We start from the raw sequence: 72,089 nt of genomic DNA on the forward strand, positions 1-72,089 counted from the left end.
TCTGCTTTGATGTTCTCTTAATCTTGTCATAGATCATTTATGTTAACTTAATATACTTATTTTAATAGTGGATGCATATTATAAATAGACTAATATTCTGAATGCAAACTGTAGAAATTAAACAAATTAAAACTGTTTAGCTCAAAGATTCTGGGTTTTGTTTTGTTTTTTTTATTTCACTTCTTCTCCTCTTCTTCTCCTTCCTCCTCTCCTTCTATGTCTCTTCCTGAACACAGGCAGCCAGAGATTCAGGCCCCCAGATTTTTCTCTGCAGAGTGTACTTTACCTTTTGGACAGGACTTTAAAGACTTTAAACAGCTTGAGACTTATAGTTTGCCACAGGAGCATGTAGCAAATTCCTGTTTCTACTTTTTGAACCAGGAGCTGGAGTATAAGAGCCCCGCTCAGGAAGTCGCAGGTGGTGGGAAAGGGGAAACAAGGTCATTTTCAACCATGTACATTGAGGTTGTATCTTTAAAGTCAATTCTAAATTTAATTGAAAGCCGAGGGCAGAGAAGCCAAGATCGGAGCAATGTGGTGATTTATTCTGAAGCCTGTAAGAAGTCATGCAGCTGAATGTGGGATGAGCTGGGGCTTTAATAAAAATGGCACCGGGGAAGCCAGCGGGAAGAGACACAAGAATGGAACTAGGTTAGATGAAGGATCTCCAGGTCTGAAAGGGAGCGGGGGTCTGAGAGAGCAGTGTTTGCCCAAACTCTGCTGTTTTTACCATGATAGATGCACATAAGTAATCCGCATCAAAAGGAAAAACCAGGATCAGACAGAAGCCACCAAGACTCTTTAGACAGTGAATTTTGCATGAAATCATTAAGGTTTCCAAATTGCAGAAAGGCTATGGAATGAACGGCAATAAAAATTCATCTAATATTATTTCCAGCTAAAATTTAACTGAAGAAAAATGACATGCTCCTTTATTAAAGTGCTACAGGACTTGACAGCAAAGCTCCCACACATTTCTATGGGTGATATTCTCTACGAAATTATATTTGACCATTGCTACAGAAAATCCTTAACATGCTCTCAGAATCCAATCTTCTCTGTTGACAAATGGCTTTGGAACAATATTTCCAAGTTAAAAACAAACGAACAAACAAAAAAGGAGCAGCAGCTCCTTAGCAGGTGTTATACAAGAAAGAGAAATGGGCTAGAACTTGTACCTCCCAGGTTCTAGGCTTCCTGACCTAAGAAAGGGGCTGGCTGTCCTTCCAGTGGTATGGACTACATGATCTGTCCGTGTGACTCCAATGTTTACAGGATCTTTTCTTTAGATCATTTTCACATCGTATTCAATACCATTATTATTCATTCTAATATTATTAGAAACATATGTTTATTGTAGAAAATTCAGAAAAGGCATAAAAGAATCAACAAGAATATGAACATCACCTGTAAATCTCACCACCCAGAGATAACTAAAGTTAACATTTTGGTCAATGTCACTCTTATTAAGATAACATTTGAAAGACCAGGAAAGTTTGCCTCAGAAAAGCAGGCATTGCATCCTATTGAGGAATAATTGCCATATTCAGAATTTGGATATAGCAGTGGTGACTCCTTAAAAAAAAAAAAAAAAAATCTTTACAGAAATGATCACTAACTTTGAGTAAGTCTTTCCCTTGTTGCTCTCTCTTCTTTCTATTTGTCTAGTTCATGATATCAGGATTGTGCTGTTTCATTATTGCATGTTCTTACTCATATGTGGGAGCCTAAAAAAAAAAAACAATTGAACTCATGGAGAGAGTAGAATAGTGGTTACCAGAGGCTGGGAGGGATAGCCTGGAGGCAGGAATAAAGCGGAGATGGTTAGTGGGTACAAAAATTCAGGTAGAAAGAAGCAATAGGGCCAGGCATGGTGGCTTACACCTGTAATGTCAGCACTTTGGGACCCTAAGGTGGGAGGATTGCTTGAGGCCAGAAGTTCAAGACCAGCATGGACAACATAGTGAAATTCCATCTCTACAAAAAACTTTAAAAATTAGGTGGGCGTGATGGGCACGTCTGTAGTCACAGCTACTTGGGAAGTTGAGGCGGGAGGATCACTTGAGTCGAGGAGTTTGAGGTTTGCGGATTGTAGTGAGCTATGATCATGCCACTGCACTCCAGCCTGGGGGAAAGATCAAGATCCTGTCTCTGGAAAAAAAAAAAAAAAAGAAGATACAAGGAATAAGACCTAGTATTCAGTAGCACAATAAGATGATTGTGGTTAACAATAATTTATTGTATATTCTAAGAAATTGATCATTTACTTTAAAACAAAGAAATGATCAATGTTAAAGGTTATGGATATCCTAATTACCCTGATTTGATCATTACAAATTGAATACTTGTATCAAAATATCACATGTACTCCATAAATATATGCAACTATTATGCATCCGTAATTAAACATAAACAATAAGAAAAAGACCAGGTGCAGTGGCTCACGCCTGTAATCCCAGCACTTTGAGAGGCCGAGGTGGGCGGATCACCTGAGGTTGGGAGTTTGAGACTAGCTGGACCAACATGGAGAAACCTGTCTCTACTACAAAAAATACAAAATTAGCCGAGTTTTGTGGCACATGCCTGTAATCCCAGCTACTTGGGAGGCTGAGGCAGGAGAATCCTTTGAACCCGGGAGGTGGAGGTTGTAGTGAGCCGAGACGGTGCCATTGCACTCCAGCATAAACAAGAGCAAAACTCCATCTCAAAATAAATAAATAAATAAATAATAAAAAAGAAGAAGAAAAGAAATAAAAGGTTATTTGTAGATGCAGTGATATTATGATGCCTAGGATTTGCTTCAGAATAATCTAGCTGGAAGAGAATAAACAGTGGTAGAAGTGATACAAGATTTGACACATGTTGATAACTGTTAAAGCTGGGTAATGGGTACAAAAACAAAAACCAGGCCAGTCACAGTGTCTCACGCCTATAATGCCAGCACTTTGGGAGGCCGAGGCATGTGGATCACCTGAGGTCAGGAGTTCGAGACCAGCCTGGCCAACATGGTAAAATTCCGTCTCTACTAAAAACACAAAAATTAGCCGGGTGTGGTGGTGTGCACTTGCAGTCCCAGCTACTTCTGGAGGCTGAGGCAGGAGAATCACTTGAACCTGGGAGGCGGAAGTTGCAGTGAGCCGAGATCGTACCACTGTACTCCATCCTGGGTGGCAGAGTGAGACTCCATCTTAAAAACAGCAACAACAACAGCAAAAAGATCTGTGCTGTCTCAGGGGAAATAACATATGTATAAGAATCTGTTTGGATTCTGTGAATCAGGTGCCTGTGACCACCACCTTTTGATCAGCACCGAGTTTCAAATAACTTCCCAGGGAAGTTTTAATATTTATTGATGTGTGTTTATATGTGTAAATGTGTGTATGTGCTTTTTTTGTGGTATATGGATGAGGACTGGAAGAAAATAATAGAAACCTAAAAATAATTGATAAGTCAGGGTACTGGAATTATGAATGAAATTACTTCTAATTAAAAAATGTGTTGTTACAATATTTGTGCAATGAATGAACATAATAAGGAAAAAATATGTCAGTGGAGAAAGGTAGATGAGGAAGAGGACGTTGGCATAAGCCAACTCTTTAGAAACAAGCAGACTTTCAACTTTATAGGTTCAAAATACTCACAACACAAATGCTTTTGCATATAAGTTTATGAGCGTCCTGGGTTCCAATGCTATTGTTATCAGCTGCTTTGTTTCCCTGAACTTCAATCTCCTCATCCATAAATGGAATCATAACACTGCTTTTACTTGTTTTACAAAGATGTAAAAGGAAGGCTTAAATGAGGTAATTATGTGAAGACAAATGTTATTTTAGGATTCTAAAACTGAGTTTTACAATTGCATTTGATAATCAGAATTACCTTGACTTGCCACAGAATTTCCAAAGGTTCGTAAGGGATTTCCCTTATGATAATATTGGTTCTGTTATAGCTTGTAGTGTTTAATTTGCGTCTTTCAGGGAATCAGGGTAGAGCCATGGAAATTTAAGCATGGCCTTTGGAGTCAGGTATTACATGTGTTTGGGAGGCCTTGGACAAGTTACTTAGGCTCACTGAGCCTCAGTTTCCTGTTCTATAAAATGGGAATGAGAAAGATAAGTAAGATCTATTTTTCAGGGCTGCTAAAAAATTAGAAATAAAGAATGTAAAGCACCAAGAACAGAGTTAGCCACACAATAAGCTTTCAGTCTACGGTGGCTGTTATTGTTATAAAAGGATTCATTTTAAAAATCTACTTCCTCTTTTTTCTCAGCTCCCAGTTTGTGTTATGTAAACCCACAAGGACATATTGCTCAGCCACTCCTGCCACACTGTTCTTCCATTCCTTGGGAAAATTTTCTAACCCTGCTCTAGGATCAAGGACAATACCACAGTCTTCCAAGGGATTGTGTTTGCTGATGAGTCTTTTCTGAGAAGCCACTTAACTTAAGTCAAGACAAAGTTTAGTTTGTTTAGTTTAGTTTTACCAGCATCATGGAACATGGCTATAAACTATCGGCCTGGAGATGAGGTTACAGGAAATCAAGGCCATGTGCCAACTCATACCAGAACAACATATGCATAGTCAAAAGATTTTTGTCAGCATATTATTCTTCTGGTTGTTTATTCAGAAACATGTCTCAGGCACCAGTTATGCATTACCCAGAGTGGGGCCATCTCTGGGGACACAAAGCTGAGAGGTAGTGTCTGCTGTGGTTACTTTCAGGGACTTGGGAGTTGGATGGACATAGGTTTGAATCCTAGCTCCGCTGCTAACTAGCTGAGTGACCTTGTGCCAGCTGATCAATCTTTCTGAAAATCAGTGTTCATGCGTGCACTTTGGATAAAAACAAAATGTGTCATGTAATTAACTGAGAAAATACGTTAATGGAGCTAGGTCTGGCACATAATAGTACTCAGAAAATTACAGTTGTGGTCATTACTAATAATAATGATAGAAAGTCTTCATCTTTGAGGAATGCTCAGTAGAGTGGCAGGAAAAAATGTACAGGAATAAAGTTTGTGCTCACATACTTTTGCTGTGTTTCAGTATTAAAAAGGCAAAATTGATGAAGCTTATATGAAGAGAATAAGATCAGGGAAGTCTTCAAAGGGAAATGGTTGAGTCTCATCTTGAAAGATGGGTAGAAATTCTCCAAGAGGGCAAGGGAGATGAATGGTTCAGGCAGAGGAGGAAGCACAAGGCAGGCACACAGGTATGGAACTGTGAGGCTTGGGCAGGGCCACTGCCTTATGTCTTGATCATAGCACTGTCACATGGTGAGAATGGTGGGAGATTGGGTGGAAAGGTAGTGCACTTCAGATTATAAATGGCCTTGTACACACAAACGCCACTGGTGGTGGTTTTTGAGCCAAAGACAGACAGTGCAGTTGTCCTGTACATCTTCCATTGTCCTCCCAGCATCACTGTTCATTCACCTCCACCTGCTTGTGACCTAGAGGGACAAACTGTTGTAGACAACATCAAGGAGCTTCTTTGGCCCTTGGCTTCCAGGAGGGTTTGGCCAATGAAGACAGAGGGAAGAAATCAAAAGGAGGGAGACTGAAATTAGGATATATATTCTCTTGAAAGCACCTGTCAGGCAGCCCTTCCACGTAGCTGTGACTCCCTGGGATTGGGACTCACTCCCGCTCCTTGCAGCTTCTGACAGAGAGGTGGCAAATGTGCCTCACCAATACCAGCACCAAGAGATAGAACTGTCTTCTTGCTGTTTACAAATATTCCTTTTATGAACTTTCTCCAAACTACCCAATTTGAGGTGCTAAATGTTACATGCCAGCCCCCGATTGATGCATAACTTAAATAAATAATAAAATAAATGTGACTCTGGGGAGGGCTAGGGCAAAGAGACCTCAGCACAAGTGGCATAAGACATGAAGTTCCAGGGCATACGGTTTATATAAAAAACAATGGTCTGTTGATTCCTTTGTGGCTGCTAGTCTGAAACCAGCTGGAGACCTGGCATGGCTTTTTGGAGAGTGTTCTCAGTTTGGTCTCGGAATGAGTCACTCATGAGAGGACTGAAGGGCAACACTGTGAAACGCTGTCCCCCATCTTCATGGATAGATTGGCCTCAAGGAGAAGGCCTTGAAATCGTCTGTCTCATGTCAAGACAGTTATTCTTCTTAGGATGGCTGCCAGGGAATAGATGAAAGGCAGAAGTGGCGATGGGTGACTGATGTGGCACACTTATGAAGAAAAGCCTCTTTTTCCATGCTTGTTTTTCCTCCCCAAGGAGCCAACAGAGTTCTGTTCTCCAACTCTGCTCTTCACCTTACCCGAGGTATGTGGGAACTGGTTACTGTCTCTTCTTTCACTCCTGTCCATCGTGGGTTCTAAAAGAATGGGATGCAACCATTTACTTTTTATGGCTTTCCTCAGGGGATTTGGATATTGAGCCTTAGCTTTAATTATATAATGAAAACACATGTTTCCTATTGCAGGAGTTTTGGACAGCAGTGTGGAGGAGGGAGAGATGGGGTGAGGATGTAAGGGGAGAGAGGACTAAGTGACTTCCACTGGGCAGTGATTACAGTGGAGAGTAGAAGACCATTCTCAGACCTCAGAGGCATAGCTGGAAGCATTTCATTCAATAATCATTTAGTATTGAGAGCTGTGTATGCAGGGCACTGCTGGGCTTTGGGGAAATAAAAAGTGAAATGGAGGGGGTTAGTGTGGGAAGAGGGGTGAGACCTGTAGACAAATATGTGAGTAGATGAAGGAAGTCGCATGGGAGTGTAGAAGACAGAGATGAGATCACGTTGTGGGAACTGACCCTTTGAGACAGAATTTGAATTAGGTCTTGAAAGATGTGTAGACATGGAAATGGTAGGGGATTTCTTGGTCCTATTCCCCATCTTTACTGCCTCTCTTGCCCTCCCTTTCCAAAACAATGAACCTGCTTCATTGTGTGTAGAGAACAATGTCAAATATTTGATAAATAAGTAGATACAATTTAACGAGGACATGCCTCAGAGTGTTTGTGAGATCTGAGACAAATCATAAATTTTGCAAAGGCTACCTTCATCACCTCAACCACACCAGCAGTACGTAAATATTTACTTTTAATTAAAGAATTAACACACTGCTACATTTTGGTTGTAAACAGAAAAGTAAAACTTTATTTTTATTTTTATTTTTTGAGATGGAGTCTCGCTCTGTCACCAGGCTGGAGTGTAGTGGCATGATCTCGGCTCACTGCAACCTCCACCTCTTGGGTTCAAGTGATTCTTGTGCCTCAGCCTCCCCAGTAGCTAGGATTACAGGTACGTGCCACCACACTCAGCTAATTTTTGTTGTTGTTTTTTTTTTGGGTAGAGACGGAGTTTCACCATGTTGGCCAGGATGGTCTCGGTCTCCTGGCCTCATGATCTGCCCGTCTAGGCCTCCCAAAGTGCTGGGATTACAAACGTGAGCCACTGCGCTCGGCTGAAAAATCAAACTTTATAGGCATAACAGAAGTTCCCTTTGAAATCACCACCCCCAAGCCCATATTCACCTCTCAAAATACATGGTTCTGTGTGTGAGCCTGTGGCTACATAATGGTATCATACTGTGGGTTCATCTGTAGTCTCTGTTGATCAGTCAATATATTTTGGAGCTCATTTTGAGTTGCTTCACACAAACATACCTGCCTTCTCTTAAATTCTCATCTAGTATTTGTGGAGATAATTTTGGAAACACTTTCCTTAACTGTTTCTGAAAATTTCCTATTGATAAGCGTCACCTAGAAATATTCAGCCCTTACCCCTAAGAGAGTCTTGGTTTCATGGGACTGGGAAGGGAGTTGGAGAAATTCTTTTCTTTTTCTTTTCTTTTTTTTTTTTTTTTGAGATGGTGTCTTACTCTGTTGCCCGGGCTGGAGTGCAGTGGCATGATCTCAGCTCACCGAAACCTCTGTCTCCCAGGTTCAAGCGATTCTCCTGTCTCAGCCCCCCAAGTACCTGGGATTACAGGCACCCGCCACTATGCTTGGCTGCTACTTTGTGTGTGTGTGTGTGTGTGTGTGTATTTTTAGAGGAGACGGGGTTTCACCATGTTGGCCAGGCTGGTCTCAAACTCCTGATCTCAGGTGATCCGCCCACCTCGGCCTCCCAAAGTGTTGGGATTACAGGCGTGAGCCACGGAGGCTGGCCAAGAAATTATTTTCTCTCAATATCCTAGGTGATTTTTATTATTTAGCAACTCTGGAAACATTATCATGGTTTATTGAATTATTTCCATATTAAAGATAATTTAAGTAGTTTAAATTTCTTATATTACAAACAATGCTACAATACAGATCCTTGTACATTCTTCCTAGTGCACATATATTTTTTTCTGAAGTCGATGCCAAGAAATAGACTTGATTGAATCAATTCAATCATGTGGTGTGTGCATTTAATATTATATTAATACTGAAAAATTGCCTCCTGGTGTGGATGTGCCAATGTGTGGGACCATCACTGTCTCATCAACATTTGTTCTTCTTATATTAAAAAGATAAATCATGTCCACTCTTTCATCACTTCCTAACATCAAGTTTTACCAGAACTCATAATTACAGCCTGCCTTTCCCAATCTAGTCTTTATTATTCTAGTTAAGGGAAATAAAACTCACCCAGAAATTCATAACAGAAATCTAAGAGGCTTCTAAGACTCTTCATACTTCTCACTCCCCAGCACTAATTGATGGCAAACTTGAGCAATTCTACTACTTAATGACTCCTGCATGTATCGTCACTACCTAATTCAATTCTTTTTTCTTTTTCTAATTTTTTATTATTATTATTATTATTTTAGATGGAGTTTCACTCTGTCACTCAGGCTGGAGTGCAATAGCATGGTCTTGGCTCACTGCAACCTCTGCCTCCCAGGTTCAAGTGATTCTCCTGCCTCAGCCTCCCGAGCAGCTAGGACTACAGGCACACCACCACACCTGGCTAATTTTTGTATTTTTGGTAGAGACGGGGTTTCACTATGTTGGCCAGGCTGGTCTCGAACTCCTGACCTCGTGATTTGCCTGACTTGGCCTCCCAAAGTGTTGGGATTACAGGCGTGAGCCACTGCACCCGACCTATTTTTTTTCATCTCAGACAATGTAATAAACCCCTGCATGGCTCTCCCTGCTCTTCCTCCCACTCCTTCCTAAAATTTGCACATATGAATCATGTACAATCATATCAGCTCATTGATTACAACTCTCCAAAGAATACCAACTGCCATTAGAATCAACTATAAAGTATTTGCAAAGACTATAAACTCAATTACCTATTGCCTAATTCTTATCAAACTATTGTTTGATAGAAATGTTATTTATGAAGAATTGTTTGAAGGACATGCAGGTTGTCCATTTGCCTAACTATTCTAGATTTTACTCATTGAAAAGTCATACCAAATACTTGGTCAATGTTATTGTGGTTCTCTGTAGACTTGCTTTCCATGAGTTATTATTTGCTTTATACGTCATGTCCAAGTTTTCCTTCTGAGAAACACTGCAAAGAAGTATTTCTAGATTTGCAATATCTGGAACAGTGCTTTGTTTACATAAATATTGTCATATATTTGTATATATACCTACACATACATACATCAAATTGAAACTGTGGGGAAAAATTCAAACTTAAACATCTGTCCCATGTTTTTTCTGGTTTATTTTTATCTACTATACATTACGTAACGCCAGACCTACTTACTTTTCCTTGCATGAACTAAGTCTTTTTTTTTTTTTTTCTGTGCTCTATCTCCTGCCTGGACTCCTTCTCCTATTCACCTTTTCTTTCTCTCTTTTCTTTTCTTTTTTTTTTTTTTGAGATGGAGTCTCACTCTGTCGCCCAGACTGGAGTGCAGTGGCGTGATCTCCGCTCACTGCAAGCTCCACCTCCTGGGTTCACGAGGGCACCTGCCACCACGCCCGGCTAATTTTTTTGTATTTTTAGTAGAGATGAGGTTTCACCGTGTTAGCCAGGATGGTCTCGATCTCCTGACCTTGTGATCTGCCCGCCTAGGCCTCCCAAAGTGCTGGGATTACAGGCGTGAGCCCCTGCGCCCGGCTGCTTTTCACCTTTTCTTAAGCTGAGAAACTCTAACTCAGCCAGAAACCAACTCAGAGTCAGTTCAGGCAAGCTGGAGTTGCTCCTTCCTCTATGTTCCCATAGCATACTGCATATCAATCTTTGCAGTTATTTGTTTATATGTCCACCCCCTCCTCTAGATTGTGTACTTTTCTAAGTAGGACATACATGTTCTTCAACTTTATATCCCTTGTATCGCCTAATAGAAAACGTGGAACCTCACATAATAGTTGTTTAATAAATATTTGTTGAAAAAAATGTATATGTAGCTGGAGGTATTTTGGGTATGAGCAGAGGCAACTTCTTTTACTTTCCTTTTAGTCACTGCAGTCACCTGGAGTTGCTGAAATGACCATGATTGCCATAACTTCCATGGATAACTGTGGTTGCAGAAAAGAGAAATCCTGGACTGTGAGGGACATTTCACCCCCTGGCTTTTGGTACATGGCACATGTGTGGTTGGATGTGTGTTGCCAGAAAACAAGCCTGCCCTGTCTGAGGCTGTGCTCCTGGACTAGCAGCCTGGGTTACAGGGGAAGAGCTGAGGTTAGGTTGGGGAATTTTAATATACTATACTTTTTTTTTTTTTTTTTTGGCTAATATTTATTTATTTATTTATTTATTTATTTATTTTTATTTTTTGTAGAGACAGGGTTTTGCCATGTTGCCCGGGCTGGTCTCAAACTACTGAGCTTGAGAATCTGCTTGTCTTGGCCGCCCAAAGAGCTAGGATTACAGGCATGAGCCATTGAGGCTGGCTCCTTTTATTCTTTTCATGACACTACCTCTTCCTAGTAAAGGCTTAAAAAACCTTGAATAGTGCTCGCTTCGGCAGCACATACACTAAAAAACCTTGAATAACAAGTCATTTCACAAAAGAACATTTTTTCTCAGTTTGTTTTAAATATGCCAGAATATGTGCATATTAAATTCCATTTAAAAACACCGATTTTTTTTTGAGATGGAGTCTTGCTCCTGTTGCCCAGGCTGGAGTGCAATGGCAGGATCTCTCCTCACTGCAACCTCCGTCTCTCGGGTTCAAGTGTTTCTCCTGCCTCAGCCTCCCGAGCAGCTGGGATTACAGGTGCCCCCACCATACCCAGCTAAATTTTGTATTTTCAGTAGAGACAGGGTTTCACCATGTTGGTCAGGCTGGTCTCAAACTCCTGACCTTGTGATCCGCCTGCCTTGGCCTCCCAAAATGCTGGGATTACTGTGCCCAGACAAAATATCTTTTTTTTTCTTTTTTTTTTTTTTTTTTTTTGAGACAGAGTCTTGCTCTGTCGCCCAGGCTGGAGTGCAGTGGTGTGATCTCTGCTCACTGCAAGCTCTCCCTCCCGGGTTCACGCCATTCTCCTGCTCAGCCTCCCGAGTAGCTGGGACTACAGGCGCCCACCACCATGCCCAGCTAATTTTTTGTATTTTTTTTTTTTTTAGTAGAGATGGGGTTTCACCATGTTGGCCAGGATGGTCTTGATCTCCTGGCCTCGTGATCCACCTGCCTTGGCCTCCCAAAGTGCTGGGATTACAGGAGTGAGCCACCATGCCTAGCCAAAATATCTTAATATATATTTTTAAAAAGAAGGCAAAATTTAAAAAAACAAGTAAAGCAAACAAAGGACCCATCACAACCAATACAATAAAACGAGGAATTATTGTGTGTAGAAAGAAGGAAATCATAATTAGATGTCCCATGGGTATGGTCAAAAGCAGAATGAAACTAGCAATTTTGACTGGACATGTGTCTCCACATTTGGAAGGGACGGGGAGAGAAAAGGAAAGCAAGAATGGCATCTGCTGACTGGAAAGTCCTCACTGTTTTTTTTTTTGTTTTCTTTGTTTTTTTTTTTGAGATAGTGTCTTGCTCTGTCACCCAGGTTGGCGTGCAATGGTGCGATCTCGGCTCACTGCAACCTCTGCCTCGGAGTGCTGGGATTACAGGCGTGAGCCACCGTACCTGGCCCCAGGACTCACTCTTGCCTCTTGGTTATGGCTCCCCAGGAGGGCTTAGCTAATCTCCACAAAGTTTCATTAAGGGATTCTCTTGTTTTCTATGTAAAGATTTTTAATTTTTAATCTTCTCAAATTTTGAGCCTGAGTTTCTGTTTCTGATTGAGTTAGTGCCAAATTGTGTTATTTCATTTTATTGGACTAACAAGAAAAGATTACTGGTAGATCTGACATATAAGAGACATGCTAGAACCATGCAAAGGCCAAGGAGATATGCAACTATTTGTCAAAGAAGGCTTTACAGAAAATCAGTGAGAAATTGGGTCATCAACCAGCACCAAGTAACCTGGGCACAGAGACCCATGAGAATGTGCTATAGCATGCGCTCTTGAAGAACTGTAATTTGGTTTCAGCAAAATGTTACCACTGTCACATTAAATTAGTGATCATTTGAATTTTACTGGTCTTGTTATTTGTTTTGCATTTATATTTATTTTGACTGTATTTATTAATTTAGGCTTTTCCAAGTTCTATGGATATAAGAAATTAATACACACTTAATTAAATAACACTATAATAAAAATTGTCTAAGTCAACATTAGACCCCTAAGAGTCTGGTGGGGATTTTTGTTTTTGTTTCTCCTTTAAAAGGAGTCTATAACTTGTTCAAGATTGAGAAGCATTGATCTAAAGCCTCCCTCCTCAAACAATTGGGCAACTGGTGTAATTAGAACTCTGCTGCAACAGCAGAAACACTTTGGCTTCTAGTCTCCCACAATGGCCAAGTGAGCCTTGGCCATTTGAAATGGAAACTGACATTAATTGTCCAATATTGGCAAAAGGCCTTACACATTAAACCTCATTTAATCCTCACAACTGCCATTGTCCCAATTTAACAGATGGAAACAAACAGGCTCAGAGAGGTTAAGGAAGTTATACAAGGTCAGACCTAGGTTACCGCTGCAGTGAGAGTCTAACCTAAATAAGTAGAGCTCCAAAAACCAGCCACTCACTCCTTTTTAAAATTTTTAGATTTTTTTTTTTTTTTTTTTTTTTTTTTGAGAAGGAGCCTCGCTCTATTGGCAGGCTGGAGTGTAGCGGCACGATCTCGGCTCACTGCAACCTCCGCCTCCCAGATTCTTCTGTTTCAGGCTCCCGAGTAGTTGGTACTACAGGTGCGCGCCACCATGCCGGGCTAATTTTTGTATTGTTAGTAGAATCGGGGTTTCACCATGTTGGCCAGGATGGCCTCGACCACTTGACCTCGTGATCCGCCCGCCTCGTCCTCCCAAAGTGCTAGGATTACAGGCGTGAGCCACTGTGCCTGGCCAAAATTTTTAGATTTTTTTTTGTTTTATGCTTGCATCAAAGTAATATATGGCTGCAGTTTAAAGTACAAAAAGGGGTCGGGCGCGGTGGCTCATGCCTGTAATCCCAGCACTTTGGGAGGCTGAGGCGGGTGGATCACGAGGTCAGGAGTTGGAGACCAGCCTAGCCAAGATGGTGAAACCTCGTCATTACTAAAAATATAAAAATTAGCCGGGCATGGTGGCGGGCACCTGTAATCCCAGAGGCTGAAGCAGAGAATTGCTTGAATCCGGGAGACGGAGGTTGCAGTGAGCTGAGATGGCGCCACTGCACTCCAGCCTGGGCGACAGAGCGGCAGTCTCAAAAAATAAAAAATAAAACAAGGTTCCACAAGGTTGATGAGGAAAAGCAGTGGTTCTCTACCTCCCTGTCTCCCACATCCCTCTCTTCAGAGGCAATTGCTGTCATGTATCTGTGAGTGCTTTTCATATTTGCTTTTATGTTTCTTTTTCTTTTTCTTTTTTTTTTGACACGGAGTCTGGCTCTGTCGCCCAGGCTGGAGTGCAGTGGCGCGATCTCTGCTCACAGCAAGCTCCGCCTCCCGGGTTCACGCCGTTCTCCTGCCTCAGCCGCCTAAGTAGCTGGAACTACAGGCACCCGCCACTACGCCCGGTTAATTTTTGTTGTTGTTGTTGTTGTTGTTACGTTTCTACATAGTATGTTTATATTGCTAACTTCTTGATTTTTCAGTTTTAGGTGCCAAAAAATAACTTCCCACTACAGAACAGGAGGTTAATTCTCTTTTTCCCTGCCTCTACCGTACCACATTCCCTGTCCCCCTCTTCTTCCAACATACTTATCTCATAATTTTTGCCTGGTCAGCATTAGGGTTTACATCACAATGATTTTTCACAGCTGAGTCATACTGTAAACTATGACATTGCTTTTTCTTTCTTATACAACTTTTGTTTCCCTGATAATTATTTTATTTTTTCCTTTTCCTTTTCCTTTTTCTTTTTTTCTTTTTTCTTTTTTTTTTTTTTGGAGACAGAGTTTTGCCCTTGTTTCCCAGGCTGGAGTGCAGTGGGCTATCTCAGCTCACCAAAACCTCTGCCTCCCAGGTTCAAGCAATTCTCCTGCCTCAGCCTCCCAAGTAGCTGGGATTACAGGCATGCACCACCATGCCTGGCTAATTTTGTGTGTGTGGTTTTGTTTTGTTTTTTTTTTTTTAGTAGAGATTGGGTTTCTCCATATTGGTCAGGCTGGTCTCGAACTCCCGACCTCAGGTGATCTACCCACCTCAGCCTCCCAAAGTGCTGGGATTATGGGCGTGAGCCACAGCGTCCGGCCTTGCTTTATTTTTCTTTTCTGGGTTTAATCATTAGTTCAATGTGTGCTCTTTGGTATTTGTATTCTCTTAGGATGTTCAGACACATCACATAGTCTCCCAATTTTATCTCCCTGAAGATTTTCTCCTGGAGCTGTATGATTTGTCCCATCTTGGACTAGCTGCTCTCAGAGATTCCCTTCACTATCACTCTGGAATTTCCTGTTAACAGTCCCTGTGTGAATTCTGCTTCCTGTATCCATTGCTTCCTCTTTCTGGTTTACTGACCACATTCTAATAGCTTTCTGAGAAAGTGAAGAAGACAAGTAAATGTTTTGAAAACTTGTAATTCCCAAAATGTCTTTTTTTTCCCCCTACCATCATACATGATAAAAGTTTAGTTAGGTATAAAGTTCCGTGTTAGTAATCATTTTCCTTTAGAATTTTGAGCACTTTATTCTTTTGCTTTCTAACTTCCAGTGTTATTAAAAAGTCTGGAAATCTTTTGTTGTAACTTTTTTTCTTTCTCTGGAAGCTTGTAAGACCTTTTCATCTCCATGATATATTTTTCTATGATATGCCTTAGTCTGGGTTTGTTTTCATACTTTTCATTGGATACCCAGTAAATCCTTTTGAATCTGAAAACTCATATCCTCTGGACTAGGTACAATTTTAAAATTATTTCATTGTAAGTTTCTATTTTATTTATATTTATTTAGTTTTTGGAACTCCTGTTCTTTGGATATCATATCTTCAAGGCTGTCTTTTAATTTTATCTTTGCTTTTCTATTTTCTAACTCTGTCTTTTTGCTTAACTTTCGGAACTCGTTTTATTGTAAATCTTCTATTGCCTTTTTCATATTTTTTAATTTCCAATAATTCCTTTTTGTTTTCTAAATGTTCATTAAAAATAATATTTTGTCCTTGTTTCATAATTGCAATATTTTACCTCAGGGTATTCGAATCTTTGGGGGTTTTATTTTTATTGTATAATCTTTGTTTCACTCAAGTTGCTTTTTTCTATCCATTTGCTTCACTCACTGTTTTAATGTTCAAGGCCTTTTTTTTTTTCCAGCCTTGGTTGTTTACTTGTATCTGAGACAGAGGTGTCCAATATTTTGGCTTCCCTGGGCCACAGTGGAAGAAGAATAGTCTTGGGCCACACATAAAATACACTAATGCTAACAATAGCTGATGAGCTAAAAAAGAAAAAGAAAAAGACAACACCATAAAAAAGTGGGCAAACGACATGAACAGATACTTTTCAAAAGAACACATACATGTGGTCAACAATCATGAAAAAAAAAAAGCTCAGCATCACTGATCACTAGAGAAATGTAAATTAAAACACAATGAGAGGCTGGGCGTGGTGGCTCATGCCTGTAATCTCAGCACTTAGGGAGGCCGAGGTGGGCGGATCACCAGGTCAGGAGATCAAGACCATCCTGGCTAACATGGTGAAACCCCGTCTGTACTAAAAATACAAAAAATTAGCTGGGCGTGGTGACAGGCGAGATCACGCCACTGCACTCCAGCCTGGGCGACAAGAGCGAAACTCCATCTCAAAAAAAAAAAAAAAAATTAGCTGAGCATGAGGGCATATACCTGTAATTCCAACTACACAGGAGGTTGAGGCACGAGAATCTCTTGAACCCAAGAGGTGGAGGTTACAGTGAGCCAAGCTCGTGCCATTGCACTCCAGCCTGGGCAACTAAGACTATCTCAAATAATAATAACAATAATAAAAGAGAGAGAAATTGTAAAGTAGACCAAGGCAAAAATGAAGGAAATAAAAGAGCACCCCCATTCTCAATATCGAGAGAAACTACTGCTAACCTTTTAGTGTACTTCCTTTTCATCTTTTCACATGTGTGTGTATGTACATGTGTGTGTTTTATTTCTTCAAAATTGTGCTGATATAATCAATACTGTTTTTTAGTTGTTTTCTACTTACCAATATATCATAGGAGACTTTTCAGAAATGACTTTTAAGACTTTTAGCTGGTGTGGTGGTGGGCACCTGTAATTCCAGCTACTCGGGAGGCTGAGGCAGGAGAATGGCTTGAACCCAGGAGGCGGAGTTGCAGTGAGAAAAGACCGCTCCATTGCACTCCAGCCTGGGCAACAGAGTGAGACTCCATCTAAAAAAAAAAAAAACTTTTAGCTTTTGGAGGTCAACTCCTGCCCATGTCCCCACGTATACATTTTATTATTTTAGTTAGTAGGGAAAATAAAATGTTCAGTGAAAAGAAATAAAATACCCTTAAACCCACTAAAGAGTTTCAGGAAAAGTAGTTAGTTGAATTTTGAATCAATTTATTTTCACTAGCAACACGAATAGTTAAAAGTGTCAGGGACTCACTGTGAGAGAGAGAAAAAAAGAATTAATTTTTTATCGGAAGGTAATAGGATGAAACCTTGCTAACTCAATTCCATTGCTCTGTAGAATTAACTTCCGCAGGTCAGATGCTGCTTGCATTGACTACAAGCCACGTAGGGTCAACACAGATTGGGCATAAAATACATGAGCATTTCCTGATACAAGAAAATGCAGGTTTCGACTTCCTTTTTTAGCTTTTCTTTTTCTCTACATTTGTCCACTCTCCTCCAAAAAGACCCCCCAAACACTTGTCTTGCTAATGTGCTAGTAGAAAAACACAAAAACAGACACTCCAGGTTAAATATCCTTCTATGTATTAGTTGCAATGACTACCCATTTTGGAGATTTTGGCAAATTGTGTGTTCCAACCAGGGCTACCGGGACCTGTTCCTCCTCATGCTTTGCTTCTGCTCTTCACTAAAGAGTTATTTATTCTTTAAGCAATTGTGTACTGCCTTCTTTTTATAGATAATTAGATTTGTCAGGTATGTCCCCCATTGAGAATGAGGTTCATCATGAATAGGTTTATTAATCTCAAGGAATAAGGGAATGGTTGAATTTACTAAGAGTCTCAAAAGCACACTGTTCAAAATGCAAACTGTTTAAAACTGCTGTGATGGTGGTTAGCACAGTGTCATGTATGGTGTGAATACCACAGCGTGTTATGTTCTGGAGACAATTGGTGAGGGAATTTGTCAGTCTCCTCATCTTAGAAAATCATTTGGGCCTCCAACTTTCTTCCTTTCCACATTTTTCTTTCTCTTGCCTTTTCCTTCTTGATTACCAATGCTCTTGATCAGGCAAAATGAGAAGTCATCAGGGATAAAACAATTGCTGATACTAAGTCTAGCATTGTTTCGAAGTGTGGCCTGACTCAGCTGTGGGAATTAAAGTTTGTATCAAGGAAACAGAGTGATAAAAAGTCAAAGGCCCTGGGTTCTAATTCTGGCCTTAACATTTCTTATCCTTGTCACTTTGGGCATGTCTTTTGTGGCATGGGGAAACATGCCCAGACTTTGCAATCAGATAGACTGAATTTGGATCCTAGGTCATATTTTCTACCTGAGTGGTACCTGTGGAGAGTTGTCAGTACAATGAAAACATCCTTTGCTTTGTCAACATGCCTTCTTCTTGCCATCGGCCTACTTCTTCTCTCTGAGTGTTAAGAAGGTAGAGTTAGAGAAGCACTTTGTCCTTTTGCCTGTCCTTTTTCATCCTTCTTTTTCCTAAACTCTGCATCACATACCACAGTGCTCCATGGCATCTCCTTTTTTTTTTTTTTTTTTTTAATGGAGTCTCGCTCTTGTCGCCCAGGCTGGAGTGCAATGGTGCGATCTCAGCTCATTGCAACCTCCATCTCCTGGGTTCAAGCAATTCTCCCGCCTCAGCCTCCCGAGTAGCTATAGCTGGGATTACAGGCATCTACCACTATGCCCAGCTGATTTTTATATTTTTAGTAGAGACAAGGTTTCACCATGTTGGCCAGGCTGGTTTCGAACTCCTGACCTCAGGTGATCTGCCTGCCTCGGCCTCCCAAAGTGCTGGGATTACAGGCATGAGCCACTGCGCCCGGCTGGCACCTCCCTTTCTGACTGTGCACGCAGCATGGACAGCCACCTCTGTCCTTGGCTTCCGAGCCTTTTCCCCATTGCTTAAGTTGGACCACCCCCGCCCCCTTTCTCCCAGGGCTTTCTTCTCCCAGGCCAAATGATTCCAGTGCTAATTGTGGGACAATTATCCCAGTTCAAAATGGAAGAATAAATAGAAAGAACGTTAAGGAGAAGAAATGGTGGAGTGGTGGCCCTGGCAGTGACTAAGTAGGAAAGGACAAGAAAAAGACGGTAGCAGAGAGGCAGTGGTGAAGACAAAGCTTCCACCAGTACATATGGAAAAGGTAAAGAGTCCGAAACTTTTCATTAAATGTATTTAATTATTTTACTCTGAGATTAAGGCCTCTCAATAGTTTCTGTGTTAGCGTGTTCTTTCTTTTATGAGTTGATGGTAATACAATAAAGAGTTAGTAAGTTGGTTTGTAATGTTATTATCATTAGTTTTAATGACATTGTAGTGGTCTGGGAAATCTCAATGGCTGCCAGAGAGGTTAAGAACCCTTATTGGCTTTGGAGTCAGAGTCTAGGCTTAAACACTACTTTGTGTCTTTGGGCAAGTTACTTAAACTTCTGGGGCCTCAATTTCCTCATCTGAAAATAATAACGCATGCCTCATAGAGGTTAAATAAGATAATGCACGGCACATGCTTAGTACAAGGTTGAGAACATAGAACTCAATAACGTTAGCTTTTATTTTTATTAATATAAAGATAAAAGGAATTTACTTGTATTTGGGTAGCAGTTAAGGTGAGTAGTAAAAGCCTAATGTGTGAGAGTGGGTATTAAGCATTGGCAGTTTGGCTAACACTTAGAGGGACTGGGTTGATTCTTCTCTAGTGTAACTGGCAAAGTGACGGACTTGGTGGCAAATTCATGTTTAAATCTCAGCTCTGCAACCGCCTAGCAGAATGACCTTGACAGTTGACCTTGGGCCTTCATTTGAAAGATGGTAATACACAGGGTTCTTTAGAGGTGCTATGTTACATCATGAGTAATAGTAATGACCCAGCACAGTATAGAATTGTTGGCATAATTAATCCTTACAACCCTTTAAGGCGGGTTCTATTAATATTATTATTCCCAGTTAAATATAAAATGACCAAAGGAAAGCTTAGTTGAGAGAGTGTTCTTTGAAGCCAACCTGGGTTCAAGGTGCCGCCTGTGTGACCTTCTGCAAGTTACTTGACCCTCTTCAAGTTACTTGATCCTCTTACGGAGACATTCTGATGATGCTCATAAATGAATTAGATCTGGGAGGAGATACAATGTACAAAGATAATGGCATCTATTTGGAGGTGGAAAACATTTTCCTAGTGTTTACGTTCTTAATTTGTGTTTCTAATAGGCCACGATTTGAATTTGTTGAATTTTTTTTTCTTTTTTCTGAGACAGAGTTTTGCTCTTGTTGCCCAGGCTGGAGTGCAATGGTGCAGTCTTGGCTCACTGCAACCTCTGCCTCCCGGGTTCAAGCAATTCTCCTGCCTCAGCCTCCCAAGTATCTGGGATTACAGATGCGGACCACCACACCCAGTTAATTTTTTTTTTTTTTTTTTTTGAGACGGAGTCTCACTCTTATTGCCCAGGCTGGAGTGCAATGGCGTGATCCTGGCTCATTGCAACCTCTGCCTCCCAGGTTCAAGCGATTCTCCTGCCTCAGCTTCCCAATTAGCTGGATTACAAGCACCCGCCACGATGCCCGGCTGATTTTTTATATTTTTAGTAAAGATGGGGTTTCACCATGTTGGCCAGGCTAGTCTCAAACTCCTGACCTCAGATGATCTACCCACCTCAGCCTCCCAAAGTGCTGTTGAATTTTTATATATATACATAGTATTTATTTATTTATTTATTTATTTATTGAGACAGAGTCTCACTCTTGTTGCCCAGGCTGGAGTGCAATGCTATGATCTTGGCTCACCACAACCTCCGCCTCCCGAGTAGCTGGGATCACAAGTGTGAGCCACCACGCTTGGCTAATTTTGTATTTTTAGTAGAGACGGGATTTCTCCATGTTGGTCAGGCTGGACTCGAACTCTTGACCTCAGGTGATCCGCCCACCTCGGCCTCCCAAAGTGCTAGGATTACAGGTGTGAGCCACCGTGCCCAGCCCATAGTAAGTATTTAATGAACATTTGTTTGCTGAGTTAGTATCCGGTTTGGAACTGACATACATTCCAAAACTAAATGTGCTAAGACACCATCTCAGTCCTCCAGTATCAGGCAGTCTGTTAGGGGAGACAGACACGCATCACATTGGAGGGAGGTAAGTTAGGAGATACACTTGGGTGCTCAGAGTTGGAGTAGCAGGCTAGGGGCAAAGGGGTAGGGTGGAGCAGAGGTGGCCAGGGAAGTTTTTTCAAAGGAACTGTCTCCAGAACTGAGTGTTGAAAGCTGAGCAGTCATTGGCTGAATGAAGAGGAGATGAATTGCCTTCTAGGCCAGAAGTTGCAGAGTGGCAGCTTCCATTTGGTTGGCAGACGTGTTTTGATTACCCACAATTTAATTACTTGCCAACATTAAGAAACTGGGAAATTTCGCATAAAGATGATGATTTCTGGCTTCTCTTGAAAAAAATTGGAAGATCTGAAGACTCTGGGCCCACATTCCTGTTGGCCACAATCGCTGGTCCTGTGTATGGGCTATTCTCTTTGAATGGGCCAGCTACTAGAGTTAAACCGGAAAACTGAGTTTTCCACTCCTCTTCGGTAGCAGGCTTAGGAGGTAAAGAAACAGCATGACATTTATTCCCACACCTGTTTGGTGTTGGTCGGATGTAAAGTTTCTGATGTCTACCGTCTGAAAGGCAGAAAAAAAGTGATTAAAAATCATCATGAAATTGACAGGACGCAGTGGCTCACACCTGTAATCCCAGCACTTTGGGAGGCCAAGGCAGGTGGATCACCTGAGGTCAAGCATTAGAGACCAGCCTGACTAACATGGAGAAACCCGTCTCTACTAAAAATACAAAATTAGCCGGGCGTGGTGGCGCACACCTGTGATCCCAGCTATTTGTGACACTGAGGCTGGAGAATCACTTGAACCCAGGAGGCAGAGGTTGCAGTAAGCCGAGATTGCGCCATTGCACTCCAGCCTGGGCAACAAGAGTGAAACTCCATCACACACACACACAAAATCATGAAATAAATAAATGGCTAGTTAATTGTTTTAAATGGCAACAGAATAATTAGGAACATCAAGAAGAACTCTTCCCTTTTTTCAATTAATTTTTCAGCTCAGATGAGGTGGTGGTGGTGGTGTTTTTTTCTAGACAGGACCTTACACTGTCAACCAGGCTGGAGTGTCCTGGCACAATCATAGCTCATTACAGCTTAAATTACTGGGCTTAGGCAATTCTCCAGCCTAAGCCTTCTGAAGAGCTAAGACTACAGTTGAACAACTACCACGACTAGCAATTAAAAAAAATTTTTTTTTGTAGAGACGGGGGGGGGGGGGGGGGTCTCACTATGTCGGCCAGGCTGGTCTCGAACTCCTGACCTCAAGGGATCCTCCTGCCTCAGTCTCTCAAAGTGTTGGGATTACAGGTGTGAGCCACCATGCCAGGCCAAAGGGCAGGTTTTTTTTTTTTTTTAAATCAAAATCTGTCTAAGGCCTAAATTTGAAATTTGCATGCTTTAAAACAATGATCCTCAAGCTTTGCTGATTTTTAAAAATACTGAGACCCAAGCCATATCCCAGGCTAATGATAGAACCTCTGCAGGTGAGACCCAGCCATCAGAATTGTTTTTCAAAAGTCCCCAGGTGACTCTAATGAGCAGCTAATTTCTGAGAACCAGAGGTCTAATACGTTTGCCTTTTCCTCTAGGCCTCCCTGCAGCATTGGCTCAGCTCTAGCTACTCGGAAGGTCGTGGCAATGCTGTCTCAGAATGTCCATTTCTAGAGTACAGAGAAGAAATTCTAGCTTGACGTCCACGTACATTTGTCTCTGTTTCAGAGGAAATTCCAGTTCTAAACTCTCGGGAGAAACAATTTCTCGGCATGCTGACGAGACTTGCTGTTTTTTGGCACCTGAAACATTTTTACCCGAGGGTTCTGATTATTTAAATAATTGGTATGCTATAACTATTCTGGCTGACAGAAATGTGGTTTAATGTAGACGAGTTGTAAAAACATGTGACAAATATGCTCCAGGCTAAAAATATCTGGATTAAAAAAGAAAAAGAAAAAAGAAGAGGTGGGAGAAGAAAAAGAAAGAGAGAGGGAGGGAGGAAGGAAGTTGGGGGAAGAGAAGGAAGGGGAAAAGAGGGGAAAGCAGGCAGGCAAGCAACTAGCTCCCTGATTTTATTCCACTGACTTATTTAACATTTTAATCAAATTTCTTCCTTTGGAATAGCAATTTAGTGAATATGGCACGTTTTCAGATGTCTGGGTTCTTTTGGCTGACTGACTTATATAAAACTTTCAGTTACTGTACACAATAACGTGTTGTTTCAGCATAGACCAAAACAATTTTTTACACAAGTATTTCTTTGAAAAAGAATTGCTGAAAAATACCCAGACTACCTAAACTCAATCTATACTTTTAACCAGGGACGCTGAATTCTCTAGTCCCTAAGAGGAAATATCAGTGAAAATTGTAGCCTCTGTCTGCTTATAGTAATTCATTGTAACAATAATTTTGGCCATCACACAAATGGATCATTGACTAAAAATAAGGAACAGTGAAGACTTCCTGAACTTTGTTTTCCTCTCTTAGTCATTTCATATCTTAGAGCTAAAGTTTCTTTCTGTGAGATTTAAAACTAAAAATATATGAGTTACAAATTTAGCAACTGTAACTTTTTTGCTAAGACATAATATTTGGATGCAGCTCTTATTCTGGGGCAGATCACATACTTTGATACTTGAAGAAAATGAGTCAAGAACATGTTTTACATTGGGGAATCTTGGCAGTCTCTGGTTAACTAAACTTTTGAAGCTAATCAGAATGTTGGCTTGCCTTTAGCTTTAAAAATGATTTTGTTTTAACATATGTTAGCTGAAGCAAAAAATAATACAGTAGGAGCTGTATGTCTATCAGAGTGACTGACAGATTGAAATTCTCTAGAAAAATAGATTATTTTCCCTCAAAGAGAGTAAAGTTTTGGTTTTCAAAGTCAATCAGAAAACTAACAATTTGGGCAGAAGAGGAATCAGCTTCTCTTTTTGAGACAGTATATTTCTAATGATTTCTATGGAGACTATAATAAAGACCAGGAAACAAAGCTTGATATGGACATGTTTTTAGCTAGCAGATTGAAAGGAAATAATGGCATGAAATAAAGTTTTTTTTTTTTTTTTTTTTTTTTTTTTTTAAATACTGACAGAGTTCTTATTTCTTTTATATTGTCTGGAATAAAATTGATAAATGAAAAAATTCTGTAACGGTTTGGTTCTCCAATACCAGCCACTTTTTTTTCTTTTTTTTTTTTGGTTAAACTTTGTCATAAGGCCAGGCACAGTGGCTCATGCTTGTAATCCCAGCACTTTGGGAGGTCGAGGCGGGCAGATAACAAGGTTGGGAGTTCGAGACCAGCCTGACCAACGTGGTGAAAGCCTGTCTCTACTAAAAATACAAAAATTAGCCAGGTGTGGTGGCATGCACCTGTAATCCCAGCTACTCAGGAGGCTGAGGCAGGAAAATTGCTTGAATCCAGGAGGTGGAGATTGCAGTAAGCCAAGATCGCGCCACTGCACTCCAGCCTGGGTGACAGAGCAAGACTCTGTCTCAAAAAACAAAAAACAAAAAAAAACAAAAAATCTTTGTCATAAACATGTTTATGTGTATTTTTTATATATATAGGAAGATGCAAGGTTTTATAGTAATCTTCTAAATACTCACTGATGTATGCATATATGGTATTAAAATTAAATTTCAATGATAAAATTTTCTGATATTCAGGTGTCAATACAAAATTTAAAACGTGATAAGCACCATAGCTTATTTTAGCAATGCTGCTTCTAGGACTAGAGAGGCAAATTACTTAAGAAGTCACTTAAGACATTGACATATGTAAACATGTTAGCATTTTTGATAAGGTAAGGGAAAACTCCTTTGCAAATCTGCCTGCCTCATAGTCTTAAATTGCTCTTTTTAAAAAAAGGTATTCATGGGCTCAAGTCAAAAATGATTTCATACGTGGAAGAAAGTTTCAAATGCAAACAGCACTTTTTTATTCCTACTCTAGGTGTGGAATCTCATCTGGATGTTCTCTGAAACACCGGGATAATTTTTGTGTCATTTCTATGGCAGCCTTCCTTAAATGTCCTTGGGGATACCTTTGTGTTCTCTCTTCTCCCTGAAAGGAGTGTGCACTTTTTAAGTAATGATACTGTTGCCCCTTTTACGCAATGTTCTTGTCATGTCAAGACTCTAAGCTTTTTTTTTGTCTACACAGAATCACCTGGCTAGAAAACCCTCTTCCTCTTTTCTCCATCTGGCTAACTCCAGGCTCAATTTAGGTGTCATGAACTGCTTTTCAGGAGAGCCTTCCCTGACCACCCCTCCCTGAGAGATGCCTGGATGAGTACTCCCTCTCCGGTATCTTCATAGCACCTGGGTCTACTTTGTGCATGTTCTGCGCTTGCCTATCGTAATTCCCTTTATTTTGATAAACGTTGTATTGTTCACGGTCACATTCACAGTGCCCCAAAAAGTGCCTGGCATTAGTAACACTCAATTAATATTAGTAAAATGAATACATAAATGAAGGATCTAAAAAACAAATTCTCAGATGATAGAGGTATACCAGAGCCATCGATTTAAAAACATGAGTGAGGCCAGACGCAGTGGCTCACGCCTGTAATCCCAACACTTTGGGAGGCCGAGGCAGGTGGATCACCTGAGGTCAGCATTTCAAGACCAGCCTGGCCAATACAGTGAAACCCCGTCTCAACTAAAAATACAAAAAAAAACTTGCTGGGCATGGTGTCAGTTGCCTATAATCTCGGCTACTTCAGGAGGCTGAGGCAGGAGAATTGCTTGAACCCGGGAGGCAGAGGTTGCAGTGAACTGAGATCGCGCCATTGCACTCCAGCGTGGGCGACAAGAGTGAAACTCTGTCTCAAAACAAACAAACAAACAAAAAAAACCATGTGTGAAATCTGGCCAGCGATGCCAATTGACGATCTAGCCCCCATCCATGGGAAAGGGAATGAAGACACATCAGTGGCCTGCACATTTAGCTTTGGAAACGATTTCCTTTAAATCTATCTCTCCCTTTCATCTCCATTAAAGAGACTCCCTGGATCCATAATAGACAAGAATATAAAAGCATCATTCTCTTTCTCATCCCATCCTGTTTACTCAGCAAGCCCAGCCCCTGCTTTTGCCTCAGCCCACATGTTCTCTATTAATAAGAGTTAGGAGAGGCCAGCCTCACCCAGCACAGTTTCCCCCTTTCTTTTCTCCTCAGGGAGGCCTCAGCCAACTGCCACAACTCCTGAGTGAAACGCATTGCCTGCTCTTCGGACATTCTGGGGGAGGTGAAGACAAAGGTGAAGTCTCAGCCTTCAGTGTCTCTGAGACTCAAATTGCCTCAAGTGCTTTCAAACCAGCAAGCAGCTCATTTAGAATTTGGTGATAAGCCACGGCCCTCATTTGGGGAAATTTAGAGGCACATTTGAAGGAGTAAACTCATGTACTGTAACTGGACATAGGGCCAAATTCTGTCTTTGGAAAAGTCAGTGAAGCAGACACACCCTGTGCCCTCTAAGTGAATTAATGTACTGTGTTCCATTTGAGAATCATTTCTCTCTTCATCTTTAATTCCTGCCCTGAGGAGCCATCTGTACTTTGAGGGTATGTGCACAGGATCACTCACTGAGGACTGAGGACCTTCATGCTCAGCCCTCGAGATGAATAACCCTTTCATACACTGTGGGCTTCCTCTGATTTTCTGACTAAACCAGACCTTAGTGGGGCGTAGAAATCTGTAACAGCAAAAAGGTTCATACAAACGTAAAAACAAAAGGCAATGGGTGATTTTCTTGTTGTCGTGGTAGTGGAGGTTGTTTTTAACCCTAAAATGGCATATATTAATCCAAAACACAATATTATTGTCCTCAGGATCTCATGATTACCTTTGACAAAGGAAGATTAAACATTCAAACTGTTTTAGGATTTTTGGGGTTGAGGAGGAGGGATTGGATTAATTCTTTCAGTGGACGTGAAGTCCTAGAGTCTAGGAAGAATTAGTAAGGTAGATGATATATCTCCTTCTTTTCAAAGGCTAAGGCCAAATGTTTGATTTGGAAAAACAAAAAACAAAAACAAAACCTAGACTGGGCATGGTGGCTCATGCCTGAAATCCCAACACCTTGGGAGGCAGAGGCTGGACGATCACTTGAGGCCCTGAGTTCAAGAACATCCTGGGCAACATTGTGAAATCACATCTCTACAAAAGAATTACAAAATTAGCCTGGTGTAGTGGCATGCACCCATAGTCCTAGCTACTTGGGAGGCTGAGGCAAAAGGGTCATCAGCCCAGGAGTTTGAGGCTGCAGTGAGACGTACTTGGGCCCCTGCACTCCAGCCTGGGTGACAGAGAGAGAGACCCTGTATCAAAAACAAAAACAGAAACAAAAAAAATAAAAACAATTAAATAGGTGGTTCTGGGAAGAGGCTTCTTACAAAAAGAAGAAAAAAAATAGTTAGAACCATGCTGTCCATCAATATGATTGGCAATCAACTATACTAATCAATGGACTTATTTACATTTAATCTCTCTTTTTTTTTTTTTTTAGACGAAGTCTCACTCTAGTCCCCCAGGACCAGATCACGCAATGGCGTGATCTCGGCTCACTGCAACCTCCACCTCCCAGGTTCAAGCGATTCTCCTGCCTCAGCCTCCCGAGTAGCTGGGATTACAGGCGCCTGCTACCACGCCTGGCTAATTTTTGTATTTTTAGTAGAGACGGGGTTTCACCATATTGGTTAGGCTGGTCTCGAACTCCTGACCTCAGATGATCTGCCCGCCTCCACCTCCAGAAGTGCTGGGATTACAGATGTGAGCCACTGTGCCTGGCCTCTCTTCCTTATTTTGTATAGCCTTTTGGAGACTTTTTCCTTTAAGATTTTTCTCCGCTCTACACAGTGGCTCATGCCTGTAATCCCAGCACTTTGGGAGGCTGAGGCAGGAGGACTGCTTGAGCCCAGGAGTTTGAGACCAGTCTGGGAACAAAGTAAGGTGCTGTCTCTATACAGAAAGTACAAAAATTAGCCAGGTGGCTAATTTTATTGGTTTGCACCTGTAGTTCCAGCTACTCAGAAGGCCGAGGTAGGACGATCATTTGAGTTGAGGAGGTTGAGGCTGCAGTGAGCCAAGGTCATGCCACTGCACTCCAGCCTGGGTGACAGAGTGAGACTTCATCTCTTGAAAATTTGCTTATTTATTATTTTCTTTATATAAGTTATATATACCTATTGTAAAAATAAATAAATAAATAAGAAGTATGAAAAAACATAACAAAGAGAAAAACTCCACAATGTTACTACCCAGAGACATACAGAGACCATTAACACAATGGCCTGTTTCCTCGGAGAATTTTTTTTTTTTTTTTTTTTTTTAGACGGAGTCTCGCTCTGTCGCCCAGGCTGGAGCGCAGTGGCCGGATCTCAGCTCACTGCAAGCTCCGCCTCCCGGGTTTACGCCATTCTCCTGCCTCAGCCTCCCGAGTAGCTGGGACTACAGGCGCCCGCCACCTCGCCCGGCTAGTTTTTTTGTATTTTTTAGTAGAGATGGGGTTTCACCGTGTTAGCCAGGATGGTCTCGATCTCCTGACCTTATGATCCGCCCGTCTCGGCCTCCCAAAGTGCTGGGATTACAGGCTTGAGCCACCGCGCCCGGCCCCTCGGAGAATTTTTATATTTTTTATTTTTTTTAAGACAGAATTTCACTCTGTTGCCCAGGTTGGAGTGCAGTGGCCTGATTTTGGCTCACTACAACCTCTGCTTCCCAGATTCAAGCGGTTCTCCAGCCTCACCCTCTCGACTGGCTGGGACTGCAGGTGGGAGCCACCAACACCCACCTAATTTTTGTATTTTTGGAGAGACAAGACTTTGCCACGTGGGCCAGACTGGTCTCAAGCTCCTGAGTTCAAAGCAATCCACCTGCCTTGGCTTCCCAAAATGCTAGGATTACAGGCATGAGCCACTGTGCCCGGCCTAGAGAAATTTTTCAAGCCTACTTTTTTGTTTCTGCCTGCCCTGCTTAGATGCTTTTTGTTTTTCCCTTCAGTATTTTTGCTAACAAAAGAGAATCCTTGTTGTGACCCTTCTGAATGTGAATAAAACTTCCCAGCTGCTGACTGTCACATGGCACCTCTATAGTAGGTGCATAGGAAAAGTTTGCTTATTAAATATGACTGATTATTTCCAGGGACCTAGTGAATTAATTCTTGCCTAACTGGCCCTATTCATAAGCTAAATCACATGAGATATGAAATTAAGTGCACTTTAGAAAGTCCACCACACTATGAAAATTAGTAAGTATGGCTTTAGCAGTTACTTAGCACTAAGGATGAAGAAGCTAATGTAAAGGAGGTGAAAGTTACTGAACTCACCTCTCCTTCTTGCCAGTACAGTTGTAAAGGATAAGCTCTGGAAAGCCATGGGACCCCAAACTATTCTGAAAACCAAGCTTATGCATTTGGTTTCCACATTACATGTCACCTAAACCTACTCAAAATCTTTATTAAGGACTGAGAAAATAGCCCTTATTTTGTGTACAATAAAATTTGGGGTTCTAAATTTCTAATTCATGTCTTTTATTTAAGTTCCCACACAAAGCCTCGCATCCAGTTTTTGCAGCACCTCCACTGTTTCAGCATATCCTTTTCAGATCATTCACCAGACAGCATCCTACAGCTCTCATTCATAAAGTCCAATTATAAGACAAGAAATGTCAGGAATATACACTTTGAGAGTGGGAGGCAAATAGAACAGTACATTGTGACTTTGTAAGAACAGCCATGCATTTCCTCTGGGCTTGTTTTCAGTTCCTTTGTCAGCTGATTACATGGTCTTTTATAATTTCTCATCTACAGAATGAAGCTATTTGCTTGTGGATTATTTGAAAGACACAGGCTTATGCAAAAGAAAAACGAAATCATCATGAGGTAGAATGGTATTTCTGACTAGCTTTTTTTTCTTTTCTTTTTCTCTTTTAACACAATGTGAGAACACAATTTAAAATTGTGGTTCTTTAGAGATATGAAACAAGTAAATACTCTGTTAATTCAATCTTAATGTATATGTAATGCTATATATGTATTTGTTTTTCATATAATTGCCTTATCAATAATATTATTTATTTTTACATAAAGAAGAATGCTGTCTTACATACATTTTGTTTTCAAAGCACAAAAATTTTCTAGGCACACACATTGTACTGCCTGATTCCTACTTTTCCTTTAGTTGTTCAACAGTACTTCACAGTTTAGAAAGTGGTTTCAGGCCGGGCGCGGTGGCTCAAGCCTGTAATCCCAGCACTTTGGGAGGCCGAGGCGGGTGGATCACGAGGTCAGGAGATCGAGACCATCCTGGCTAACACGGTGAAACCCCGTCTCTACTAAAAATACAAAAAACTAGCTGGGCGTGGTGGCGGGCGCCTGTAGTCCCAGCTACTCGGAGGCTGAGGCAGGAGAATGGCGTGAACCCGGGAGGCGGAGCTTGCAGTGAGCCGAGATTGCGCCACTGCACTCCAGCCTGGGCGACACAGCGAGACTCCGCCTCAAAAAAAAAAAAAAAAAAAAAAGAAAGTGGTTTCATATCCATTATGCTATTAATTCTCATAATATTCCCCCAGTGTAAAACTAGTCAAAGTACTTTGGGCTTTAAATCCTTGTCTGTGGCATTATGCTTCTATCCAGCCCCATAAGTTTCCTCTTCCCTCTGGTGTATATCCTTTACTTGCTTATCTTTAGAAACTTAGCTCCTGGTCACCTCCTCTGTGAAGCCTTTCCCCAATAAAATAAGTGACTTCCTCTCTCACTGTATCCCTTCACTGCTCTATAGATACGTTTTTAAGGAAAGGCTTTCAAAAGTCTAGTTATTTTTAAAATTCACATAGTATATTCTTTTTATTTATTTATTTTTGAGGCTGAGTCTTGCTGTGTGGCCCAGGCTAGAGGGCAGTGGTGTGATCTCGGTTGACTGCAACCTCCGCCTCCCGGGTTCAAGCGATTCTCCTGCCTCAGCCTCCCGAGCAGCTGGGACTACAGATGCGTGCCACCACACCCAGCTGATTTTTGTATTATTTGTAGAGATGATGTTTCACCATATTGGCCAGGCTGGTCTCGAACTCCTGACCTCGTGATCCACCTGCCTCCACCTCCCAAAGTGCTGGGATTACAGGTGTGAGCCACTGCACCCAGCCCAACATAGCATGTTCTTATAAAATTACTATAATAATCTCTTAGACTCGTGAGTCAATAATCACTCGAAAATAAAAAGTTAAAAACAAACATGTATGTCAAACAAATATGTCAGCATATACAGATCTTCCAGATCACTTTAAAATACCATATATAAATAGTATTTCACACTATGAGTGTTGTATACCCACATTGTTCAGTAGAAGTTTGTGTGATAATGGAAATGTTCCATATCTGTTCTTTCCACTGTGGTCATCACCAGCCTCAGGTGGCACTTGAAATGTGGATAGTACAAATGAAGAACTAAATTTTTAATTTTATTTAATTTAAATTTAAATAGTCAAATGTGGCGTGGCTTGTGGTTACCATGTTGTACAGCAGATTTGTACTTTAATCTATTGACAGTAATTTAGATTGTTTCCAATCCCCTCCCGGCTCCACACAGTACAAGCAAACTAAGTGTTATCTAGTAAAGTAAACCATGAGAACAAAAATGAATTGTTTATCCCTTCTTATACATATTAACTCTCTAGAAGCCTGTGTTCATTCTAATGCTGCCCCCTTTGAAGTTCTACATGAACTTACTGAATCAAGTAGGTAAAAGGACACTTATAGTAAAGGTATTTCCTATATGAAAGGATGATTTTAAATGTGCAGCAAATAAAAATATTTTTCAAAAAAAGAAAAGATGCAAAAAAAGATTTTTTTTTTGAGACAGAGTCTCACTCTATCACCAAGGCTGAAGTACAGTGGCACGATCTCAGCTCACTGCAACCTCCACCTCAAGCGGTTCAAGTGATTCTTCTGCCTCGCCTCCTGAGTAGCTGGGATTACAGACGCGCACAATCACACCTGGCTAATTTTTGTATTTTTAGTAGAGATGAAGTTTTGCCATGTTGACCAGGCTGGTCTCTAACTCCTGACCTCAAGTGATCTGCTCGCCTCGGCCTCCCAAAGTGTTGGGATTATAGGAAAAAATATTTAATGCCAGCATTGATTATAGCAGTAAAACACTGGAATCAATTGAATATCTAACCATGGGGAGTTGGTTCTAGTATTATATTTTATTATTTTTTTTTGAGATAAGGTCTCACTCTGTTCCCCAGGCTGCAGTGCAGTGGCGCAATGACAGCATACTGCAGCCTCGACCTCCCCAGGTTCAGGTGATCCTCCCACCTCAGTCTCCCAAGTATCTGGGATCACAGGCACACACCACCATACTTGGCTTTTTTTTTTTTTTTTTTTTTTTTTTTTTTTTGTCTATTTTGTAAAGACAAGGTGTTTTCATATTGCACAGGCTGGTCCAATATTTCATGATCCTCCATATAATGGAGAGCAATACTGTCATTGGAAATGACAATGATTGTAGTTTATTAACATGAAAACAAGTCTATCATATATTTTTAAGTGAAAAAAACACAGAACAGTCTGGCTGCAGTGGCTCATGCCTGTAATCCCAGCACTTTGGGAGGCTGAGGCAGGAGAATCACTTGAGGTCAGGAGTTTGGGACCAGCCTGGCCAACATGGTGAAACCCCATGTCCACTAAAAATATAAAAATCAGTCAGGCACGGTGGCGTGCCTGTAGTCCCAGCAGCTAGGTGGGAGGCTGAGGCAGGAGAATGACTTGAACCTGGGAGGCGGAGGTTGCAGTGAGCCGAGATTGCGCCACTGCACTCCAGCCTGGGTGACAGAGCAAGCCTCTGTTTAAAAAAAAAAATAATAATAATAATAATTCTATCACGAAGACAGATGCACACAAATGTTCATTACAGCCCTATTCACAATAGCAAAGACATGGAATCTACCTAAATGCCCATCAGTGGCAAATTGGAGAAAGAAAATGTGGTATATATACACCATGGAAAACTATGCAGCCTTAAAAAACAAGATCATATCTTTTGAGGGAATGTGGATGGAGCTGGAGGCTATTAGCCTCAGGAAACTAACACAGGAACCGAAAACCAAACACCTCATGTTCTCACTTGTAAGTGGGAGCTAAATGAAAGAACTTATGAACACAGGCGGATGGATCACTTGAGGTCAGGAGTTCGAGACCCTCCTGGACAACATGGTGAAACCCATCTCTATTAAAAATCCAAAAACTAGCTGAGTGAGGTGGTGGGTGCCTGTAATCCCAGGAGGCTGAGGGAGGAGAACCATTTGAACCCGGGAGTTAGAGATTGCAGTGAGCTGAGATTGTGCCATTGCACGCCGGCCTGGGCAACAGAACAAGACTTGGTCTCAAAAAAAGAGAACTTAAGACACTGGGGTCTACCTGAGTAGGGAGGGAGGGAGGAGAGGAGCAGAAAGGATAACTATTGAGTACTGGATTTAATACCTGGGCGATGAAATAATATGTACAACAAACCCTGGGACATGTGTTTACCAGTGTAACAAACCTTCATATGTACCCCCAAACTAAAAACAGAAGTTAAAAAAATGAAAAGAGGCCGGGCGCGGTGGCTCAAGCCTGTAATCCCAGCACTTTGGGAGGCCGAGACGGGCGGATCACGAGGTCAGGAGATCGAGACCATCCTGGCTAACATGGTGAAACCCTGTCTCTACTGAAAAATAAAAAAATAAAAAAAACTAGCCGGGCGAGGTGGCGGGCACCTGTAGTCCTAGCTACACGGGAGGCTGAGGCAGGAGAATGGTGTAAACCTGGAAGGCGGAGCTTGCAGTGAGCTGAGATCCGGCCACTGCACTCCAGCCCAGGCGACAGAGCAAGACTCCGTCTCAAAAAAAAAGAAAGAAAAGAAAGTTACTTAATAATATGCATAATATGGACCTTTTTTCATAAACACATATGTGCATATATAAATTTTTGTTTAGTGGTGAGTCAGTATACCTGGTTGAGAGCATAAACCTTTGAGTCAGACCAATCTGGGTTCGAATCTAGGTCCGGCCACATATCATCTATGTGATTTTGGATATATCTCTAACCTTTCTGAATTTTGGTTTCCTCATTGCTAAAACTGGATGATAAATTTTCATCTGGGGATTGATGTTTAAGTAATGTATGTAAAACAATTGGTGCATATGTAGTGTTTAATTATTGGTAGTTGTTTTTCTAAGACTAGTATGAATGGGCATGGAAAGAAGTATGATATTTACCAGTCTGTTGAAAGTGATTGTCTCTGGGTTGTAAAGTCATGGTTGAATTTGTGTTATTGTTTAATTAAATGGATCAATGACTTCTTAAATATGAAAAAAATCCATAAAAATTATGTGAATATAAAACGAAAAAAGTGAGCAAACTCTGTATGTACTAATGTAGAAATATGCCAAGATACTACATTGCAGAGCAGTATAGTTAATGTGATCCTATTTGTGTTCAACAATCTTTTTTTGGTAAAGAAATATAAGGTTACCTTTGAGAAGTAACTCTGGATGATCTAACAAAGGGCACAAAAAAAAATCTTTTTTCATTCATGCTTTTTGATACTAAGTTTTTACTGTGATTTTCTTGTATTTAATTTTTTTAAAAATTATTATTAAGTAAGTCCTGTAAGACTTGGAAAGAGAAAGAAAAACAAATTGCCTTTCATTTACTTCTACCTTTGCCCAATATGAAGAAATATTGTTTTCAAAGGCATAAGGAGGATTCTGAAATTTCTTCAATATCGGCAACTTTCTAATTCAATTGAAGACTGTGACAATTCTGTCACTATACCATAGTGTTTCTGTAATTTCTTATTTTCTCTACTAAAATACTATCAATATTTATTGAACATTTATTAAGATAAAAGCAAGCAAGATGAGTAAGAATAATTTTATTAGAAAAGAGAGTTTTAATCTTTCACCATTTTCTTATATTGAACAGCACTACAGAAAAATAAATATGGCACTCCACTCATGACTCTTTGGCCTCGTGTCATAATTGTCTACTTTTTTTTCTCAATGTAACATTTTATACAAGCTCAAAGAACTTTAAAACACCATTTTTACTTAATACAGGAATAATAGTTGCTCATTATAAAAAAGAAAAGAAAGAAAGAAAAAAGAGGCTGGGCACAGTGGCTCAGGCCTGTAATCCCAGAACTTTGGGAGGCCGAGGCAGGAGGATCACCTGAGGTCGGGAGTTGGAGACCAGCTTGACCAACATGGAGAAATGCCGTCTCCACCAAAAATACAAAATTAGCCTGGCATAGTGGCACATGCCTGTAATCCCAGCTACTCAGGAGGCTGAGGCAGGATAATTGCTTGAACCCGGGAGCCAGAGGTTGTGGTGAGCCGAGATCACACCATTGCACTCTAGCCTGGGCAACAAGAGCGAAACTCTGTCTAAAAAAAAAAAAGAAAGAAAGAAAAAAGAAAACGTCTATAAGACCACCCCAGTGAAAATCACTGTTAAGGTATTGGTGTGAAATCACATCAGTATTTTTATATGTATACTATATTCTTTTTTTTTTGAGATGGAGTTTTGCTCTCGTTGCCCAGGCTAGATTGCAGTGGCACAATTTCGGCTCACTGCAACCTCTGCCTTCCAGTTTCAAGAGATTCTCCTGCCTCAGCCTCCCAAGTAGCTGGGATTACAGGCACCCGCCCCCACGCCCAGCTAATTTTTTTGTATTTTTAGTAGAGACGGGGTTTCACCATGTTGGTCAGGCTGGTCTCGAACTGCTGACCTTGTGATCTGCCCGCCTCGGCCTCCTAAAGTACTGGGATTACAGGCATGAGCCACCATGCCCGACTACTATATTCTTTTATGCATCATCTTTTTGTATAGTTTTACATTTTATGAACTGACTAGGAGTTACATAACAAATCAATTACTGTTAAACATATAGATTGTTTCCAACTTTTTGTTATTATAAACACATTGGGGGCCAGGTGTGGTGGCTCGTGTCTGTAATTCCAGCACTTTGGAAGGCCGAAGCGGGTGGATCACCTGAGGTCTGGAGTTCGAGACCAGCTGACCAACATGGTGAAACCTCATCTCTACTAAAAATACAAAAAATTAGCCGAGTGTCGTGGTGCATTCCTGTAATCCCAGCCACTTGGGAGGCTGAGGTAGGAGAATCACTTGAACCCAGGAGGTGGAGGTTGCAATGAGCCTAGATCGCGCCATTGCACTCCAGCCTGGGCAAAAAGAGTAAAAATCTGTCTCCAAACAAACAAACAAATACATTGTGGTAAAGATTCTTACAGCTGGATATTTGCTCATCACTATGACGATATCCTTGACATAAATTCCTAGAAGTGTAAATGCTGAGTCAAAGTACAAACAAGAATTTAGGATTTTGATGTATTTCAATAATTGTTGAAAAGAATCAGTAAATGATCACAAGCTTATAGTAAAGAGGAAGCCTCTGGGGAGGAAGTATCTGCAGTTCAGGCTCAGTAGTAGAGTTGGTGGATGGGATAACTAGGGAAGTTCTTAAGACATTTTTGCGTCAGGAGAGTAAAGAGGGTGGAAGAATCTTCACACTCTTATGAATACAGTGCCCTGACTTGCAAAGAAAGGAGAGCTAACCGTCTTATTACAACCAGTTCCTGGTTCTGCTCTACAGGGTATCATATAAAATATTTAAAACCAGAAAAAGAGCAAGCCTTCTTTCAGTCTTTCTCCTACAGTTGTGACTATTTGGAATCTACTCATCTTCCAAGCAGTAATATAAATATTAGCTTCTTCATAAAATATTTTTTGACCCTCAAGGATTTGGGGGGGTCCTCTTTCTCTTTATGCATAGCAGTTCTTGCCTTCATTTTCACATTCAGACATTCAATAATCCCTTTTGATTGGTCTATTTCTTCTTGCTATTACACACACACAAAAATCATTTTTGAAACTACTATGTGCCAGGCACTATGCATTTTTATTGCATGAATCTTCACAAATGTCATGTGAGGTTGTTATTATGATTCTCATTTTGCAGATGGGGTACCAGAGTTGGAGTAGATTAAATAACTTGCCACTGTGGTACAAGGAAGAGGCTCACCTAGATGAAAAATGAGGTCTTTTGACCGGGCACGGTGGCTCATGCCTATAATCCCAGCACTTTGGGAAGCCAAGACAGGCAGATCATTTGAGGTCAGGAGTTCAAGACTAGCCTGGCCAGCATGGTGAAACCCTGTCTCTACTAAAAATACAAAAATTAACCGAGCGTGATGGTAGGTGCCTATAAGCCCAGCTACTTGGGAGGCTGGGGCATGAGAATCCCTTGAACCCAGGAGGCGGAGGTTGCAGTGAGCTGAGATCACGTCACTGCACTCCAGCCTGGGTGATAGAGCAAAACTCAGTCTCAAAAACAAACAAAACAACAACAATAAGAAAATCCAAAAATGAGGACTTTCTTATTAGAAATCACTCACCCCCACTTCGTTTTAAATCTATTTTTCCTAAAAGAGAGGGAAGGGCAAAATGGGAAGAATGTACAAAGGTGGAGGGAAAATGGAAAAGTGAGAAAGATGAAATAATATAATTTAGGGGATTGCTGGGAAGGGTTCAGTGTTTTTGGCAGAGAGGGTCCCAGATAAAGTGGTAGGAGATACAGTCGGGAAGGAAGGTGGGGACTGGAGTCTTAATGAATGCAGGAGTACATAGAAGAGCACTTGAAATACAGTGAAATTCAATAAAGGGAGTTAATCTTATAACATGTTGAAGGTTTATTTATTTATTTAAGACAAGGGGTCTTGCTGTGTTGCCCAGGTTGTTCTTTAACTCCTGGCTTCAAGTGATCCTCCTGCCTCAGCCTCCCAAAGTACTGGGATTACAGGTGTGAGTCACTGACTGGCCATGTTGAAGATTTAAAGTACCTCTGTTTATTGCCTTCCTAGCTATACTGTGAGCCTTGTGAGGTCAGGGGTTGTTCTCCATCAGGTTCATCTTTATATCCCTAGGGGCCAGCAAAATGCCTGGCATATGATAATGCTAAATACATCTCTGCTGAATAAATGAATTAATTCATAAGCATTCTCTCAGGAGGTAGCATCTACAAAAAACAAAACAAAACAAAAAACAAACAAGCAAACAAACAAAAAACCCAAGAATCCGATTTTAGAATCAGAGGACCTTGTTTCAAAACTTTTCCCTCCAGCTTACAGATGCGTGACTAAGTTACATAACCTCTTTGAATAGTTTACTCATATGATGCTAATACTCACCTTCATGTATTATTTTGAGAACTAAATGAGATCATACTTTTGAATTGCTTAGCACATTACCTGACAAATTATAGACATTCAACAAATGTGAGTTTCTTATTGCCTCCTTCCCACTATCTAGTATTAAAATATGCATTAGGAGAGTTTATGTCCAGATTGTAAGGGATAGCCTTCATTTCTAATATTCAGTCCTACTGTCAGACCATGGTTTTAAATGTAATATTTTTAAAAGATGACTACTAAGGCCAGGCATGGTGACTTACGCCTGTAATCCTAGCACTTTGGGAGGCAGGAGCATTGCTTGAGCTCAGGAGTTTGAGACCAGACATGGTTTTTTAAACCATGTCTCAAACTCAGGAGTCTGAGACAACATGGCAAAATCCCATCTCTATGAAAAACTAAAAAAAAGAAAAATTAGCTGGGTGTGGTGGCTCATGCTGGTAGTCCCAGCTACTTGTGGGGCTGGGGTGGGAGGATCGCCTGAGTCTGTGAGATCAAGGCTGCGGTGAGCTGAGATCACACCACTGCACTTCACCCTGGGTGACAAAGTGATACCCTGCCCCAAAATAAATAAATAAATAAATAAATAAATAAATAAACAAACAAACAAAATTAAAATTATAAGGATGACCACTGTTTAAAGCATCTATTATAAAGTGCCACATATTGGTACTCAATAAAAAGATGCTGAATAAGTGAATGAATTGAATCAGGTTGAATACTCAGAATTTTATCAGATTATGTATAGTTTTCTACGGATCCAAGATATGTAAACACTTCATTATTAGTTGATTGGGTTATTATTTAGTTGGTCTGAGATATCCATCAACATTTCTAAATTCCTTTTGTTTGGTTCTGTCAGCACTAAACAAGCTTGTAATGACAAATTCAATTTCTTCGTTTTCTTGCTTTTAGAATAAGAGGGTGCTGGAATCAGGGAAAATGAATAATGTCCATTTTAAAATAGTTTGCTGTCATCTGGCTTAAATATTAGTTTTTTGTTTTGTTTTGTTTTGTTTTTTGAGATGGAATCTTGCCCTATTACCTAGTGGCACAATCTTGGCTCACTGCAACCTCCGCCTCCTGGGTTCAAGTGATTCCTCTGCCTCAGCCTCTCGAATAGCTGGGATTACAGGCACCTGCCACTATGCCTGGCTAATTTTTGTATTTTTAGTAGAGATGGGGTTTTGCCATGTTGGCCAGGCTGGTCTTGAACCCCTGACCTCAGGTGATCCACCTGCCTTGGCCTCCCAAAGTGCTGTGATTATAGATGTGAGCCATTGTACCCGGCCTAGATTTTTTTTTTTTAAAAACAATTTTGCCGGGCGCGGTGGCTCAAGCCTGTAATCCCAGCACTTTGGGAGACTGAGACGGGCGGATCACAAGGTCAGGAGATCGAGACCATCCTGGCTAACACGGTGAAACCCCGTCTCTACTAAAAAATACAAAAAACTAGCCGGGCGAGGTGGCGGGCGCCTGTGGTCCCAGCTACTCCGGAGGCTGAGGCAGGAGAATGGCGGGAACCCGGGAGGCGGAGCTTGCAGTGAGCTGAGATCCGGCCACTGCACTCCAGCCTGGGCGACAGAGCCAGACTCAGTCTCAAAAAAAAAAAAAAAAAAAAAAAAAAAAAAAAAAAACAATTTCATTGAAATAAAATTTACATACCATGCAATTCACCCATTTTAATTATACATTTCAATGGTCTTCAGTATAATGACAGAGTTGGACAATTATCACCACAGTCTAATTTTAGAACTTTTCCTCATCTCCAAAAGAAACTCCGTGCCCATTAGTTGTCACTCTATCCCCCTCTAGCCTCCCCAGGCCCAGGGAAACACCAATCTACTCTCTGTCTGTATAGATTTGCCTATTCTGGATATCTCATGTAATTGAAAATTTACAGTATATTGTTTTTTGTGACTGATTTCTTTCACTGAGCATAATGTTTTCAAAGTTCATTCATGCAGTAGTATTTTTGGCTCTTAGAAATAATACTACAATGAATAATACTGCCATGAACATTCATTTGCATGTTTTTAATGGATGTATGTTTTCTTTTTTCTTTTTTTCTTTTTTGTTTTTTTGAGTGCGGTGGTGCAATCTTGGCTCACTGCAACCTCCACCTCCTGGGCTCAGGTAATTCTCCTACCTCAGCCTCCTGAGTAGCTGGGACTACAGGCATGTGCCACCATGCCCAGCTAATTTTTGTAGAGACAGGGTCTCACCATGTTGCCCAGGCTTGTCTCGAACTCCTGGACTCAAGTGATCCACCCGCCTTGGCCTCCCAAAGTGCTGGATTACACGCAGGAACTACCATGCCTGACCCAGATGTATGTTTTCATTTATCTTGGGTATGTATCTAGTCCCCTTCTAAGCTGATCTTACAGCAACATTTGAGTTTACTAGTCATTCCTTCACACTTGAAATATGCTCTTACCTTGATTTTTATGATGCTACATCTAGTATTCTTCCTTCTTACTTAAGAGTTCCTTTTCAATGTCCTTCGTGAGTCCCTTCTCCTGTACCTGGCCATTAAATGTTGGCATTCTTCAAATCTTTGTGATAGACTCTTTTCTCTTCTCTCTCTCTTCTGAAGAGGCAGAGTATCACTCTATAGTGGCCATTCACAAGTGTGATCATTGCATACTGCAACCTTAAACTCCTGGGCTCAAGTGGTCCCGCTGGGACTACAGGTGTGTGCCACCATGCCTGGTTCTCTTTTCTCATTCAGTAATCTCTCTTTTCTCTTCTCATTCTGAAAGCTTACCTAGGTGACCATATCCCTTCCATGGCCACGGTTACCATGTCTGTGTCAACGGCTGCCAAATCTCCAGTTTAGATCTCTCTTCTGAATTCAGACCTACATATCTAAATGTCTACTTGATATCTTTACTTGCATATCTTAGTCTTTTATGTCCAACCTAAACTCAATCTTCCCCCTTCAATCTGATCCTCTTTCCATGTTTTTTTTCTTTTCTTTTCTTTTCCTTTTTTTCTTTTTTTGAGACAGATTCTCCCTCTGTCACCCAGGCTGGAATGCAGTGGTGCAATCTCGGCTCACTGCAACCTCTGCCTCCCAGGTTCAAGCGATTCTCCTGCCTCAGTCTCCTGAGGAGCCAGGATTACAGGTACACACCACCATGCCTGGCTAATTTTTGTATTTTTTGTACAGATGGGATTTCACCATGTTGGCTAGGCTGATCTTGAACTCCTGACCTCTTGATCCACCCACCTTGGCCTTCCATGTTTTTTTCCTTAGGAAACACAGATTGCTGAATCCCAAGTGCAGAATTATGGAATTCTAGGAGGCATTCCAACCCCCTTTCTTTACTGACCTATAGTATATACTATCTATTTCATGTACTTGAATCTATCCACTTTTCTCCATCTCCATTGCCTTTGCCTTAGGATGAGCTACTGTCATCTTTATCTCAATATCTGCAACAGCCTCCTGACTGGCATCCCCATATCCCCACTCACTCCTTTCAATAAACTTCCATATATCAGCCTGAGTGATATTTTTATAAGATATAATATGTCAGCCCCTTCCCCACATTTCCAATCTGCCAATGGCTTCTCATTGTTTTTAAACTAACGTTCCAGGCTGGGTGCGGTGGCTCACGCTTGTAATCCCAGCACTTTGAGAGGCCGAGGCAGGTGGATCACTTGAGCTAAAGAGTTCAAGACCAGCCTGACCAATATGGTGAAACCCCGTCTCTACTAAAAATACAAAGATTAGCTGGGTGTGGTGGCAGGTGACTATAATCCCAGCTACTTGGGTGGCTGAGGTAGGATAATCACTTGAACCCGGGAGACGGAGGTTGCAGTGAACTGAGATGGTGCCACTGCACTCCAGCCTGGGCAACAGAGCAAGACTCCATCTCAAATAAATAAATAAATAAATAAATAAATAAATAAATAAACAAACAAGCTAATGCTCCAAACTCTATAGTCCTCAGCAAGTTTTAGCTCCAATGACTGCCCCAGTCTAGTCTTATATTATTTTACCCCCGTTCTCTGTTCCATTCATACCATCATTCTCTCATTTCTTCAAAAAAGCTACCTCAAGGTCTTTGCATGTGTTCTTCCCTTTTCCTAGACACCATCACTCCCCTACCAAACTTGGTTAATTCTCCCATCCAAGTACTAACCAGGCCCGACCCTGCTTAGCTTCCAAGATCAGGCGCGTTCAGGGTGGTATGGCCGTAGACAAACTTGGTTAATTCTAATGTACCCTTCCTATTTGAATTCAAACACTTTCTTAGAGAAGTCTTTTCTGAACATCATCTCCTGCTTCCTTCTCAACCCCCTAGGCTAGGTTCCTCTCTTTCATTCTTTCTTTTTTCTTTTTTTTCTTTCTTTTTTTTTTTTTAAAACAGAGTTTCACTCTTGTTGCCCAGACTGGAGTGCAGTGGTATGATCCCAGCTCACTGCAACCCCCGCCTCCAGTGTTCTATCAATTCTCTTGCCTCAGCCTCCTGAGTAGCTGAGATTACAGGCACGCACCATGACACCGGGCTGATTTTTGTATTTTTAGCAAAGACGGGGTTTCGCCAAGTTGATCAGGCTGGTCTCGAACTTCTGACCTTGTGATACGCCTGCCTTGGCCTCCCAAAGGGCTGGGATTACAGGCGTGAGCCATCGCGCCCAGCCAGACTGCTGGTTTTTAAATTCCACCCTTTCTTCAGGAAGAATTTCTCCATTATTTATTTATTTATTTATTTTATTCATTTATTTAGCGACGGCGTCTCACTCTGTCATCCAGGCTGCAGTGCAGTGGTGTGATCTTGGCTCACGTAACCCTTGCCTCCCAGGTTCAAGCGATTCTCCTGCCTCAGCCTCCCAAGTAGCTGGGATTATAGGCACCTGCCACCAAGTCCAGCTCCGTTTTTTATATTTTTAGTAGAGATGGGGTTTCACCATATTGGCCAGGCTGATCTTGAACTCCTGGCCTCAGGTGATCCACTCTCCTCAGCCTCCCAAAGAGCTGGGATTATAGGCGTGAGCCACCTCTCCTGGCCTATTTATTTATTTATTTATTGGAGATGGATTATTGCTCTGTCGCCCAGGCTGGAGTGCAGTGGCATGATCTCGGCTCACTGTAACCTCCACCTCCTGGGTTCAAGTGATTCTCGTGCCTTAGCCTCCTGAGTAGCTAGGATTATAGGTGTGTGCCACCACACCGGCTAATTTTTGTATTTTTCAGTAGAAATAGGGTTTCACCATGTTGGCCAGGCTGATCTTGAGCTTCTGGCCCCAAGTGACCAGCCCGCCTTGGCTTTCCAAAGTGCTGAGATTACAGGCGTGAGCCACCGTGCCCAGCCTCTTTACCATTTCTTTAAATTTCCATATTACTCTCGGGGAATGGTTTCATGGGCACCTCCCTGTTCTACAAACTCATTGCTGGGATATTTCACTCCTTGGGCCCTGGGAAACAAAAAGGCTCTTTCTTCAGAAGGTTGTAGGGAAAAGAGAATCTGCTGGAGTGAGTTTTGCTAAATCCTTTGAGAGTATCTCCAATGGGATAGAGACTATTTTTTGGTGGCAAATAATATGAACTTTATAGCCTTCTGACACATCTATTTTTTTTTCTAAAAAAAAAAAAAGGAGAGATAGAGAGATGTCATTTGCACAGGTTACATACCACATCCCTTTAGAGCTACTCTCTAAATACAATTTAATTTCTTCAAACAGGTTTCTGTGACCATCCAAGTCTAAGTAAACTGCCCATTATATGCATTTCTACAACACCTTGCCCTTCCCTCTCGCATGGACACCAAGAATTATCATGTCCTTTCCCTCACTAGACCTCTGAGTCTTTGGCAGTAAGGACCGTGTGTGTCTAGTTCTATAATTGTATTCCCAGCATTCATTCCAGGTCCCCACTCATAACAAGGGCTCATAAAATGTTTGCTGGGTCATGTAGTGGTGGATATTTGTAATCCAAGCTAATTGGGAGGCTGAGGTAGGAGGATCACTTGAGCCTACAAGTTCTGGGCTGTAGTGCATTATACTTGTGGGATGTCTGCACTAAGTTTGACATCAATATGGTGACCTTCTGAGAATAAACGACCACTAGGTTGCCTAAGGAGGGGTGAACCAGCCCAGTTTGGAAATGAAGTAGGTCAAAACTTCTGTGCTGATCAGTAGTGTGATTGTGCCTGTGAATAGCCACTGCTTTCCAGCCTGGGCAACATAATGAGACCCCATTCCTGAAAAAAAAAAAAAAAAAAAATTGCTGGATGAACGAATGATTGATGATACACAAGAAAGGACAACTGTATTCTGGGAAGTATTGGAGCCTAGACAGTGAGGGGGCATTTGAGAGGTGTGCATGCATAGACTTTCCAGGGGCATGAGATTTTATGGTGAAAGCACAGAATGGTCTTTGGAAACTTTAGACTGTAGAAAAAGTCAGCTTTCAGCTGAGTGTGGTGGCTCATGCCTGTAATCCCAGCACTTTGGGAGGCCGAGGCCGCAGGATCACTTGACTCCAGGAGTTCGAGGCCAGCCTGGACAACATAGTGAGACCTCATTTCTACAAAAAAAGTATCAAAAAATGTGACTGGAGGATTATCTAAGCCCAGGAGGTTGAGGCTGCAATGAGCTGTGATTGGGCTACTGCACCTGTGTGACAGAGTAAATCCCTGCCTAAAAAAAGAAAAAGTCAGCTTTCTATCAGATTCAACATTCAGAAAGATCTCACTTACTCTTTTTTGTTGTTATTGGAGTCTTGCTGTGATGCCCAGGCTGTTGGAGTGCAAGGGTGTGATCTCTGCTCACTGCAACCTTTGATTCCAGGTTTCAAGAGATTCTCCTGCCTCAGCCTCCGAGTAGCGGGGACTACTGGTGTGCACCACCACACCTGGCTAGTTTTGTATTTTTAGCAGAAACAGGGTTTCACCATATTGGCCAGGCTGGTCTTGAACTCCTGACCTCAAGTGATCTGCCCATCTCGGACTCCCAAAGTGCTGGGATCACAGGCGTGAGCCACCGCACCTGGCTTCTTACTCCTTTTAACAACTTGATGAGGTAGGTAGCTTTTCCTATCTTTATTTTACTGATAAGAAAATGGACCTCAGAGAAATTAAGCAACTGGTTCAAAGACATCCAGCTAGGAAGTAACTGGAGTCAGGAATCCTCAAGTCCATCATCCTACCTCACCAGCCTGCCTCTCACCTTTTGTGGAAATGAGAATAGGTTCAGTGGCAGACTAGGGACATAAATTAAATTGATCGGGACTTTGCCAGGCAAGTCACAGCCTGGCTTCTAACACTAAATTTCTTCAGTGATTCAGAGATGAAAACAGATATGGACGTTTTACTTCACTTGATGAACATGCTTGGAGGATTGCTATTTTAAAGTTTTTCAATATTCGCATCTTGCTGCACTTTTTCTGTCTGAAATCTCAAGGTATAAATAGGTTTACCCTGGCAATAAGTCAGAGGCAGAAAGATCTTTGTGGAGCCATTGCAGGTTCTCAAAGGAGGTTGGACCCCTGAGTTCTGTGCCAAAGAAAGAGTAAAGACTGTCTCCTCTTCCTGAAATCCTCCTTGAAGGCTACTAAGGAAAAGGAGCTAAATTTAAAAAGTAGCTATTATGTGTCATTGTGGTTGTTTCATTGATCTTGGATCCACTACTTGTTAGCTGCTTATCATCATGAAGCATCTGTGTATTCACCTACAAAATAGAGTCAATGCGGCCGGGCGCGGTGGCTCAAGCCCGTAATCCCAGCACTTTGGGAGGCCGAGACGGGCGGATCACGAGGTCAGGAAATCGAGACCATCCTGGCTAACACGGTGAAACCCCGTCTCTACTAAAAAATACAAAAATCTAGCCGGGCGCGGTGGCGGGCGCCTGTAGTCCCAGCTACTCGGGAGGCTGAGGCAGGAGAATGGCGTGGACCCGGGAGGGGGAGCTTGCAGTGAGCTGAGATCCGGCCACTGCACTCCAGCCTGGGCGGCAGAGCGAGACTCCGTCTCAAAAAAAAAAAAAAAAAAAAAAATAGAGTCAATGCCACCTTTCTCATAGGGTAGTGTGAGGATTAACTAGGAGAAGCATATGTAAAGAACTTTGTGGCCTGGCGCGGTGGCTCACACCTGTAATCCCAGCACTTTGGGAGGCCGAGGCAGGCGGATCACCTGAAGTCAGGAGTTTGAGACCAGCCTGACCCCCTCTCTACTAAAAATACAAAATTAGCCGGGCGTGGTGCGCATGCCTGTAATCCCAGCTATTCGGGAGGCTGAGGCAGGAGAATTGCTTAAACCCAGGAGACGGAGGTTGCAGTGAGCCGAGATCGCGCCATTGCCCTCCAGCCTGGGCAACAAGAGCGAAATTCCATCTCAAAATAAAAACAAAAACAACAACAACAACAAAAACTTTGCATAGCGCTCAGCTCGTTAGAAGTATTCAATACTTGTTAGCTATTACTATTATTATTATTGCTACTTAATCCATATACTAACCACCTCTTGAGGTAAATGGTATATAATTTCCTTTTAAGTAGGAAGAAATAGAGACTCTGGAAAGGAGATAATGACCCAGATCTACCAGCTAATAAAGCCAAGCTGCTAGAATTTAAATTAGTATCTGAATTCAAAGCTGTTATTTTTTTGAAAACAACAATATATTGGCCGGGCGCTGTGGCTCACGCTTGTAATCCCAGCAATTTGGGAGACCGAGGTAGGCAGATCACCTGATGTCAGGAGTTCGGGACCAGCCTGGCCAACATGGTGAAACTCTATCTCTACTAAAAATTAAAAAATTACCCGGGCATGGTGGCGAGCGCCTGTAATCCCAGCTACTTGGGAAGCTGAGACAGGAGAATTGCTTGAACCCGGGAGGTAGAGGTTGCAGTGAGCCGAGATCACGCCACTGCACTCCAGCCTGGGAGACAAGGCTGAGACTTCATCTGAAAAAAAAAAAGGAAAACAAAAAACAACAATAACAATATATTGTCTCCCTTAAGACGAATGACAATAATAGAAAGTGCTCAAGAATTCTTGATTTGGAAAGATGTAACAAAACAACTGTAATTTCCATCTCAGAGTCTCTTGCTTAACTTTCTAGGAGACTTTTCTGGGGGACTTGCTTGGCCTGAGTCTCCAGCTGCGTTCTCCCATGGGGAACTCTATCAACTGCAGTTGACAAGTGGCGTGTTCCAAACCCTCCTTGACTTGGCCAGAGCCTTTTCTTCCAGACTTTAAAATAAATTATTGTTTCAGCTAAAATAGGTTTCTGAAAGTGTTTTAAGTTTTCTCCTTTTGTAATACAGGAATGAAGAGTGAAAATATGATCTAATTACTTGTTTAATGTCTGATGCAGCCAAAGTATCTAACAAAGAATATGTATGTTTTAATCAAATAGAGAGTCTAGATATTATCAGGGTTGCCTTTGTTCTTTATTTTCAATTTTTCCCTCTTGTAAACAGCTCATCCAGTTTTTAGCTTTACGTGTTAACAAAACAATAGATGCCATAATTGGGTATCCCATTACTGTTTGTAAAAGTGCTCTCACACACATGATTTAATTTTACCCTTACAAAAAAGTTGTGAGCTGTTTATTACAATTACCTTTTCACAAATGGAGAAACAGTGCTCCGGGAAGTTAAGGGACTTCTTCAAGCCATTCAGCTGTAAATTCAGAGCCAGAATCTAAATCAGGTCTTTCTAGACCTTGGGTATGAGCATGGTCGTCAGAGACACCTGCCTTCATTCCAGCCCCAGTTTCATCCTTTACTTGAGCTAGGTGACCTTGTCTGCCTCAGTTTCCTCATCTATGAAATAGAGATGACACTAGTAGGCCGGGCACAGTGGCTCACGCCTGTAATCCCAGCTCTCAGGGAGGCAGAGGCGGGAGGATAGCTTGAGCCCAGGAGTTCGAGACCTGCCTGGGTAATATAGCGAGACTCCGTTCTCCACAAAAAGGAAAAAAAAAAAAAAGACAATAGTATCTACCTTAATAGATTGTCTCAACAATTAAATGAGTTAATATGCTTAAAGTAATGGAAATATCTCCTGGTTATGACCTATATCATGTCCTAGTCATGATATAAGAAAAACTATTACTATCGTGATTGCAAACCCTGATTTATTCCATTACATTGTGTTATATGTATAGTATGTAGGCATGGAAACAGTACTTCACACAGAGTAAGGGCTCTATGGATTAACAGAAATATTGAAGTATAGAAAAATGTTGACTCGGAATCTTAAGAAGAATAAAATTATTTTAAGAATACTTTTTGAATTAAAATTAAATACATCTAACACCTATAAGTTGACAAAATAGTAAACAAAGAAACAAATTAATAAAACAATACTTTCACTTATTTAATGCAGCAGTGAGGTTGTTTTATTATTTTGCTTCTGAAATCATACATTTCCAAGTAAAAATGAATGTTAGAAATCAACTTTGCCATTTTGTAGTTCTGATTTTTTCTCCATGGTCCCCAACCACATCCCACAGATTTACAAAATTCTTCCAGTCTTTCCTTACAGATAGACTGGCTCCTTTGCAAGTGGATCAATTTTTACATGTTGAGCCCACATTTACAAATGTCTCTGAAATTTAGTTACATTAAATTCCAGTGAATACATGTTTTGCCTTGTGAGTGTTATGTGTGATCTCACAAGAAATATTATCTCCTTATGAATTCAATTTGTGAGGTAAAGTAAGGAGCAAAATATTATTTTATTAGTCTTAGGGAAACTAAGTTGCCTGCTGGATTCCAAGTTGTATTCCTAGGAAAAGATTCAAAATATGGTCACTCTAATTTTTGTATGGCTCATTTCCCAAAGTCCTATATTTTTCTCTTTCCTCCCCTCCCTTCCCCTTCCTTTGTTTCTTTCATAGGGTCTTGCCCTGTTACCCAGGCTGGAGTGTAGTGGCACAATCTCGGCTCACTGCAGTTTCAGGCTGGGCACTGTGGCTCATGCCTGTAATCCCAGCACTTTGGGAGGCCGAGGTGGGTAGATCATTTGAGGCCAGGAGTTTGAGACCAGCCTGGCCAACATGGTAAAACCCTGTCTACATTAAAAATACAAAAATTAGCCAGCGTGGTGGCGCACACTTGTAGTCCCAGCTACTTGGGAGACTGAGGCAGGAGAATCGCTTGAATCCTGGAGGCGGAGGTTGCGGTGAGTTGAGATCATGCCACTGCACTCCAGCCTGGGCAACACAGTGAGACCATGTATCAAAAAAAAAAAAAAGAAGAAGAAGATGAAGAAGTTCAAATCTGAATGTCTTTACTCAGGGTTATATAGTCATTATAAACACATTTAAATTTAAATTTAAATTCCCAGACTATTTAAATTCCCAGGTTTGTATTTCAATTTTGAAATCTGTGAAATGGGAGTAATAATACCTTTTACAAAGATTAAGTGAGTTTATATATCTAAAAAATTTCAGACAGTACCCGGAATGTGGCAAGAGCTCAATATTTAGCTTTTCTTCATCTATTGATTATTCTGGAACTTGGTATAAATGGAATTATACAATACATGGCCTTTTGTATCTGACTTGTTTCACCTAGCATAATGTTTTCAAGGTTCATCCATGTTGTAGCATGTATCAGTACTTCATTCCTTTTTATGGTTGAATAATATTCTACAATATGGATATATCACATTTTGTTTACCTATTCATCAACTGATGGACATTTGGGTTGTTTCCTCCGTGTCGCTATTTTCAAAATAGAGTTGCTATGAACATTGGTATACAAGTTTTTGTTTTCAATTATTTTGGATATATACTTAGGAGTAGAATTTCTGGATCATATAGTAAATCTATATTTAACTTATTGAGGAACCGTCAAATTATTTTTCACATTGGTTGCATCATTTTATATATATATTTTTGGGACAGAGTCTCGCTCTGTCACCCAGGCTGGAGTGCCGTGGGGCGATCTTGGCTCACTCCAACCTCTGCCTCATGGGTTCAAGCGATTCTCCTGCCTCAACCTCCCGAGTAGCTGGGATTACAGGCATGCACCACCACACCTGTCTAATTTATTTTGTATTTTTAGTAGAGATGGGGTTTCTCCATGTTAGTCACATGATCTCCTGACCTCGATCCCTGACCTTGTGATCCACTCGCCTCAGCCTCCCAAAGTGCTGGGATTTTAGGCATGAGCCTCTGCGCCCGGCTGGTATTTTAAAATATTTTATAGATTAGAATCTGAGGTACAAAGCTTTGAGAGAACCTATTCAAGGTCACCCAAGGGTAAGTGGTAGAGACATCAACTGAACCCAACTTACTCCGGAGTTGCATATTCTTAACTCCATCCCAGGACAAAGGTTGTTTTGTTTTATTTTCATTTCTTTTGTTTAAGATTGTGCTGGGGGGAAAAAACTCAAAACAGTAAAAAAAAATAAAAAAAATAAAAATAAATTTTTAACCATGTATTTTACCTTTCTATTCCCAAATGTTTTGTACTTATTTTCTAATTATACCTGAAAGAAAAAATTGTCAATTTGCATATACTTAGCTTAGTGGTTTTTGTTTGTTTGTCTGTTTGTTTTTTGAGATGGAGTCTCACTCTGTCGCCCAGGTTGGAGCACAGTGGCACGATCTTGGCTCACTGCAATCTCCTCCTCCTGGGTTCAAGCGATTCTCCTGCCTCAGCCTCCCAAGTAGCTGGGACTACAAGCATGCACCACCACACCTGGCTAATTTTTGTATTTTTAGCAGAGTTGGGGATTTCACTGTGTTGGCCAGACTGGTCTTGAACTCCTGACCTCAGGTGATCTGCCTGCCTCAGCCTCCCAAAGTGCTGGGATTATAGGCGTGAGCCAGCTTAGTGTTTATGAGTCGGGCAGACTTGGGTGATCCTAACACTTGGTACCTGTATAACTCTTTTCAGCCTCAGTTTCTTTTTCTACCATTTAGTTATTTATTAATTCCTGACAGCTTCTCTTGGATGTCCAATATACATCTCCAATCAAAACAGAGCTTTTTTTTTTTTTTGAGATGGAGTGTTGCTCTGTCACCTAGGCTGGAGTGCAGTGGAGCCATCTCGGCTCATTGCAACCTCTGCCTCCCGGGTTCAAGCGATTCTTCTGCCTCAGCCTCCCCAGTAGCTGGGATTATAGGCGCCCGCCACCACACCCAGCTAATTTTTGTATTTTTAGTAGAGACGGAGTTTCACCGTGTTGACCAGGCTGGCCTCGAACTCCTGACCTCAGGTGATCCACCCTCCTCAATCTCCCAAAGTGCTGGGATTACAGGCTTCAGCCACCACACCCGGCCCAGGGCTCTTAATTCTAGTCACTACCTCTCCTCCAGCCCAGTATGCAAAACCTGGTCCCAAAGACCCCCTCACCAATTTAATTAATACCACCAATGTCCACCCTCAACCCAAAACATCAGGGGTCATTCTTTCTTTTTTTTGAGATGGGGTCCTGCTCTGTCACCCAGGTTGGAGTACAGTCGCACAATCATAGCTCACTGCCGTCTCAAACTCCTGGGCTCAAGCGAACCTCCCACCTCAGCCTCCTAAGTAGCTGGGACTGCGGGTGCATGGGTTTTTATTTTTGTAGAGACGAGGTCTTGCCTTGTTGCTCAGTCTTTTCTCAAACTCCTGGGCTCAAGTGATCCTCCTGCCTTGGCCTCCCAAAATGCTGGAATTACAGGAGTGAGCCACCATGCCCAGCTCAGGGTAGTTCTTCCTACTTCATTTCCCTTATCTCCCCGTAGCTCCACACACATTTAATCCATCACCCAGGACTTTTAATTTGACCTTCAGATGATATCTCTGATCTATCCACTTCTCTCTATCCTCACCTTTGCCCTCCTACCTGCAAGCAATCTTCACCTCTGGCTTACAATTCTAGAATAATCCCTTCATCTGTTCCCTGATCTTCTCTCTTGCTCTTCTTTAATCCACTCTCTACAAGCACAAATGTACATTTCTTAACATTGTAATTGGATCCAGTCCACTCCCTTATTTGAAACCCTTGAAGGGCTTCTACTGCTCAAAGGAAAAGCTAAACTCCTTACTGTATATTAGTGAGGTCCTATATGCTGGGTCCCATTTTCCCAACTTGATTTATACTGCTCAGCCCTGCTCACTCTGCTCCAGCCATATTGGTCTTTTTTTCTTTTCCTTGAACAAGTCAGTCCCGTTCTGCACTTCTCATCTTTCAAATCTCAGCTCAAGTGTCATCTTCTCAGGGTATCTTCCTGACCTCCCTGTCTAGGCTGGTCTCTGCAGACAGACTCTTCCTCATCAATCTGTTTAGATTTTTTTCCTAGCAATAATCTACACATGTAATTATCTTGTTTGTTTATTTGCTTGTTTTGGTTTATTACTCTGTTTTCTGTCTCCTACATTGTAATGTAAGTTCTATAATGGTTGTGACCTTCTTTATCTTAGTCACCACTAACTAGATCCTGAGAGCTTGGATCATGTGGTCCCCAAGAAATGAATGAATAAATAAATGAATAAATGAAAGAATGTCTTAACTCATAACACTGACATAGCCGGGTGCGGTGGCTCACGCCTATAATCCCAGAACTTTGGGAGGCCGAGGCGGGTGGATCACGAGATCAGGAATTCGAGACCAGCCTGGCCAAGATGGGGAAACCCCGTCTCTACTAAAAATACAAAAATTAGCCAAGTTTGGTGTTACACGCCTGTAGTCCCAGCTACTTGGGAGGCTGAGGCAGGAGAATTGCTTGAACCTGGGAGGCGGAGGTTGCAGTGAGCCAAGATCATGCCATTGCACTCCAGCCTGGGTGAAATTCCGTCTTTAAAAAAAAATAATAATTACTGACATAAACAAGTGAGTGTCTCCTATATGTGTGGCACTATACTGGTTGCTGGGATAATTAACAAAGCATCTTGATTTTGAAAGGAAAAGCTGAGACAAAACAGGCAAACTAGTAACTATATGAAATATGTATATAAGTATAGATATAAAGTAAGAGGGAGATATAGATAAGAGAGTAATTATATTTGGTAAAAAAAAAAAAAAAAAAAAAAAAAAGGAGGAATGTCAGAGAAAATACAAAACGGAAATGACCTGAGCTGAGCTTTGAAGGATGAAAGTGCCAGTTACACATGGAGGAAGAGGCATTCCAGGGCAGAGGTGGCAGAGTGACCCAGGGCATGGAGTATTCATGGAGTAACAAGTTTCATAATGTGTCTGAAGAGTAGCAAGCAGTCGAGTGTGGCTGGGGCTTAGGGTGATTTGGAGAGGGGCTAAAGACGAGGCCAAGAGTGTAGGCCAGACTCAGTTGCAAACGGCTTTAAAAGTTCAGCAAAGAGTTTGGAATTTGTTGTATAAGGTGAGAGTTTTTAGGCAGAAGAGGGACAGCTTCACCTCTAACCACACAGTGATGGCCTAACAGCAGAGTTACGGATAGGGATGGGATTAGATTAGGGTGATGGCCATGCTTGGAGGCAGGAATTTCAGTTAGGAGAAGTTCAGTTAGGAAATATGACAAAAGGCAGGGTGAGGAAGTATGAGGTAAATTTCAGGGATAGAATCCATAAGACTTTGTCTTATTGGATATATTTAATGAGGGAAAAAGAAAAATTAAAGAAGGGTATGTCTGTAGAGTTTTTAAGTTTTTTGTGTGTTTTTTAATTGATATATCATAGTTGTACGTATCTTGGGGGTACCTATGATACTTTGATACCTGTATACAAATCAGGGCACTTGGGATATCCACCAACTCAAACATTTATCTTTTCTATGTGTTGGGAACATTGCAAATTTTCTCTTGTAGCTATTTTGAAATATACAATAAGTGATGATGATGTTGATGATGATGATTTTGAAACAAGTTCTCACTCTGTTGCCCAGACTGGAGTGCAGTGGTACAATCATGGCTCACTGTAACCTCCAGTTCCCAGGCTCAAGCAATCCTCCAGCCTCAGCCTTTAGAGTAGCTGGGACTGTAGGTGTGTACCACCACACCCTGCCAATTTAAAAATTTTTCTGTACAGGTTGGGGAAGGGGGTCTTACTATGTTGCCCAAATGGTCTAAATCTAGGCTAAAGTGACCCTCCTGCCTAGGCCTCCAAAAGTGCTGGGATTATAGGTGTGAGCCACCATCCCCAGCCATCCAGATCTTTAAAAAAAAAACTTTCTAGCCAGGTGTGGTAGCATGTGCCTGTATTGCCAGCTACCCAGAGGCTGAGGCAGGAGGACTGCTTGAGCCCCAAAGCTGGGGAAGTTATGGTGAGCTATGATCACATCACTGCACTCTAGCCTGGGCAACAGAGTGAGAACCCTGTCTCTTAAAAAATAATTAAATAAATAAGAATAAAAGTAAAAAAATTCCTAATCCTCAGCTGATTTATACTTTTGTAAAAACAAAGAAAAAAGTACATTATTAGAAATGTGATATTTTGAAAAGACGTCTAACTTTTAAATTATGATATACAAAAACATTCTGTTGTGTTGCTACAAATGTCTCTAAAGACTTATTCGCAATTTCTACACCTATGGCTAACCAGTAACAACCAGTTCACAAAGCAACACTGCTCCCAGATCTCACTTTGAGGTACTCTGGTACACACAACTGTGAAAGACAAGTGGGATCTGAGTTTACAGGAGTGCTGAGAGTAAACAATGCTGAGATTAGCTTTGTTGGACTATCACAGAGAACGGTGCAGCCTGTGCAGTTTACCTGTTACTATTTTAATCTCTCATAAAGGTGTTATTTGCACTGCTCTCTATGTTGCATGGGAGGCCTTTCTGTTGTGACTGCACTGGAAGGGGCTCCTTAGAAATCTTCATAAAGAAATCATTTCCAATAAGCTCCACGAGAACAGTCAGTGGCCATCCTGAATTGTAATCCCTAGGTTATTGGATACATTTCATACAGAGACTGGCAGTTTGGCAGCCTTCTCAGTTCACTATTTCTGCTTGCCAAGAGAAAGAAAGTTGTGACCCCTTGCTTTCTCATTCTATCCTTCTGCAAGGAAATAAAAAAGATCTCAAATACAGCGTGCTGTATTAGCATTGAAGGGAAAGAGCTAATATGCACTTACACAATCCAATTTATACTCACATAATCTACTGAAGGAAACAGCAGAGTGACATTTGCGCCTAATCCTTCCATGGGGTTGTGATTAAGACTGCAAACAGCAGAAGGAAAGCACACAGTTGCCTGGTACATGGAGGCAAATGAAAGTTTCTTGATCAGAAAAGGAGTACCTGTAACAGGAGAAATATGTTTTAGTTTTAGTTTTGTTTGTTTGTTTGTTTATTTGTTTTGAGACGGAGTCTTGCTCTGTTGACCAGGCTGGAGTGCAGTGGTGCGATCTTGGCTCACTGCAACCTCCGCCTCCCAGGTTCAAGTGGTTGTCCTGCCTCAGCTTCCCAAGTAGCTGGGATTACAGGTGCCTGCCACCACGCCCCGCTACTTTTTGTATTTTTAATAGAGACGGGGTTTCACCAGATTGGCCAGGCTGGTCTGGAACTCCTGACCTCAGGTGATCCACCCGCCTTGGCCTCCCAAAGTGCTGGGATTACAGGCATGAGCCACCGCACCCGGCCTGTTTTTTGTTTTTTTAAAGGACCTTTGAGCAACGTAATCCTCAAATGGAAATGCAGTGAACAACCTAATTAATGACAGAGCTGGGATGTGAGGAATAGAGCCACATGCTCTAGGGGAGATGTAGGATAATGAGAGGTAAAAGAGAAGAGAGTTGGGGGGCAGAAAGTCACACGGGCTAAGACCAAGTGGACATGGCAGAATCGGGTTGTGCTTATTTTACACAAGTGACCGAGGCTTCTCTGCTGGCATCCTGTCACATCACATACATGGTATTTCCTTGTTCCTTATTCAGATGCAAAAGGGGGAGGATGGTGGCTTTTTGAAAAGCAGACGTAAGCGCAGCAACTCACCAGAGTGGTGTCCTTACTCTGCCTTTGGCCGCTTTAAGTCTGAACTGCCACTGTCTTCTCTTTGCTGATCTCTTGAAAACCTAGGTTTTTTGTTGTTGTTGTTGTTTGTTTGTTTCTTTGTTTCAGACAGAGTCTTGCTCTGTCGCCCAGGTTGGACTGCAGTGGTGCAATCTTGGCTCAATGCAACCTCCATCTCCCAGGTTCAAGTGATTCTCCTGCCTCAGCCTCCTGAGTAGCTGGGATTACAGGCGCCCACAACCACACCTGGTTAATTTTTGTGTCTTTAGTGGAGACTGGGTTTCACCATGTTGGCCAGGCTGGTCTTGATCTCCTGACCTCGTGATCTGCCCTCCTCGGCCTCCCAAAGTTCTGGGATTACAGGCATGAGCCACCGTGCCCAGCCATGCCCAGATAATTTTGAAAATTTTTTTGTCGGCCGGGCGCGGTGGCTCAAGCCTGTAATCCCAGCACTTTGGGAGGCCGAGACGGGCGGATCACGAGGTCAGGAGATCGAGACCATCCTGGCTAACACGGTGAAACCCCGTCTCTACTAAAAAATACAAAAAACTAGCCGGGCGAGGTGGCGGGCGCCTGTAGTCCCAGCTACTAGGGAGGCTGAGGCAGGAGAATGGTCTAAACCCGGGAGGCGGAGCTTGCAGTGAGCTGAGATCCGGCCACTGCACCCCAGCCTGGGCGACAGAGCAAGACTCTGTCTCAAAAAAAAAAAAAAAAAAAAAAAGAAAATTTTTTTGTAAGGCTGGGCATGTTGGCTCATGCCTATAATCCTGACACTTTGGGAGACGGAGGCAGGTGGATCGCTTGGGTTCAAGAGTTTGAGACCAGCCTGGCAAACATGGTGAAACTCCGTTTCTACTAAAAATACATAAAAATTAGCTGGACATGGTGGCAGATGCCTGTAATGCCAGCTCCTTGGGAGGCTGAGGCAGGAGGATCACTTGAACCCAGGAGATGGAGGTTGCAGTGAGCCAAGATCACACCACTGTACTCCAGCCTGGGTGACAGAGTGAGTCTCTGTCTCAAAAAAAAAAAAAATATATATATATATATATATATATGTATATGTGTGTGTTTGTTTATTTATTTATTTATTTATTTATTTATTTATTGTAGAGATGGAGTCTCGCTATGTCACCCAGGCTGGTCTTGAACTCCGGGGCTCAAGTGATCCTCCCACCTCAGCCTCTCAAAGTGTTGGGATTACAGGCAGGAGCCACCAAAACTGGCCAGATCTTCTTTAAAGTAGATCTGCTAGCAACAAATTCTCTTAGTTTACCTTCTTCTGATAATATTTTGATTTCTCCTTTTCTGAAGAATGTTTTTCACCAGGTACGAGTTCTATATTGACAATTATTTTCTCTTGGTACCTAAAAAATATTGAGTCACTTTTTTCTGGTCTGCATGGTTTCTAATGAGAAATTTGCTGTCATTCTGATGCTTTTTATTTATAAGTAAGGTATTGTTTTTTCCCTAGATGCTATAAAGGTGTTTTTCAGCTGGGCATGGTGGCTTGCACCTGTAACCCAGTATTTTGGGAGGTTGAGGCAAAAGGGTCACTTGAGTTCAGTAGTTTGACACTAGGCTGGGCAACATAGTGAGACGCTGTCTCTACCAAAAAAAATTTAAAAATTAGCTGGACATGGTGGTGCATGCCTGTAATTCCAGCTACTCAAGAGGCTGAGGTGGGAGGATCACTTGAGCCCAGGAGATTGAGTCTTAGGATTTGCTCAGTTTGTTGAACCCTTATGTTTATGTCTGCTTTCAAATTTGGGACTTTTTAGCCCTGCCCTCTTTCTCTCTGCCTTCTGAGATTTCAGTGACACAAATAGTAGACATTTTGGTGTAGTACCAAAGATCCCTGAGGGTCTGTCTCTTTTTTTGGTCTGTTCAGATTGGGTAATTCCTGTTGATCTGTCAGCTTAGTGATTATTTCATCTGTCCCTCTCATTCTGCTGTTATGTCCATTCTCTAAGTTTCTTACCTTGGTTTTTGTATTTTAAAGTACTAAAATGTTCCTTTCATTCTTTTTTATGTCTTCTGTTTTTTTTGAGACAGAGTCTTGCTCTGTCGCCCAGGCTGGAGTGCAGTGGTGCGATCTTGGCTCACTGAAAGCTCTGCCTCCCGGGTTCATGCCATTCTCCTGCTTCAGCCTCCTGAGTAGCTGGGACTATAGGCACCTGCCACCACGCTAGGCTAATTTTTTGTATTTTTAGTAGAGATAGGGTTTCACCATGTTAACCAGGATGGTCTCGATCTCCTGACCTCGTGATCCGCCTGCCTTGGCCTCGCAAAGTGCTCGATTACAGGCATGAGCCACTGAGCCCGGCAGGCCCCAAGTTTTCTAGCCAGCATGGCTTTTCTCTTCATCTTTCCGAGCTGAGCCTTGATATGGGGGTGTGTGTGTGTGTGTGTGTGTGTGTGTGTATCTTATCAATATATTTTATATATAATATCAATGTAAATATATAATAGTTACATATATCTATACATTAGATATATGTATATATTATATATAGATATATTTATAAATAAAATGTCCAAAGTTTTTTCATTGTACTTAGCAGGAGTAATAAGAAAAAGTAAGTCTATTTAATTTCCTGGAAGTGGGAAGTATTATTTTTTAAAAGATTTGACATTTTGTTAATAAAAATAATTCGGTATAAAGGGGAATCATTACAATACAGAATGGTGAGACAGAAAGCAAGGTCCTTGAGTTGGTGAGATGACACATGGAGGGGCTGGTTCTCTGATAGAATATGGACACCTCTTCCATTGGCACAAAAGGGAAGGTAGATGGACATACATTGCAGACAGGTCTAGAGAGTCAGGGTTGAGTAGATGAAGGGATTCCTCTACATTTGACCAGTGCCGTTCAACAGAAATTTCTGAGATGGTGAAAATGTTCTATATCTACACTGTCCAGTATGATAGTAAGGGGAGACGTGGCTGTTTAACATTCGCAATGTGGTTAGTGCAACTCAGGCACTGAATTTTTAATTTAAATTAATTTAAATTTAAATAGCTACATGTGGCAAGTAGCTACCATTGGACAGAATAGCTCTAGATGAAAGATGAGGTAGATTCATTGGTTGAAAGTGAAGCTGAGAGGTGAGGATGTAGGAATAAGTTGGAAGTTACAGAAGAGATAAAAAGATGTAACACAGTCCTCTTGATTTGTGATCATGGCTGGTCAACACAGTTGTGTGATTTTCTCCAGCAAATACAGTTGTAGAAAAATCGTATTATAAAAACATTGGCTGGGTGTGGTAACTCATGCCTGTAATCCCAGCACTTTGGGAGGCTAAGGCAGGTAGACTGCTTGAGCCCAGGAGTTCAAGACCCTGTCTCTACGAAAAATACAAAAATTAGCTGCAAGCGCACTTGTAGTCCCAGCTTCTTAGGAAGCGAGGTGGGAGGATCACTTGAGCCTCAGAGTCAGAGGTTGCAGTGAGTTGAGATCAGCCACTGCACTGCAGCCTGGGTGACAAAGTGAGACTCTGTCTCAAAAAACAAAACAAAACAAAACCCTCCCCCACACCGCCACACACACATTTTGACACCAGAGTTGAACTAACCCCCATTCTTCTCTAGTTTTCCAGGGAGGAAACAGATGGCCATGAAAATAAATAACTGAAGATACTGGCCCAAGGTGACTACTATCTGGCATAACCAGGTCCTTCAGTGTTTCGTTCCCTCAAATTAGTACCCTTTCCTTCATTTGTCTGCCTCCTCTTGCACCCTATATTTGAATGATTTAAGACCTATAGTCAAATGTTTCAGTACTCTCTAAAATCAGACCTGGAATCCAGACTGATCTCAGGAAAGGTGTGACCCCCAATATTACTTATGTATAAAATATGAGCCAATATTTTGCCTTCTTTTGTTGTTAATCATTTTTCTTTGGTTTCTTTTGTCCCTATGCAGAGTCTCAATACCTTCACAGAAGTGAAGCAGCAGCAACCAAATGAATTAGGAACGTGATTCCTAGAGAATGGCAAGACCAATCCTTCAACGACTTCTTCAGCATTTCTGAAACATATGGAAGATGGCCCATTGTGTTCTCTTAATTCTTTGATAATCTGGACATTGACTTTTCCATTATATGACCTGGACTTGTGGGCATCATGTTGTAATGCACCTGTTCAGAAACCTCCCTGTACCAATATGTATCATTTCAAGAGACTCCTTTGCCTCCACAAAAAAGGACACAGTTGTGTACCTCTTCCCATTTACAGTGCCTAAAATTATTTGAGCAGTTTTTCACCTCTTCTCTGATAAACACTTTATTCGTCTTTAAAAAGAAAAGAAAAAAGGAAAATAAAACTTTTATTGAGATCCTAACGTGGCAAATGCAATCATATAAATAACTTATTTATTCAACAAATAGTATATGCACAACCCAACGAAGTAAATGAAGGATACATAGATGATGAGGACAAAGTTCATGCTTAAAAGAAGCTCATCGTCTACTGAGAGAGACAGATAATGTCTAAGGATAAATAGCAGCATAAATAAATTCAACCCTGGGAGGTAACCATTTTTATTCTTATTTTACATTGAGAAACAGGCCACAAAAGGTTAAGTGATGAATTCATGATCACACAGCCAGACACAGGATTTCAACTCAGATTCAAATAATGCCAAAATACTTCTCATTGGGGAAAAAAACTTGCCTGTAAACTACATTTAAAATTTTATTTTGAATGTCAAGCTTAAAAAATAAGATATTATTAACATGTATCACTAAAACATTTTTTTAATGCTCTGAAATATTATGAGGAAAAGTCATCATCAACTTTGATTCTATCTTTTTTTTTTTTGAGATGGAGTCTCACTCTGTTGCCCAGGCTGGCATGCAATGGCACAATCTTGGCTCGCTGCAACCTCCACCTCCTGGGTTCAAGCGATTCTCCTGCCTCAGCCTCCCGAGTAGCTGGGATTACAGGCATGCACCACCGCGCCTGGCTAACCTTTTTTTTTTTTTTTGAGACAGAGTCTCGCTCTGTTGCCCAGGCTGGAGTGCAATTGTGTGATCTTGGCTCACTACAACCTCCACTTCCTGGGTTCAAGCAATTCTTCTGCCTCAGCCTCCCAAGTAGCTGGGACTACAGGCGTATGCCACCATGCCCAGATAATTTATTTGTATTTTAGTAGAGATGGAGTTTCACCATATTGGCCAGGCTGGTCTTGAACTCCTGACCTCAAATGATCTGCTCGCCTTGGCCTCCCAAAGCACTGGGATTACAGGCATGAGCCACCACGCCTTGCTGACTCTATCACTCTTTAAAAGACATAGAAGCGTAGTCTTGGAAAATGAGCCCTGAGACTGAATCAAGGACAAAGTCACTGAAAATAACTCCTGGCTTCCCGACATTCTAGCTGTGTGAACATGGACTTGTAACTTAATGTCCTCTAAACTTCAGATTTCACACACTTAAGGTGAAGATAAATAATACTCATTTCCCTGGATGAAGATTATATGAGGTATGTCTAGGGATGCAGTAGACATACATTAAATGTCAGCCGACTTTGAATCAAGCAGTGTCATTGTTCTGGTTTTTCCTAGGATTTGACTTTTACAATATTCAGTTTGTTTACTTGTTGAGAAAAATTAAGGGGAGGGGCAGAGAAATGAAGTAGTGGATGGAGAGAGAAAGGAGGTGTGTTCACATTGAAGATGAGAGTGTGGATTTATAATCTATAAAACTGAAGTTTTCCTTTGAGAATTGCAAAGTGGACTTTGTAGAGGGTGGAGCTCCATGGTGCTTCACATCCTGGCACCTAGGAATAACTTCCCAAGGACTTAAAAAATTAACAAATTAAAACCACTGTTATTCCTAACTCCATTTCTAACCTGTGTATCCAACACAGTAATGTGAGGTGTTTATGTTTGGAACCACTGGATAGGCTGCTAGTTGACTTCAGGCTTAAAACTAGCTGACACAAAGCAATTTCTGGTTGAACCAAATTGACCTAACAAAATGCAAAATTGTTCTAACAGGGGGGTTGTGCATTTCACTCTATGGGGCCTGAATGCAGTGGAAATCCCCACACTGTCTAATGACATTTCTAGGTATACTGTTCCCCAAATTAGTGCTTTCCTGAATGATAAGGCAGCACTAAAAAACATCAAATGGCCAACACTAAGCAGCCATTCTCATATTACTGCCTCTAGGGTGACTGCATTTCAAGGATGCCAAGATATAGCAAATACACACTTTTAGGATGCCCAAGACTTTTAGACAATTTGAGAACACCAGAGTTGCTACAAAAACTTTACAGGAGGCCACTGATTCTCCATATCTGTAGTCATTTGGGCCCAGGTAAGCATGGCCTTGAGCAGAAATGCACCAAATTTGTACTTTCTCTATCCTGGCACTAGGACGCTTTGTGTGCTGGAAAGTTTGCATCCATAGTAATTCCCTGTGTTGGACCTGACCTCTCCATCCCAGTTGACTATGGAAGGAAGCCAAAAAAGAGGGGGGTGTTGATGCATTTATTTGCATTTGCCATTTTTATTTGCCTTAGGAACATTAGACTGCAGGCCTCCTTAAGCATGAACTGTTTGTCAAAGTCTGGTGTTGCCTTTTGTGAACTGGTCTAGCCAAGAGTTGTTTTAACCCAAATGGGGAGATGGGGGTGGGGCTGGGGTGGGGTAAGACATCTGCAGAGCCCAACAACCGTTACCAAGGCCTACCCTGGCTCTGCCTCTACCTGCCAAACGTTAAACAAAGCCCCTGGGAGAACTCGGGCAAGCTGAACACCTTGGTCAAACACTAAGCAAACCACCACCAGGTGTGCTTGCAGAACAGACTCTCCATCAGCGTCCTGTCATGCAGAAAATGTTTATCCAATTTGTCAAGATAATCTTTCCTCAAATAAGCTTTGGGCCTATTCCTTGGAACAGCCTGAATTTAGTTGGTATAATGTAACTCTATTTTTTTTCACCCATTTTCCTTTAATCGCTGTGTCAACTTTTCCCTGGCTTTAAGCAAACTGAAAGTAATTATATCATTCTTAAGTGAGTAATCTTCTGACTGGGTTAGCTGATTCGTGAGTTACTCTAAAGTTCTAAACTGTGCAGTTCTTTTTCAAACACATTTTCTTAGATGTTTCACAAAGTTTGGCTCATCGATGACCCACGGATGTGTTTATTCTGTCACGTTTTGTGGCTACGCCGTGACTACATTAGGGCATTTGAAAAGAAGTTAAGTGTAGAAATATGAGAAGGGGGAAAAAGGAAACTTCACCTACTAATTTCGGTATTTCTTGGAAATATTACAGTCATTGTAAATAACTTGCAGCTTCAAGCATGAAGAATGTTTGATTCGTGCTTTGAATCATGGTGTAATATTAGAGGCTGGGCTTGATGGACTTAAAAAGCACTCACTTCTTTCATTTCATTATATAGTTTCCTTGCTATTTGACACCTTATGTGATATTGTTTTGTTTAAAAAACAGCAACACTAAAGGTTACCACATTTTTCTTCGTTCTACTCATTGACATACTCCCACAGAACTCATGATATATTTAAAAATAGAAGGCTCAGCCATCTGGCTATTCGATGGTTTCTATTTTTGTTTCTCTTTGCATTCACAAAGTCTGTTGCGTCTGAAATTCTCTATGTTCTGCCCTATATGTAATTGTGTATACACACACACACTTTCTCATTTAAATTTAGCCATTATCAATCTGGGTTTGTTTTACCGACCACAGTGGCACTTTGGTGGGGACGCTAACCTTGCTTAATTTATGCATTAGTCAAGTCTGCATTAAAGCCTAACTCTGAGGATTGTTACCTAAAGCCTAAAAGACGCCAAATTAAAGGCATTTCTTATTAATACGTACCACCCATGTTTACTCAGGATTTTCATTGATAGAAATAGGCTCCTTGCCTTGGCTTTGATGAAGCCACAGGACCACAGGGAGCTTTAAATCTCATCTCATGAATCCCCATCATTTTACACTCCCGGAAACTAGGGTCTAGAGATGTAGAGAAAGATCAGTTTAAGGTCACATGGCTAATTAGCAGTAAAATTCCCTTTAGAATACAGCTCTCCTGACTTTTACTAATGCTCTATCCGTTTTCATAAAACTAGATAAGAGCTAATAAGGATATGTTTTGTGAAGTTCACCAATGTATACTTTAATTACCTTAATTACATGTTTATAACCTGTGTTATTTATTTATTTTTAACCTGTGTTATTTATAGGATTATGTTTACCAGCAAAATTGAAGTGCATTGTTGTGTTTTGATGGTTGAAAATAATATTTCCTCACCTCTCAGGTGTCAGTGACCCTCAAACTTTATTGCATGCGTGAATGAGCTGGTTAAAAAGGCAGATTCCTCAAGAGAATGGAAAGACAAGCCACAGACTGGGAGAAAATAATTGCAAAAGACACATTTGATAAAGTATTGTTATCTAAAATATACAAACAACTCCCAGTCGGGTGCAGAGGCTCATGCCTGTAATTCCAGCACTTTGAGAGGCTGAGGCAGGTGGATCACCTGAGGTCAGGAGTTCGAGACCAGCCTGACCAACATGATGAAACCCCGTCTCTACTAAATACAAGAAATTAGCTGGGCATGGTGGCGCATGACTGTAATCCAAGCTACTTGGGAGGCTGAGGCAGGAGAATCACTTGAACCCGGAGGCAGAGGTGGCAGTGAGCCAAGATTGCACCATTGCACTCTAGCCTGGGCAACAAGAGCAAAATTCCATCTCAAAAAAAAAATAAATAAATAAAATAAAAATAATAAAATATACAAACAACTCTTAAAACTTGACAATAAGAAAACTGAACAACCTGATTTTTAAAATAGGCAAAATACCTAAATAGACATTTCACCAAAGAAAATAAACAGATTCCAAGTAAGCATATGAAAAGATGTTCATCATCACGTGTCCTCCTCGGGGAATTGCAAATTAAAACAACAATATGATTATGATACCACTACACATGTATTAGAAAAACCAAAATCTGGCCGGGCGCGGTGGCTCAAGCCTGTAATCCCAGCACTTTGGGAGGCCGAGACGGGCGGATCACGAGGTCAGGAGATCGAGACCATCCTGGCTAACACGGTGAAACCCCATCCCTACTAAAAAATACAAAAAACTAGCCGGGCGAGGTGGCGGGCGCCTGTAGTCCCAGCTACTCGGGAGACTGAGGCAGGAGAATGGCGTGAACCCGGGAGGCGGAGCTTGCAGTGAGCTGAGATCCGGCCACTGCAGTCCAGCCTGGGCGACAGAGCGAGACTCCGTCTCAAAAAAAAAAAAGAAAAACCAAAATCTAGAACACTGGTGACACCAATGCTGGCAAGGATGTGGAGCAACAGGAACTCTCACTCACTGCTGGTAGGAACACAAAATGGTACAGCCACTTTGGAAGAAGGTTTAAACTAAACATACTCTTACCATATGACCCAGCAATCTTGCTCCTTGGTATTTATCCAAATGAATTAAAATTTTATTAAGATTTTAATAAGAGCTGGGTGTGGTGGCTCATGCCTCTAACCCCAGCTGAGGCTGAGGTGGGATTTTGAACCTACGAGTTTGAGACCAGCCCCGGCAACATAGCATGACTCTGTCTCTACGAAGAAGTATTTAAAAAATGTCCTGGGCATGAAAGTGCATGCCTGTAGTCCCAGCCACTCAGGCTGAGGTGGGAGGACTGCTTGAGTCTGGGAGGATGAGGCTGCAGTGGGCCATGGTAGTGCCACTGCACTCCAGCGTAGGCAACAGAGCAAGACCCTGTCTCAAAATACAAAACAAAACAAACTCCACAAAAATGGATGTCCATGCAAAAAGTTGCCCATGGATGTTTATGCCATCTTTTTTTTTTTTTTTTTTTTTGAGACGGAGTCTCGCTCTGTTACCCAGGCTGGACTGCAGTGGCCGGATCTCAGCTCACTGCAACCTCCACCTCCCAGGTTTACACCATTCTCCTGCCTCAACCTCCCGAGTAGCTGGGACTACAGGCGCTCGCCACCTCGCCTGGCTAGATTTTTTTTGTATTTTTTAGTAGAGACGGGGTTTCACCGTGTTAGCCAGGATGGTCTCGATCTCCTGACCTCGTGATCCGCCCGTCTCGGCCTCCCAAAGTGCTGGGATTACAGGCTTGAGCCACCGCGCCCGGCCTTTTTTTTTTTTTTTTTTGAGATGGAGTCTCGCTCTGTCACCCAGGCTGGAGTGCAATGGCGCGATCTTGGCTAACTGCAACCTCCATCTCCCAGGTTCAAGCCATTCTCCTGCCTCAGCCTCCTAAGTAGCTAGGATTAAAGGCATGTGCTACCACACCCAGCTAATTTTTGTATTTTTAGTAGAGACGGGGTTTCACCAAGTTGGTCAGGCTGGTCTCGAACTCCTGACTTCGTGATCCACCTACCTCTGCCTCCCAAAGGGCTAGGATTGCAGGCATGAGCCACTGTGCCTGTGTTTATGCCATCTTTATTTATACTTGCCAAAACTTGGAAGCAACTAAGATGTTCTTCAGTAGGTGAATGGATGAACAATGGTACAGGCAGACAATGGAATATTATTCCATTCTAAAAAGAAATGAGCTATCAAGCCATGAAAAGACATGGAGAGACCTCAAACACATATTATGAAATGAAATAAGCCAGTCCGAAAAGGTTATATACTGTATGTTCTGGAAAAGGCAAAACTATGGAGACAGTAAAAAGATCAGTGGTTGCCAGGGTTTAAAGGGGAAGGGAGGGATAAATAGGCCAAAGGATTTTCAGAACAGTAAAAGTATTCTGTATGGCACTATAATTATGAATCAGGTCATTATACATCTGTTAAAGCCCATGGAATGTGCAACACCAAGAGTGAACCCTAATATAAGCTATGGTCTTTGGATGACAATGATGTGTCAATATAGGTTTGTCAATTATAACAGGTGTAGGCCGGGTGCGGTGGCTCAGGCCTGTAATCCCAGCACTTTGGGAGTCCGAGGTGGGCAGACCACCTAAGGTCAGGAGTTTGAGACCAGGCTGGCCAACATAGTGAAACCCTGTCCCTACTAAAAATACAAAAATTAGCCGAACCTGGTGAGACGTGCCTGTAGTCCCAGTTACTCGGGAGGCTGACGCAGGAGACTGACTTGAACCCAGGAGGCAGAGTGAGTTGAGATCGTGCTAATTTACTCCAGCCTGGGCGATAGAGTGAGACTCCATCTCAAAAAATAAATAGGCCGGGCGCGGTGGCTCACACTTGTAATCCCAGCACTTTGGGAGGCTGAGGCAGGCAGATCACGAGTTCAGGAGATCGAGACCACGGTGAAACCCCGTCTCTACTAAAAATACAAAAAATTAGCCGGGCGTGGTGGTGGGCGCCTGTAGTCCCAGCTACTCGGAGGGGCTGAGGCAGGAGAATGGTGTGAACCTGGGAAGCGGAGCTTGCAGTGAGCCGAAATCGAGCCACCGCACTCCAGCCTGGGCGACAGAGTAAGACTTCGTCTCAAAAAATAATAATAATAAAATAAAAATGAATAAATAAATAAGTCAAACAAACAAACATAGTGGCGCAGATATTGATACCGGGGGAGGTTGTGTGTTGCGGCAACAAGGGGTATATGGTGACAAGGGGTATATGGTGACAAGGGGTATATAGTGACAAGGGGTATATGGGAAGTCTCTACACTTTCTGCTCAATTTTGCTATGAATGTAGAACAGCCCTAAAAAATAAATTTTATGAATGAAAAAAAAAAGATTCCTGCTCTACTCCACCTCACAAGTCAACCTCATTCCACCTCCACCCGCTACCAATGCCAATGCTGATTTAGCTGTACTGAAGTGAGGCCTTGAAATCTGCATTTTCAGCAAAGATGCTAACAATTCTGATGAGGGGTAGAAAACAGCGTTTTCAGAACGCTGGTCTCTACCCTCCAGCCTGCTGAGAACATAGCTCATATATGAAGGAGACACACTGTTTATTCAGTCTACAGACAGCTTGCTTTAAATATCCATTTGCTAACCCACAACCTCCTGAAGCAACCTACTGCTCAGGAACCCCTACTTTGCAATTAAAGTCATTAAACACAGAGGTCAAACTGTTTTGAAAAAAGGCAGCAGGCTAGGCAGGGCCACAGTATGGTTATTTCCTTCTATCTGCTGGAGGTGAGGACTGGGAAAGCTTTCCCATCAACCAGACTGTTCAGCGTGTCTTGGTTAGCTGCACCTGCCTTCTCGTCTTTGCTTTTCTGTCCTGTGATTAGAGAACAAAGCAACCAGCTGAGGAATTGGTTGCCTGAGCCAGTAGGAGCAAAGTATTCCTCGAAGAGTTCAGCCCTAATCAGGGGCTGAGGCGTTCTCAGCCAGCTGCGGTCAATGTCAAGCCAAGTAGGAAAGTGTACATCAGCTGGAGAATTCCAGGGCCTTTCTCGAATTTTTTTCATTTTCTTTTCTTTCTTTTTTTTCTTTTTGTCCTGAGGCAGGGTCTCACTCTGTCATCCCGGCTAGAATGCAGTGGTGCAATCATGACTCACTGCAGTCTTGACTTCCTGGGCTCAGGCAATCCTCACATCTCAGACTCCCAACTAGTTGGGACTGCAAGTATGTGGCACCATGCCCTGCTAATTTTTTAATTTTTTGTATTCTTTGTAGGGACAGGGCTTCACCAGGTTTCCCAAGCTGATATTTTTTTCTTTTAAAATTTTATTTTACTTTGTTTTAGAGGTGGGGGTCTCTCCATGTTGCCCAGACTGGAACGCAGTGGCTATTTCCCGGTGCAATGGTAGCCCACTGCAGCCTCAAACTCCTGCCCTTAAGCCATCTTCCTGTCTCAGTCTCCTGAGGAGCTGGGACTACAGGCATGAGAGGTCGTTGCATTTTTCAGTCATTTCGTGGGATATTGTGCTTACTCTGTGCAGGATGCTCTTCCAGGAAGTGGGAATATATCAAGAAGTAAAATCCTTGACCTCATGGAGCTTATATTCTATCTATATATAGTGCTTACCTATGTGCTGGCACTTTTCTTTTTTTCTTTTTCTTTTTTCTTGAGACGGAGTCTCACTCTATGGCCCAGGCTGGAGTGCGGTGGCATGATCTCAGCTCACTGCAAGATCCGCCTCCCAGGTTCACGCCATTCTCCTGCTTCAGCCTCCTGAGTAACTGGGACTACAGGCACCTGCCACCACGCCAGGCTAATTTTTTGTATTTTTACAAAATACAAAGAGACGGAGTTTCACCATGGTAGCCAGGATGGTCTCGATCTCCTGACTTAGTGATCTGCCCACCTCAGCCTCCCAATGTGCTGGGATTACAGGCGTGAGCCACCACGCCCGGCCGTGCTGGCACTTTTCTAAGCACTTTACTTGTATTGATTCTTTAACCTTCACAACGTTGTAAGTTAGGTGGCATTATTATCCCTGGTTAAAGATGCTGATACTGATGTACAGAGAGATTAAGCTGTTTGCCTAAGGTCACATGCAACCCAATCTAAACCAAAAACTATGGTTGAGTGCTCCCATAGGGCATTACTTCCTTTTAGATCCTGGGGCAAAAATTGCCCTACCTCATCAGTATTACATTATTATTATTATTAGTATTAGTATTAGTATTGAGACAGGGTGCCACTCTGTCGCCCAGGCTAGAATGCAGTGGCATAATCATGGCTCACTGCAGCCTTGATCTCCAGGGCTCAAGCAATCCTCCCACCTCAACCTCCTGAGTACCTTGGACTATGGGTGCCCACCACCATGTCAGGCTTTTTTTTTTTTTGTAAAGATGAAGGTCTCACTTTGTTGCTCAGGCTGGTCACGAACTCCTGGGCTCAAGTGATCCTCCTGCCTTGGCCCCTGAGTGCTGTGATTTATAAGTAGAGAGCCACTGTGCCTGGTTTTATTACACTATTCATAAGGGGGGAAAAGGACTGTCTTAGTCACTTGGGCTGCTATAATGAAATACCAGACTGGGGTGGCTTAAACAATAAACATTGATTTCTCACAATCTGGGGGATAGAAGACCAAGATCGGGGTGCAATAGAACCAGGTTCTGGTGAAAGCCCTCCCCTTGGGTTACAGGTAGCCATCTTCTCATTGTATTCTGACTTGGTGGAAGGAAAGAAGGCTGGCTGTCTTCCTCTTCTTATAAAGACACTAATCCCATCACGGGGACTCCGTCCTTATGACTGGATCCTGTATGGGAGGAAAAAAATCAATGCTATAGAAGATATCATTAGATCAACTGACAAAATTGGAATAGAGATGGCGAATTAGATAAAAGCATATAAGCCAGGTGTGTTGGCTCACGCCTGTAATCCCAGAACTTTGGGAGGCCGAGGTGGGCAGATCACCTGAGGTCAGGGAGTTCAAGACCAGCCTGGCTAAAATGGTGAAACCCTGTTTCTACTAAAAATACAAAAAAATTAACTGGGCATAGTGGTGCACAACTGTAATCCCAGCTACTTGGGAAGCTAAAGCAGGAGAATAGCTTGAACCTGGGAGGTGGAGGTTGCAGTGAGCCAAGATCACACCATTGCACTCCAGCTTGAGCAACAAGAGTGAAACTCCATCTCAAAAAAAAAAAAAAAAAGGCATATAAATTTATGAAGTGATAACTGTACTATGATGACATAAGAGAATGTCCTATTCTTGGGAAATAGTCATCAAAATATTTAGGGGTAAATAGCTAATATATGAAACTACCTTCAAATACTTCGGGAAAACACAGATACACACTCATATACACATGCATGCACACACGCACAGAGTGAGAATGGGCAAGCCAGAGGAATAAAATCATAACACAAATGATGTTAATTAGGTGAATCCGGTAAAGGATACATGAAAGTTTCTTTCTTTCTTTCTTTCTTTTTTTTTTTTTTTTTTTTTTAAGAGACAGGGTCTGGCTTTGTAGTAATCCAGCCTCAGACTCCTGGGCTCAAGAGATACTCCTGCCTCAGCCTCTTGAGTAGCTAGAACTACAGCACAAGCTACCATGCCCAGCAGATGTTTCTTTACTTTTTGGGGACGGGAAACAGATATTTATGTTTAATAAAAAAGGAAATTTCCTCCTACAATTGAGATTGAGGGCCATGGGTCATGCTTGCTGGCTCATTGTTTCAATCCTTTTTTTTGGAGATGGAGTTTCACTCTTGTTGCCTAGGCTGAAGTGCAATAGCGCAATCTTGGCTCACCACAAACTTTGCCTCACGGGGTTCAAGTGATTCTCCTGCCTCAGCCTCTGGAGTAACTGGGATTACAGGCTCCCGCCACCACGCCCAGCTAATCGTTGTATTTTTAGGAGAGATGGGGTTTCATCATGTTAGCCAGGCTGGTCTCGAACTCCTGACCTCAGGTGATCCGCCTACCTTGGCCTCCCAAAGTGCAGTGATTACATGTGCGAGCCACTGCGCCTGGCCCAATTCTTAAATATAAGCAACTATTTGAATCCCAGTGAGAACCAGTTACTATTCATTCCCCTGAGACATGTTCCACTTCTTCTTCTATTCGTAGATTATGTTAGCAACTAAAGAGAGTAAGAGTCTGCCTGAGACATGAATATATTTTCTGCCTTCAAAGGCTAGAGCCAGAGAAAGTGCCTCCCTCTGACTGTGAGGGAAGGAGGGTCTTTGAGTCACTGAGTGGATGTCTGAGTCTCCACGCATCCTGCTGACAGTGCGTGACTATTGCCTCCAGGTCACCACACCTGGCACACCCGGATCACCTCCTTCAAGACCTTCACCCACTCCATGTTTTTGTTATTCATGGCCATAGCTGGGAGGACCACTTTGTTTCTGCCTTCTTGAGATACAAATGCTACCAGTTTCTTTGCAGAGACATGGATGAGAGGCTCATCCTGGCTGAGAAGGAGACGTTTGTGGTGAGTACTAGTTTGCTGATGTCACTGAGGCCACATTTCTGGGCTCCAGGGAGATCAGGGTACCCACCTTCCTGAACTGGGTCACTATCTCCAGGATGTGACTGCTGAAGCCTGTGCACACCACTTTGGTGGGACCCCACCCACTGCTTCACCTGTTTCGATATCGCCAATGTTTTGCCTCCCATGGTTGAGTGTCTTTAATGGCAACTGTACCCACACCACGCCAGTCTGTGGATGTTTCTAATGCTCTTTT

General features: G+C 41.9%; 1 long non-coding RNA gene across 2 annotated transcripts; it reads left to right on the forward strand.

The window, feature by feature from the left end:
- The first annotated feature begins 4,722 nt into the window (after positions 1–4,722).
- Positions 4,723–60,042, forward strand: LOC139361928 (uncharacterized). 2 transcript variants are annotated; one of them, XR_011619926.1, is made up of 4 exons: positions 4,723–6,302; positions 7,164–7,284; positions 29,691–29,762; positions 59,932–60,042. It is a non-coding gene; the product is annotated as an uncharacterized lncRNA (long non-coding RNA). The 2 variants fall into 2 exon arrangements; XR_011619927.1 differs by lacking the exon at positions 29,691–29,762.
- The last annotated feature ends 12,047 nt before the right edge of the window (positions 60,043–72,089 follow it).

This window comes from Macaca nemestrina, chromosome 2 (genome assembly GCF_043159975.1).
Source record: "Macaca nemestrina isolate mMacNem1 chromosome 2, mMacNem.hap1, whole genome shotgun sequence".
Classification (NCBI taxonomy): Eukaryota; Metazoa; Chordata; class Mammalia; order Primates; family Cercopithecidae; genus Macaca; species Macaca nemestrina.